At 36.5% G+C, this 72,089-nt stretch overlaps 1 non-coding gene and 2 pseudogenes across 1 annotated transcript; 1 reads left to right on the top strand and 2 right to left on the bottom strand.

The window, feature by feature from the left end:
- Positions 1 to 42,385: 42,385 nt before the first annotated feature.
- On the bottom strand, positions 42,386 to 42,827 carry LOC100761277 (annotated as a pseudogene).
- Positions 42,828 to 70,795: 27,968 nt separating this feature from the next.
- On the top strand, positions 70,796 to 71,228 carry LOC100760988 (annotated as a pseudogene).
- Positions 71,229 to 71,978: 750 nt separating this feature from the next.
- On the bottom strand, positions 71,979 to 72,085 carry LOC113834699. Its single transcript, XR_003483433.1, has one exon. It is a non-coding gene; the product is annotated as a U6 spliceosomal RNA (small nuclear RNA).
- Positions 72,086 to 72,089: the final 4 nt, after the last annotated feature.

Genomic DNA, 72,089 nt, shown 5'->3' with positions numbered 1-72,089 from the left:
ACTTATAGATTACATACATATCTTTAAAAATGTATACATGTCAAATATTCATGTTATTTATTATCTATGTTAATTTTCTTTCTCATAATTTCTCAGTGGTATGTGTATATTCCTTTAGAAATTACAAACTACCATAATTAACAGAAGAAAATCCTTTTCTCCTACAAATACAAGCTCTTATCCATTTCCATGGTAATTGAATCACATGAAATGTAAGATGCAAGATTTACTTTTTCTGGTTGAATACTTTGAATGATTCCATAATTACATACAATTTTAAAAGAATAGTTAGTTCCAGTGAATGTTCATGAGTACCTTTTCATCGCTCTTTGGTAAAATCAGAATTAATCCTACTCTCAACTATTCAACATTAGGAATACAACCCCATCTTTAAATTATGGACTTCTCAACTCTGCCTAAAACAGTTACATTGTCAGTATTCCAGGATGCTGTATTTGCTCTTTGCATCTGCTGCACTCAGAGGGAAGTAGTTCTTACCTATGGGGATGCAGAGCTGGTGGCTCTCATTGCACTGAGAGCCTCAGATGAATTCAGAGAAAAAGAACATATGCCAATATCCATACAAAGCATGTTTGTAATAATTGCTGTAAAGAGATTGGAAAACTTTGAATGCATTTTTCAGCATGCCATGCCTTTAAAACAGATTCTTCACATTCACTTTCAATACACATAATTTCATTATTAATTTAGACATGAAGACATGTGTAAGTATGTATGAAAAAATAGAGGACATAAATTTTGATTTTCGGATCCTAAAATTGATTAATAATTAGTAAAATGTCATCAAATTCAATGATAGTTTATTTGCAGTTTTGTGTAAAGAGAGGAATCAATAAAGGCAGAAAGACACATAAGAAAGTGCTCAACATCCTTAGCCATCAGGGAAATACAAATCAAAACAACTCTAAGATACCATCTTAAACCTGTCAGAATGGCTAAAATCAAAAACACCAATGATTACTTAGTGGATCAGTATTTACCCCTAGTAAACAAATGGGCTTTGGGAGCCCTCTGTACATAGAGAGATTCTCTTTTAGCCTAGACACACTGGGGTGGGTCTAGGGGAGCAGAAAGGAGTTGAGATAGGAAGGTAGGTGTCAGGCAGGGAAGGCAGGGAGGGAGAGGGAACTGAGATTGACATGTAAAAGAAGCTTGTTTCTAATTTAAAATTTAAAAATCAGAAAAACATTTAAAAAAGTATTACTCTTTGCTTAAAAGTGGGGCATAATATATTTTATGTGGTTCATGAAATTAATTTTGGATGCATATTCACATACTTTATTTAGTATATGAAAGTAAAATGTTAAAATTGACATCTTAATAAATGATGGGTTTATAGGCTAAAATTAGAGAAATAACACTTATTTTGTAGGCTTTCTTTATTAACCAGTAAATTTAATTTCCATATATGTTGATTTGATTTGCTAGTTGTTGTTTTCAGAATGTTTTATTCATCTATACTTATATTATCACATCTTTCCTCAGTTTAATTTAAACAGTAATGGGGAAGATTATTCCAAAATATATATAAAAATACAGACTGGGAAAAGATATTCACCAACTCTAAATCTGACAGAGGGCTGATCTCCAAAATATACAAATAACTAAAGAAGCTATTCTCCAAAACACCAAACAATCCAATTAAAAAATGGGGTACAGAACTAAATAGACAATTCTCAATAGAGGAATATAAAATGGCTGAAAAACTGAAAGACGCATAACAAAGTGTTCAGCCATCAGGGAAATGCAAATCTAAACAATTCTGAGATACCGTCTTACACCTGTTAGAATGGCTAAAATCAAAAATACCAATGACAATTTATGCTGGAGAGAATGCGAAGAAAGAAGAACACTCCTCCACTGCTTGTGGGAGTGCCAACTAGTACAGCCACTTTGGAAATCAGTATGGTGACTCCTCAAGAAAATGGGAATGAGTCTACTACAAGATCCAGCAATTCCACTCCTAGGCATATACCCTAAAGAAGCACATTCCTACAACAAGGACATCTGTTTAACCATGTACATAGCAGCATTATTTGTAATAGCCAGAAACTGGAAACAGCCTAGATGCCCCTCAACCGAAGAATGGATAGAGAAAATGTGGTACATTTACACAATGGAGTACTACTCAGCAGAAAAAAAAAACAATGGAATCTTGAAATTTGCAGGAAATTGATGGTACTCGAAGAAACCATTCTGAGTGAGGTAACCCAATCACAAAAAGACAAACATGATATGTCCTCACTCATAGGTGGACCTGCTTTATGATACATAGTAGTGACCGTGCTTTATCAGAGCTGTTTTTAATGATGTTGGTTTCCTTCCAGATGATGATTGAGAAGCTAATTTAAAAAAAGGATGCCAGGTACTCTCTTACCACAAGAGTAACAGAACTGTGCTGTTTTGGGGGATTGTTTTTTTCTTTTCTTTTTTTTAAATGGAGTGTGCTGGATATCTCTACAATTTTGTTCAAGTGACTACAGAACCTGGAAAAGATGTTGCTGCTATTGATGCATAACATACTGTTATTATTGGTCTTTTTTATAAATATAAATATCTATATGCATATATAATTTGAATTTTTGGAAACTTTATTTGTGCTCTCAACTTTGGAAAAAAGTATCCCAGTTTACCGTGTTGAGTTGGCATTGTACAGAAATTAACAGCCATATTGGTCTAAAAATGTTGAGCTTAATTTTTTTCCATTTGTACAGGGGTAATGCACTGTATTAAATTTGTAAGGTCCTGTCTATGTGGATTTGATTACAAAAACAAATAAAGTATTCTCTAAATAAAAAAGGTATTAAATACTTAGGAAAATTAGATAAATTTACTTAACAGGTTAACATGGGCACAATGATAGATGGCAGGACTTGTTATCCCCAAAAGTACCAGTAAAGCTTGGCTTCAATTGGGCTGAAATATTTTACATGCTACACTTTAGGGCCCATATTTACACCACAAGGATATCACTCTTTGGAAATCACTTCATTTTCAAGAATTGTGAATTAAAAGATGTTTTACCTATTTGACTTTCCACCTTTAAAGAAAGCAGATAAGAGACAGATTCTTCCCTCACATGGCAAAACTATCTCTAAACAGTCCTGGTTAGGAGTGTTAAAGAAGAAAAAGAAAACAAAAGGTTAAGAAACAACAGCAACAAACTTGTGGTTCTATTTCCTGCTATGTTAGTAAATAGGAGATTGCATTTTCTTGGTACGTGATAAGTTTATAAAGAACATGTAATGCTAGATAAAGTTGACTGCTGTTTTGATAAACTCACTAAATTAGTGGATAAAGAAATAGAACTGAGAGAAAATATCTTGCTCCTAATAAAACTGGATGATAGCAATTCACAAACACTTATTCAAATAGATTATGCTTGAAAATTTAATTCAAATTACCTTAGCTTCCAGTATTGTTACACTGATTGAAAACTGAATGAAGGATAGCAATGAAGAAAAGATAATGAAAAATGCTCACCAAGAAATATATCATGGGAACTTAAAGTATTAATGAATATTATGTAAAAGAAGCTAAATAATTTGGCTTTAATTTCTCACTTCCCCTATCCAATTAAGAAGTATATGAATAATCAAAGGGGGTCTTTTCACTTCACTATTTAGAAGAATTGCTTCTTTGGGGCTCACCAGACTGTACATATTAATTTGCTCTTAACACTATTTCAGGCATATTAAATTCTAACGAAGTCCTGAGAGTTGCAAGAAACACTTTAGTAATCATCATTGTGTTTTTGCATATTAAATATGGGTGAGAGTGACTGAGGTGCTTATCAAAATGTTTGCTGTCATAGGAACAGTATCTGGTATTCTTATATTTATTTATTTTTTTATTTTTTTAGTTTTTTGAGACAGTGTCTTTCTGTGTAGCCCTGATGTCTTGCAACTTGCTCTGTAGATCAGGCTAGCCTTGAACTCACAGAAATTCACCTATCTCTGCCTCCCAAGTGCTGGTGTTAAAGACACTTGCTACCAGTACCTGGTTTGTATTTGTTGTTCTAATGTAAGACACAATATTACAACTACACAGTTTATTACATAACTAACTGTCTATTTGAATTGTGGAGATAACCATTGAAGAATAAGGTACAACTGCTTTTCTCTAATAGGATACTAGGTCACTGTTCCCAAAGAAAGCCTGACACATAGTTAAGAACTTTATTTAGGAATGTGATGTAGCTTATAATTCAACATTTTGGGATCTTGGGTAGGAGAAACATAATTCAAGACTTATATGACCCACAGAGTGAAAAGTAGAATTTTTAGTCTTTGTCTGTCTGTTAGAAAGTAAAGAATCATGAAGTATTCATTTGTCATATTGCAAATCCTTACCTGAAACATGGTAACAAAGGTACCTATGTCTATTGATAAATGTCTGGCATAGAAAGTACACAGCAGACAGTGTGACTAAAGTTGTATGACATTAAAAGTTTCTGTGTCAGCAGCCACAGACCATAACATGTAAGGATGTACATGATACGCTCAGTTATTTTCCAAAAGTACAATAGGTATTCAACTACAGGGGATATCATGTAACTGACCTCAAAGCTACTTGACTTGGAACCTGATTGTCTTTTTCTCTGTTTCCAGTAGAAATAAATGTTGTCACCACTCTGTCACATACTAAACATAGCTTTATTAACTGTGGGTAGTTTTGAGTATCTGATTTTCAAGGCCACTCCTTCAACTGATTTGAATGGCTACTTGGAAATTCTATACATTGGTGATTTCCCTTAGGAATTTTTGATTGTCATTAAAAAAGAATACTTCTCATGGCCATGCACAATCACTGTCTCTTTTCCTGCATGCTTCACTGATGAGGTTCTACTCATTCTTCCATTGATTGAATCACTCTTGAAACAATGACCCAAAGGTAGACAAAGGAAGACACTACAATGTCAGCTACTAGCAGAATACAAACTGACAGATGAGTAGTTTTGAATATATGAGGATGATTTATGCCATTACTGTTTATAATAAACTGAATGTGCCTCAATAATTTTTATTTAAATTGTTTAATTACTACTCATATTTACATATCCATCTCCCCATTCCCTTATCCTCTCATCCTCCCATGTTCCACACCAGTGCCACCCCAACCCATCCCCCAACTCCTTCCCAGGGATATTGAGGCCCTCCACTAGGTAACTTCAAAGTCTGTCATATGGTTTGGGGGAGGGCCCAGGCCCTTCTTGCTGTGTCTGGGCTGCAATAGTATCCCTCCATAAGGAATGGGCTCCCAAAGTCCATTTGTGCTCTAGGGTTAAAGACTGGCTCCACTTTTAGAGGTCCCATTGGCTATCTTGGCCTCCTAGCTGGCAACCACATTCAGAGGGCTTGGTTCGGTCCAATGCTGGTTCCCCAGCTTTATAACTAGGATCTCCATGCTCTCACTAGGTCAGGTCAACTGTTTCTGTGGGTTTCTGCAGTGCAGTCTTGGCTCCTTTGCTCATCCCTCCTCCCTCTCCACAATTGGATTCCAGGAGAATGGTTCAGTGCTAAGATGTGCATGCCTGTTTCTGTTTTGAACAGCTACTGGATACTTTAATAAGTCCTCTAGCTCATATGAGTATCACTTTCTACATCTGTGAAATGGGAATGCTAATCCCCTTATTGCATGTAACACAGTTCTGTTCTGAAGATTGGATTATTATTGCAAGCTCCTTGCATCCCTTAAGTACAATAGAGCACTGTGAAAGATATTAAGTGAATTGTTTGTGGAATAGGAAAGAGAAACCTCATCTCTCATTATTCATTTTATAGAATATAAACAGATATTTTTAGAAATGATGAAACCTTTATTTGTATCACAAGTAGTTTCATTTCATATTGTTAATGATCAAACAAGTTGCAGGATAATTTTGAGATGAATATAATAGCCTAAATATATTTTTGGTGCTAAAATTTTGGAACATTAACGTTTAATTGCAAATTTCATATTTTTTGAGATTTTCATGCTATATCTGTATGTATATTTTTCATTAAAGTTAGTTTCTCTAATATTAAACCAAAAATGTTTGTAGAGCTGATTCAAATTAACTTTTCAACATTTAAAGGTAAGTTAGGAAAGATAAATGACTTAGTTAGGGAAACAAGATAATAACAACAAAAAAACAACAATATTTAATTTCCACCAGGCCTGTTGTATTTTATGTAGTATTGCAATTGATAGTAATAATTGATTTTTTAAATTTTAGTTTATGTATTAATCTTTACTTACTTTTGTTTCAATTAAATTTTAAAGGGGGATAAATACAGTGTGACAATTTGTTATGTGCATAAGACATACAATGAAGAACTCTGATATTTGTAAATTTGATGACAGGAAAGTATGTTAATCTACATTAGAAATATGACTCATTAACAGAATGAATATATATGTATACCAAAGAAAATACATCTTAATATATAAAGGCAAATTTCCAGAGCTTTTGTGAGTATAAATTATATAAACTATACCCACCGAAACCGGGAATTGGACACAGTGTTCCAGATGTGTTTTATCATGGATGAGGCCAACACATTTTAATCTAGATTTAAATGAATTATTATTCCAAATATATGTTTAAATAAGGAAGTAAAATTATCAGGTTATCTGTAAACACATAAAAGAGGAGAAATTCTAGGTTCTTTCTTTTCTTTTCTTTGCTAAATTTAAATTAGAAATAATCTTGTTTTACACATCAAATCCAGTTCCCTCTCCCTCTCATCGTTCCATGCCCCCCACCGATCACCCATCCCACCCCCTTTCTGCTCCCCAGGAAGGGTGAGGCCTTCCATGGGGATCATCAATGTCTGTTACATCATTTGCAACAGGGCCTAGGCCCTCCTTGGGGTGTCTAGGCTGAGAGAGAATATCCCTCTATGTGGAATGGGCTCCCAAAGTCAATTTGTACTGTTGTTTTCTTGTTTAAGCTTAAAAATATAAAAGGACGCAAGAGAGAGGTGAGAATGAGAGAAACATTGACCACAGTTTATTACAGATGGGGGAGGGAGAGGGGTGTGGGAGAGATGAGAGTGATGCAGAAGAGGAAAAGGAAGAGAGGGAGAGAGAAAGAGAGAGGGGGGGCTAACAGAGAGTAAAGAGAAGAGAGAGAATAGGAGAAGAGAAGACAGCAAAGATAGCATAAGTGGGCAGGGGTCTGTCTTTTAAAGAGGCCCTTTACACCTGCATGCAGACTTAGTTCCCATGGAACCCTGGGATTACCTGGCTACTGTCTGAGTGAATTCTGGCAGGTAACAGAGTCAGGCCAGTGTAATTCTGAACCGTCATTCCGGCCTTTACCTATTATTAAAAAGGTGGGGTGTTAGACGTGGCGGGTTAGGGAATAAGATTCTTAAGACTGCTTCCTGCTGACTTAGTGGGTGTTGACCACCTTTGGGGACCTGAGAAAGTGGAGTGCTGCCATGTCCTGGGCTTCCAGAGGTAGCTGGTTGCTCCATCGCAGTCCAACCTCTATGGAACTCTGGTGCCTCTTAGACATGACAAGATGTTGGCAGAGTAGAAGGCACCAGATTTCAAGTGGAACAACATCCAAAAAAGATCACAGTAGGTCTGAGAAATGAATGCACCAGTCTATGGACAGTGCTAGGGTAAAAAAACCCCAAGAGACCTCATTCATGGAGGAAAAAAAAATCAGAGCATCTTGAACAGATGTTGTCCCAGGCCAGGCCAATGTAAGCCACTGGCATTCAAACCAAGAGGAAATATGGTAGAAGGGCACCAGAGATACAACAAACAGGAGAGTGAGAGACATTTTGAACAGGTACATAAGAGGTCTACGAAACAGGACATTCACAGGTGAAAGAAAGTTTCTGCTGTGGCTGGCAGGAGATTTAGCATGCAGGGAAGGAAATAGAGCAGACTAGTAAAAGAGAGTAGGGGCTGCTTTCCCAACCATGGATCACTGGCAGAATGTAGGGTGCCGATTAGAGGGCACATGGTTTGATATTGAGGGCCCAGCTTCCATGAGAGGGGCAAAACAGATCCCAAGCTTATAATCTCAAGCATCCATCCCCCAAACCAAGGGAGGATCAGATACAAAAGGCACTAATTTCTTGTTCTGTTGAGCACAAATCAGGAGCCAGGGCTCCCATACTGGGATTTTTGACTGGTCCAAAAACACAAGAGACCATGGTCTTGATATGAGTGGAGTCCTAAAGGGGCAGGTGGTGTTGTACGGAAGACTCCAGAGATCCTTAGTTTGAAAAGCAGCAAACTGAAGTTTACAGGGTTCTGGCATGTCAGACCACCACAGGCAGGAAGAAATGCCAAGAAAAACTGAGAGATGGAAAGTGGATCATTTGTTCGGGTTCTAGGATCCCTGCAAGTTCCCGTGCCCGTGGAGGGAGAGTTTACAGAGAGAGCCTATCCGATGAGTCATGGCATCAAATGTTGTTCTCTTGTTTAAGTTTAAAAATATAAAAAGGGTGCAAGAGAAACGTGAAAATGAGAGATACATTAACCATAGTTTATTACAAGTAGGGGAGGGAGAAAGGGAGTGGGAGTAGAAGAGCAAGAGCGATGCAGAAGAGGAAAATGAAAAGAGAGAGAGCAGAGAGCAGGGGAGTAAGAGAGGGAAGAGAAGAGAAGAGAAGAGGAGAGGAGAGGAGAGGAGAGAAGAGAAGAGGAGAGGAGAGGAGAGGAGAGGAGAGGAGAGGAGAGGAGAAAAAGCAAAGTGAGTACAGTGGGGAGGGGTCTGTCTTTTAAGGGGGTCCTTTACACCTGCCTGCAGACATAGTTCCCATGGAACCCTGGACTGACCTGGGTACTGTCTGAGTGGATTCTGCCAGGTAACAGCGCCAAGCCAGCATAATACCTGAACCTTTCAAGTACACTATCGATAAATAATGATCTACTAGCAGAGGCCCTATAGACTGCCCAGGCCTATTAACTGGGTCTTTCTCTATATTAGAGAGGGTCTCACTAAGCTACCAAGGCAACAGTGATGAACTATCTGTAAAAATGAGGCTGTCCTTGTACTTCCAGTGTTTCTGAGTCTGAATTCCAAGTCCTGAGATTATATAATGCTTGTCAGATCTTTCACCTGAAGCCATGCTTGTGAAAGAGCACTAAACATGGCATTGAATACCTCAATTAAGTAGTTGAGGTATTGGTGAATATTTTCCTCTTCAATGTTCAATTACCACATTTCATAAAAGGAATAATGGAATCGTCTCATAAAAGTCTGAGGATTGTTTAAATAATACATGCCAGTTTCCAAAACAAGACAAAGAAATTTGTTCTCTCTATGCATATTCCACGGGTTGGCCAGCTCCTTAGAAGGTTAAATGGGATCATGGCTTTTGTGAACACTGTTTGAGAACTCTAGGCTTGCGACAGATAATGAGAGATGAGAAAGTGTGAGTAGTGAAAAGATGAACCACTCTGCTGGCGCACTGTGGAGGTATTTAAAGCTTTTCTCAACTGGAGAGACATTCCTCTTAAGTCTGTTGAAGAACAATGATCATTAATAGCAAGCTTTGCAATCATCCTCGTGCTAGATAAAGTTGTATGTAGTCATCTATATCTTCTACCATCCTTTACTTTTGGGTCACTCTAGAGATTTTCAGTATCCTGTGTTTTCTGTTTAGTGCATACTTGAGTGCTGAATGATGGGTACATATTCATACCTCCAGAACAAAGAAGCCTTGAAGCAGTGGTCCTGGTTTAACCAATGTACAACAGCTGGATCATCTGCTTCAGAGTAATGCAAAGGATGACAGGTGCAAACACAATCAGACACCATGAAAATGAGAATTCAAATATATAGTTTTCTTTCCTAAAGCACACTCTGGGCTATTCATTAATTTGAACTCTCGGCTTTTTCACTAATGTATTATTTAATACAGAATATTAAGTTAGAGTTAACAGATGGTGTAACTTAATCAGGTATCCTTACTCAATATCTACAGATGTTTTAAGTTGTGTACCCATTACCATTTCCCTTATTTTTAGTGAAAATCTTTACTTTTCAATTAACCCTATGACCCTAGGAGAAACTAGATGCTATCTTATGCTTTTATATTCTTTAAAATATGATGTACCTCAAAAACATCAAGTAACAAGAGCAAAATTCCTTCTGTACATGAGAATAGAGAGTATCTAAGATTGAAGAAATAGTCTTAACTACTAAAAGTGGGAGATAATATATGGGTGTTCCTTGAACTCTTTCTTGCCTTTGAGTATGACTGAGATGATCACATTTTGCCCCATTTGTGAAAAAGTCTCTGTAAATTAGATAGTTACAGAATGGAATTCTAAGAACATAAAACACCCATATCTACTGTGCAAACTGATCTGCCTGTATCTTTGCAATCCAATAGTGAGGGTGGTAGAAAAACCCCTGACCATCAAACCTCAAATTTTACTAGGACAGGGTCATGCTCTTCTTTTTCACACAAAGAACTGAAACCAGACAGTGTGTGTGTTCATGCCATCAGCAAAGACAAACTGTTCACTTACGGCAAAGTTTTAAAGCAAATGGAAGCCCAACTTGCACAATGAACAAGTTCATCTAGTGGCCAAATCTGGTTTATGGTCTTAGGGAAAAAGACAATCAGATGAAGGTTTATTTATTTTTAACAGAAAATTCCCATGTCTCATGTGTTGTATATTTAATTAAAATGGATAACAGGTCAGTGTAATTGGCACTTTCACAAGAGCTCTCCTCTGTATTCTTAGTAGTAATGAATATAAGAAACACAAGTCAAAACTGATAACACTCAAGTATTATAACTTGTTCATTGTGAAATGGTATGTGGGATACTTTAAATGGTATTTATGTAGCACACACACAGTTTAATTACTAGATTCTATAATTGTAAACCATACTTTCTAAATTTAAACTAAAAATTTTGAAAGCAACTCAGGCAAATATTGAGATCCTAGAATTGTGAACATAACAGCGCAAAGAAAACTCATAAACCACATTATCTCTCTTTACTTAGAATGTAAGAATTCAGTAGAAGAAATGGCTTACATGTTCAGAGATTTGCCATGATACTAGCATAGCACCAGTGCTTCACGGGTGTCAAGCCCTTTTGATTACATGTTAGGTATGTTTAACTACACAGCCATATTAAAAGTCTCTTAAATCTCCCCTCTATAGTATTTAAATAGAGGAAATACTAGTATTACTTTCAAATAAGACAAAAAAGTTCTTTCTTCTATAGTCACATGATGCTGCATATGAGGCCTCTACCTTTCTCTATTCTCCACCCATGGGATATGTTGGAATACTGTCACAAAGAAAACAGTATAGAAAATGGAGAAACTCTACTCTCAGCTGATTTTTTTTTTTACAGAGAAGAATAATCTTTTAAAAAATGTTCTCTTCATTTGGAAAAGAAATAAAAGATTTCAAGTTAGAAAAAGTAAAAGCCATATTGAAAATGTCATTGATGGAAATAAAACAAACAGACAGGCAAATACAAACAAGCTAAATCCATTCCCAATGGCTAATTTTGAAACAGATGGCCTAATTAGACACTGAAAGAACATGAGAAAAACAAGCACCAAAAGGGAAATAAGATGTTTTACTTCCTTATTGAGAAAGAAAGAATAAAAGAGACAGAGAAAGAGAGAGAGAAAGAGAGAGAGAGAGAGAGAGAGAGAGAGAGAGAGAGAGAGAATTATATAGTAAAAATAACAACTATTGCTTTGATGGCTTTAGAGAATCAAAGTAAAGAAATCTGGCTAATCTGAACACAGAAATGCAAATTACAAAGGATATTTTCATTATTCCACTGAGCTGTGCAAGACCTAGAAGAGTGGGTACATAGGCTCTCTTGCCACCCATTTTTAAATTCTTTCTTTATTAAACTGCGCTGACATTTTGCAAAGGTCATGTTCCTCAGAAGCATAACCTGTGAGTGCCTAAATGACCATGCAATCAAAGTCTCATGAAATGTCCATATGGTTTTCATAGGTTAATTTTACTGTTTAAAAATTGGCACAAGTGACAAAGAAAAAGAAAACAAAACATAGCCAGTTTGTCAGCAAACTGAAACTAGAATACTTTGAGGTGAATGTCATTGAATTTTGACTGTCTGATCAGACATGGAAATGTGTGTGTAATAGGAACTCAGATATCACAGAGAGTTGTTATCAGAGGTGCCAGATAATATGAGAATTATATGCTGTGATAAAGGCACTGAAATTCTTTGCTATAGACAGGAGAAGCATAGATGTTTACAATATCATTTAACAAATAAATCTTTGAACTGGCCATGAAAAATGTGCCTATTCTGAGCAAATGTCTGTACAAATAAATTGTGAGACAACAGGAACTTTTCATGCCATGTTTGTACAATAAAATGACTATCCTCATGTACATTTTATTTTCTTTAGTTAGCCATCATCCATGATTGATCATAACTGGAAAAGCAACAGATAGTTACATGTTAGTGTGTTATTTCTATTCTTTATATGAATATATAAAGAACTAAAGTCATAAAAATATAGTATAAAGGCTTTGATGAATTTTGTTTACTTTTATTAAGTTATCACACAACTTTTATATTCTGTTTAATGGATATTCAAGATACCCCTGTGAATGAATGAACATGTAATGAACCAGTTGTAATAAAATATTTACTTGTAAGTATCCTCAATCACCAGAGCTCCACTTTGTATCAGAATCTTTATAAATAATTTAAAATTTATTATAATGGTGAGCTGGGTGATATCTTAGTAAAGTGCAAAAATTTTTTAAAAATTCTGGAGTTAGGCTGGCAAGCTGTCTTGTAAATAAAGCACAAATTACACAAGAATGAACATGGATGTTTAGATTCCTACCACCAGTGTCAAACCTGGGCAAGATTGGTGCTGACGTTTAGTTCTAGTACTTGGGTGGTGTAGACAAGGAATCCCTAAGGAAAGGTGTCTAGCTAGACTAAATAGACTTGAAAGCTCTTAGTTTAGCTACACCACTATAAATAAGGTAGAGAATCATCAAGAAGTAACATACATCAACTTGGGGGCCTCCACAAATACACATGTGTCCAAAACCGTGTAAAATCAGAGGCACACACCACAAATAAAATAAATAAATGAATAAACAAATAAATAAACCTAGGATAGTAGCTCACTTAAAGAAAGTTAGAACCTGAGGCTGCCTGCCTGGGAAGGAAAGTTAGCCTGTTGATTGAGCATCAGGCCAGGAAAAGACACTGTCTGCATAAGCATTCAACCACACACATACACACACACACACACACACACACACAGAGAGAGAGAGAGAGAGAGAGAGAGAGAGAGAGAGAGAAGAGAGACACATACACACACACACACTCACACACACACACACACACACACACACACACACACACACACACACACACACACTTCAATGAAGGAAAATAAAATCTTTAGCCTAAACTGAATACCTGTCAAGTATTTGAAAATTATAAAAATACGGGAGAGCACAGTCATGAACAATTAGAAGAAAAATGGAAACAGCTACTCACATTCACATTATTGCTGTCAAACTTGCCTTGCAAGTTATAAAGCAATCACTTAGCATTGTTCCAGAGTGGCAATAGGTTCTGCTTCATAGGTAAAATCCTGAACACATTGATAATTAGTTGATGATTATTTCCTCTTTTGTGTTTCCCCCTGAAGAGTATTTATTTCTAAATGGGGCTTTATTTTGCCTTTCTTTTTGTAACCACCTAGTAGCAATAAATGGTTACTTAGAAAACAGAAACAATAGTATATCAGTGCTTTAAAAATGTGTTTGCAATATAATAGTATGTCAGTGTTTGAAAAAATATGTTTGCAGGTTAATAGCACAACTCACAGCTGCTCACAGCCTGTTAAACATTAAGTGATTAAAAAACTATCTCTGGATTACGAAGAGACAAAACATTCAACATTCCATTTCTTTTTTTTTCTTGCTGTCTTTACACACAGAGCCCCAAATAGCCTCTTTTTGAGGTCAAAACTATTATAATGGAAGGTTTCTGTTGCTTTCCACACACGTACCACAGTTACAGAAGACTCTCACATAATCAAAGTTGGGTATTTCTAGAGAGATCAAAAGAGACAGTGAAGTGGAGAGCAGGTGTGTCAGCCTTCTTAGAGGATCTGAGAGTACAATTAACTACCACATGTGTCTTTGTGAAGACAGACTTCCTGAGAAGATGAGCACAACAAAAGCTACAGAGACACAAGGAGGCTAAAGCCTGCCTCTGAAAGGAGTGGGCACATGGGCATCTGCTCCTGATCTTGAACTTTAGGAGGAGAGAGAGATTCAACAGACACAACAGAGTCAAAACAATTATGCTAATATGGGAAACTCCAGGAGGAGATAAAAGATCAGAAGGCTTAACAAAGGCTCTTGTACTGATGGAGATTCTCTTTCATCCATCCCAGTAACATCAACAGAGTACTTGAAAAAGAAAAAGGGAAAGGAGAGTTAAATGGCAATAGAAACAACTCAAGCAAAGCTAGAGAGCACCACTGCTAATCACTTTGCATTCTTAGTGCAGATCTGAAAACTACTTCAGTACCAGACAGTTAATGAGGAATTTCTTATTTGCGTTTTCAGTAACCAGCAGCATGAATGCTGTAAAAATAGTTCTATTTACCCTCTGAGCCTCTAATCTAGTATTATTACCATGCCAATATTAATAAGAGCAATGGTAGTAGTCAAAATAATTGAAAACAAAACAAAAGATCTTTCCACACGAGAGCAATTGTGAGAATCTGTGGTGAGATGTGAATCACATGGGGAACAACAAGGATTTATTATGTGGCTGTGGCCATCAATGCATCATAACAATCTCTTCATGAGTGATGTATTAACTCACTCATTTTAATACTTTAATACACAAGACTTATAAAAATGGCATAATTTCAAGATACACACACACATATGGAAAATTTAACAAAAGACAGGACACAAGTTTTTTTTTAATTTTACTTTTCTATTGGAATGAAAAGTGAAACAATATGAAGGAACAATAATAATCCTCAAAAAACCTTCTAACATGTTAATAAATAATATATGGCTAATCTATATTATATGGCATAGTTTGTTAAGTGTATGCTAGCTGAATATCCTTGGGAATGTCATTAGTAGAAACAGTTTTCTTATCACTAAGAAGCACATTAAATGAATATGATAATATGAAATAAGACATACATGATACTTAGTATGATGCCTAACTATTGCTATCATTTTATTGCTAACTTGCCTTAGAGGGATATCATTTGCTAGGCAAGAAGAGGGTTAATTAAAATCAACTCTAACTTCATTGTCTTTCATATGGTAACAATTTATCAATATGATTATAAAACCTTTCCACAGACTGAAAGTTGTTAGACATTATTAAATGTGCCATATTTAATATATATATATGTGTGTGTGTGTGTGTGTGTGTGTGTGTGTGTGTGTTTGTGTGGTGTGTATATGTGGGTGTGGGTGTGCGCATATATATACTACATATACTATATAAATATATTTGGTAGTCTTGATTACATATACATTGCTGTAAGATAATTGTTGACATAAACAAAATAATTATTTAATTTTAGTTTTATTCCTTAATAGCTGGTGAATATAGTATAACAATTTAGTTTTTGTTAGTAGGAACCTACGTTAGAGGCTACTTACATCATGATGGAGTGAAACAAACTAGGGGCTTAGAACAGTCTCAGCCTCTTCCTTTTCTTACTCTCTGCAGCAAAACACCATCTATAATAAAATTCCGTATCTCCCCCAAGTGCTGCAACCACTTCAGAACAAGTGTTCAAAATATGAGCCTGGCCGGACGTTGGTGGCACACGACTTTAATCCCAGCACTCAGGAGGCAGAGGCAGGTGGAACTATGTGAGTTTGAGGCCAGCCTGGACTCCAGAGCGAGTGCCAGGATAGGCTCCAATGCTACACAGAGAAACCCTGTCTGGAAAAACCAAAAAAAAAAAAAAAAAAAAAAAAAAAAATGAGGCTGGGAGTGATTATTTGACTTGTCTTGGGGAGACAACAATAATAATAATGGAATTTACCTTTAAAATACTTAGTCTATATTACACAAAAAGTGCTGGTTGGTGCATGCTCAGCTGTATATGAGGGCTATTTCATTTTCTTTGGTAGGCATTCAACAATATTTTCTTGCTGTTTTTTCATTATTTGACTTTTCTTGGGGAGATGTGAAGAAATGTTTATTTATCATTGAGAGGGCACAAAGAGTGATTCTTCTGAAGTGGAGATCAGTGACCCAATGAATGCAGTTTTCATAGGAACATTGTTTTCATAGGAACACTGGTGAGGGGTTACACAGCAGATGGTGGATGATACATATGCAGCTCCAGCTCCACTCAGCTTGAGTGACAGCTCATTCGAACTACATCACAGATTCTTCCTGAACAACATATAGAGGTTTCCATTGTTCAGTTCCCCAACACAGCCCGGTTAAATGCATCCTAAATTCTGATTCCTTTCGTCAGGCCTCTCACAATCTCTAATATGTACTGTTTCTGGAATTGGTATAAGTTAAAAAGAGGAAGATATCTATTCCAAAGAACTTTCATACCTTTAATCTTTATACAAGAGAGCAGGAAATGACAAAGAAAATAAAAAGATCTTGATCACTTGACACAAAGAGAAACAAAGGCACAATCACTTTAGATCTGTTCATGGATTTTCTTTATAATAATCCCTGAATCATTGTTTTCTTTATTTTCAAAAGACTACCATATTTTAGGAATTATTAAGTTTGCTCTGCCATTATGAGTCTTCAAACTTAGAGACTTGACCATGCGAAAATTCCATTCAGTGCTTTGAATTTGTTGATTGATAAAATGTAAGGTAAGATAAATATCTACTTTTGAATCACTAGTGTTTATCTTTGAACTGAGTTTTCCAACTTTAATGATCACATTATATGTGGCTCAACCTTTTTGTCTAACATTGGCTATATGAATAACCATGGACAAGCAATTTATCTTCTTTGCACTTCAGTGTATCAACCAAAAGTGGTAATGATGGAATTCGCCTTAAAAATATTTAGTATATATTACATAAAAAGTGCTGGTGGGTGCATGGTCATCTGTGTATGACAGTTATTTCATTTTCTGTGGTAGGTCATTCAAAATAATTTTCTTTGTGTTTTTTGATCTGTAACAAGACAATAATTGTGTGTGTGTAGATTTATTAGTATCAATAAAATAATCTTTAAGGATGGTGATTATATTTATGAAACATAATACATAATAAATATTTGTTTATATTCTGTTTTGGAATCTAATTTATTTGATAATTTTAATTGAAAATATATCAGATTTAGACATTACCTAAAATAAAATGAATGTTACATCAATAATTGCTATATTATTGGAATCCCTGAGAATACCAAGTAAATATAATTCTGTAATCCTCCTCAGTCATAGCAGAAATCCATACCTTTCCCATGGATTCATGGCATGGATTATACCATTTTTTTGACTTTTCATTGTCATATGGAAATAAAATGTGTTTATTATTATTGTTGATTGGATAGAGATGATAGAGGAAGGCAGAATTTCCACCAAACCAATCTGGCAAAACAATGAGTTTATAAGAGTTACTTAGGTGTCTAAGGGTGTATTGGTTATTTTCCTTTTGCTGTCATTATACACTACAACCAAAGGCAACTTAAGGAAGAAAGACCAATTTGGATATGTGGTCCCAAACTGATACAAGTCCATCTCCTCAAAGAGGTAAAATAGCAAGCAGTAGGCAAGGCTGAAGAAACAGGAAGCTGAGAGATCACATCTTCAAAGACAAACCAGAAGCAGAAAGCAAGTTGGAAATTGGGTGAGACTAAGAACTCTCAAAGCCAGGCTCCTTTTACACACTACCTCCAGAAAAGCTGTGGCTCCAACCTAAACAGAACCAACTGGGAACAAAGTATTTAAATGACTGAGTCTATGTGGGCAATTCTCAATGAAACTACCACAATGGGAAAGGAATTATTTATAGAGGGAGGATGAAGGACATGAAGGACTTTTCATTCTCTAAAAACACAATCCCATCTGGGCATGGTGGCTCACGCCTTTAATCCCACCACAAGGGAGGCCAAGGCAGGCAAATCTCTGTGAGTTGGAGGCCAGCCTGGTTTCCAGAGCGAGTCCCAGGATATGCTCCAAAGCTACACAGAGAAACCCGGTCTCGGAAAAACAAACAAACAAAAAAACACAACCCCAAAGAATCAAGAAAACTGCGTTCTCAAACTGTCTGAAGGAAATAATCTCATCTTCCCAGCAGTTGTTTACTGCTTCTGTAAACTTGAGAATAGAATGTTTAAATCATTTATTTGTTTATTTTTTATTTGTTAGCCTTTCTCTTATATTTCTCTTATATCTTTTCATGCCTGGAGAAGTTTATTTACTTCATGAATATCATTGAACTTTCTTTCTTTAAACCTCCAGGGGCAAATGTTTCAATTAGGGATAAATTGCTTCAGAGAAAATAATATGCCTGTAAACTTGTTTTACAAAGTGACTTTCTAAGGCCAATGAAATTTCAAGAAAATCATGAGAATTTGAATGAGAATTTTGACTTGCTTCCTTGAAACTTAACTTCTTTTTTTTTGTTCTTTGTTTTTGTTTTTGTTTGTTTTCCAACTTTTTTATTTGAATTAGGAACAGGATTGTTTTACATGACAATCCCATTTCCCTTCTCCCACAAGTCCTCACCTACCCGCCCCGCCCCCACTAAAACCTTATCTGTCACATATCTTCTCTGCTCCTCCTAGATGGTGAGGCCTTCCATAGGGTGTCATCAGAGTCTTTCGTTTCTTTGGGGGTAGGGCCTAGGCCTAACCCCATGTGTCTTGGCTCAGGGAGTATTTCTCTATATGGACTGGGCTCCCAAAATCCACACCTATGCTAGGGATAAATACTGGGCTTCTACAGGAGGTCCCATAGATTTGCAAGGTTTCCTCACAAAAACCCATGTTCCTTGGGTCTGAATCAGTCCCATGCTGGTATTTCAAGTATGTGCATCTGGGTTCCAGTTCAGATCGGTGATTAGTCATGGGTGTCTGCTTCTACTTCCACCAGCTGCTGGATGAGGGCATATAAGTCTGTCATCAATCTCATAATCAGGGGAGGGCATTTGAGGTAGCCTCTCCTCTGTTACTGAGATAATTAGCTGGTGTCATCTTTGTAGATCTCCAGACATTTCCCTAGTGCCTGATTTCTCTGTAAACCAAAAGTGTCTCCCTCTGTTATCATGTATTCTTCCCCTGACTCATATTTTCTGCTCACTCATGTCCTCGGCATCCTTCTTCCTCTCTCCTCATTCTCCTAGCTCCTTCCCCCCTCTTCCGGTGCTCCTAATTTGCTCAGCAGATCTTAAGCCTCTCCTCTTCTCCAGGGGACCATGTATGTCTCTCTTAGGGACCTCCATGTTTATTAGCTTCATTGGCAGTGTGGATTGTAGGCTGGTAATCCTTACTATATGTCTAAAATCTGAATGAGTGAGTACATACCATATTTGTCTTTTTGCGATTGGGTTACACCCCTCAGAATGGTTTCTTCTAGATCCATCCATTTTCCTGCAAATTTCAAGATTCCATTGTTTTTTGTTCTACTGAGTAGTACTCCATTGTGTAAATGTACCACTTTTTCTCTATCCATTCTTCCGGTGAGTGGCATCTAGGCTGCTTCCAATTTCTGGCTATTACAAATAGTGCTGCTATGAACATCATTGAACATATGTCCTTGTTGTATGAATGTGTTTCTTTTGGGTATATGCATAAGAGTGGAATTGCTGGATCTTGTGGTAGACTCATTCCCATTTTCTTGAGGAGTTGCCATACTGATTTCCAAAGTGGCTGTACAAGTTGGCACTTCCACGAGGAGTGTTCCCCTTTCTCCACATCCTCTCCAACAAGAACTGTCATTGGTGTTTTTGATTTTAGCTATTCTGACAAGAGTAAGACGGTATCTCAGAGTTGTTTTGATTTGCATTTCCCTGATGGCTAAGGATGTTGAACACTTTCTCACGTGTCTTTCAGCCATTTTAGATTCCTCTATTGAGAATTGTCTGTTTAGTACTTTACACCACTTTTTATTGGATTGTTTGGTGTTTTGGAGACTAGCTCCTTGAGTTCTTTGTATATTTTGGAGATCAGCCCTCTGTCGGATGTGGGATTGGTGAATATCTTTTCCCAGTCTGTGGGCTGCCATTTTGTCTTGCTGACTGTCTCCTTTGCTTTACAGAAGCTTCTCAGTTTCAGGAGGTCCCATTTATCAATTGTTGACATCAGTGTCTGTGCTACTGGTGTAATGTTCAGGAAGCAGTCTCCTGTACCAATTAATTCAAGGGTACTTCCCACTTTGTCTTCTAATAGGTTCAGTGTAGCTGGAGTTATGTTGAGATCTTTGATGCATTTTGACTTAAGTTTTGTGCAAGGCAATAGGCTTGGGTCTAACTGCAGTCTTCTACATGTCTGCAACCAGTTATGTCAGCACCATTTGTTGAAGATGTTCTCTTTGTTCCATTGTATAAATTTGGATTGTTTGTCAAAAAATCAGGTGATCATAGGTGTGTGGGGTAATTTCAGGGTTTTCAATTCTATTCCATTGGTCTACCAGTCTATTTTTGTGCCAATACCAAGCTGTTTTCAGGACTATAACTCTGTAAAAGAGCTTGAAGTCAGGGATTTTGATGACTCCAGAAGTTCCATTATTGTATAGGGATGTTTTTGGCTATCCTGGGTCTTTTGTTTCTCCATATAAAGTTGAGAATTGTTCTTTCAAGGTCTTTGACGAATCGGGTTGAGATTTTGATGGGTATTGCATTGAATCTTTAGATTGCTTTTGGCAAGATTGCCATTTTTACTATGTTGATCCTACCTATCCAAGAGCATGGGAGATCTTTCCATTTTCTGGTATCTTCTTTAATTTCTTTCTTTAGAGACTCAAAATTCTTATGGTACTGGTCTTTCACAGTTTTGGTTAGTGTTATCCCAAGGTATTTTATGTTGTTTGTGGCAATTGTAAAAGGTGATGTTACTCTGATTTCTTTCTCCACCAATGTATCATCGGTGTATAGTAGGGCTAGGATTTTTTGAGTTAATCTTGTATCCTGCCACTTAGCTGAAGGTTTTTATCAGCTGTAGGAGTTCCCTTGTAGAGTTTTCAGGTCACTAATGTAGAGTATCATATTGTCTGCAAATAGTGAGAGTTTGACTTCTTCCTTTCCGATTTGTATTCCCTTGATCTCCTCTTGTTGTCTTATTGCTCTAGCTAGAACTTCAAGGACAATATTGAAGAGGTATGGAGAGAGTGGACAGCCTTGTCTAGTCCCCGATTTTAGAGGAATTGGATCGAGTTTCTCTCCATTTAATTTGATGTTAGCTGTTGGCTGTTATCCCTGATTTCTCTAAGACCTTTATCATGAAGGGGTGTTGGATTTTGTCAAAGGCTTTTTCCGCATCTAGTGAAATGATCATGTTTTTTTTTTTTTTTTTTTAACTCAGTCTGTTTATATGGTGTATTACATTGATGGATTTTTGTATGTTGAACCATCCTTGCATCCCTGGGATGAAGCCTACTTGATCGTGGTGGATGATTTCTCTGATATGATCTTGTATTCGATTTGCTAGGATTTTATTGAGAATTTTTGCATCAATATTCATGAGGGATATTGGTCTCTAGTTCTCTTTCTTAGTTGTGTCTTTGTGCGGCTTGGGTATCAAGGTTTTTGTAGCCTCGTGAAAAGAGTTTGGCAATGTCCCTTCTGCTTCTATTTTGTGGAACAATTTGAGGAGTGTTGGTATTAGCACTTCTCTAAATTTCTGATAGAATTCTGCAGTGAATCCATCTGGCCCCGGGATTTTTTTGGTTGGGAGACTTTTGATGACTGCTTCTATTTCCTTAGAGTTTATATGTCTGTTTAAGTTGCTTATCTGTTCTTGATTCAATTTTTGTAAGTGATAACTGTCCAGAAAATTGTCCATTTCCTTTAAATTTTCCAATTTTGTAGAGTACTCAACTTCTTAAGTATCTCCTTGATGCTTGCTATATCTTCATTCTGAGTCTGAGAATAAAGAATGAGGGAAAGAGCTAAGCAAATGGATCTACAAATATGTAACTAAGTAATAAGTTCTTATTTGCCAATAAGCTCATGTGTAACAATCACTTTTATATCATTGATAACACCCATGACTTTATCTGCCAAGTGAACTGCTTGCACACTTTACTTACTGAAGGCACTTTTCTATCTGAAGTCAATATTTCATATTTCTTTCCTCCCATTATGTTTTCATTCTGAATATCATAAAATAAATCTCAATTTTCAAGTGTAAAATGTACTTTTTGGTTCAGATGTAGTTTTTAAGGTAAGTGTTAAATTTTGTAAATTTAAATTGATTCCTTAGTTTGCATTTTTTTATACTTACATAATAACACAACTCTTTAACTACACAACATTAAAATTGTCAGAAATACTTAAAATACTATATTTTTCTTATAAAAATGAATGGATATAACTTCAAATTCTTCGTGTTTATGTTATGGGGGTTAATGATATTCATTTATTTTCTTTTTTTTTTTTTTTTGGATTTTTTTTTCGAGACAGGGTTTCTCTGTGTATCTTTGGAGCCTATCCTAGCATTCTCTCTGGAGACCAGACTGGCTCAATTATTTTCTTATTTGGACAAGATTGTTTAGATTTACAAAGTTAAGCAATTTTGTTTTTCTCTCTTAGAAAGTTTGTTGTGAAAGAATTAAACATTTATATTATGTGTACTCAGTTAAAATATTATTTTTAAGATACCAATATAGCTACCTTTTTTTATTTTCAGCAACTTACTGGCCTTTTGACACGCTGAACTTTTAACTTAAAGCATTTTTAATTGGTAAACTTAGGTGTAAAAAAGTAACAAATTGCTAAATTTGCTATTGTGTGGTACCGAATATTGGGCCCCATGTTCTGGCTGTCAGCAATAGTGGGCCGGAGTTCCTGGCTGCACCGCTGCTGACAGCCAGAACATGGGGCCCAATATTCAGTCCCCCACAATTCCTCTCTCTTAAATTAATAAAAAGAAACCGCCACATGCTATTAAAATAGTTACATCGTTAAATATTTTACAGTTATTTCATATAATGAAAATAAATGTAAAAATTACATTTTGCAGTGTTGATGCATATGTTTTACTTCATGATATAGGCTTAATAGAAAGTTTATCATATATTATAAACTCAATTTGTTCAAATTGTTTATTTTATATTTTATATTATGAATTCCACTTGTTCAATATGTAAAAATTATGAAATGATGAATTCCTAATAACAAGCTTTTATTATAAATATCAGTAAGTTTAAATTAAAAATATTTAAATGTTATTAAATCAATTTTTTACCAGAAATTCTAATGAAACAGATCAAATGAATTAATAAATGTGTCAAGTTAAATACTCATATTTTTGTCATATCAACTCTCTATATGAAATATACAGACATGGTTTTATATCATATGGGCTATGAGACATGTACTTTTCCACTTTATGTTTTAATGTTGTGCTTGTTTTTCTGTAACAGTATATAGTATATTATTGTTGATAATATTCAGCCCAAAGTGAAAATTTATTGTTAGCTCTAAATGTACTGTTGAAAGCTTATGTATGGGGTTAAGTTGCATAATATACTGGAGCAAAAGAGGAAGTAATTAGATAGTGCTAAGAGCAAATTATGATATTCTCTGATTCCCTATAATGGGCTGGAAAGAATGCCAGATCTCATGCTTGACCTCAGTTAGCACAACTGCCAGAGGAACTATCCAGTTCTCACTTTTTTTTCTGATGCTTAATATGTTCTTTCTCACATAGCTGATAAATGACTGGTCAAAATTTAAATTCAAAACATGATTTTTATTTATCTGTTTAAAATTACACAGTGGGAATCTGTGAAAGAGATGATGCCATTATTAATCTTTATTAAGAGCTAATACATTTTCACAATGGAATACTAATGAGCTCTTACAAGTGATGCCATGAAATTTTCTGGCCAATGGATTGAAGTCGAAGAAACAATTTGGAGTAAAGTAACTTAGACCAGAAAGGTAAATATGGTATGTATTTGTTTATTTCTGAATATTAGCCATTAAATAAATAATAATCCAACTACAATTCATAGACCCAGAAAGGTTAGGCATAGAGGAAGGGATTAGGGGAACAGATGGATCTTCCTGGAAGGGGGAAATAGAATCCATTTTATAGGTGGACCAGAGAAGGGTCAGGATATCAATAGGTATCTTTTGTGTAGGGGGAGGGAAGATGAGATTGAATGAGAGAATGGAGAGAGAAAGGTAGAATTGACAGGGATTTGAGGGGCAGAAAAAATTATAATACCCTGAGCCACTATTTTTTAATCAAACAGACCTAGATTCAAGTGATGGGCAGCAGCAAATAATTATTGAAGCAAGATGAAAAAAAAAGGTGGATTAGATATTTAAACAGCAGCTTGATGAAATGGAAAGCTATGGAACTCAGGTTTGAAAGATGGGTCATAGTACTCAATATAACAAGCCAAAGAATTCAGAATTCATACTAAGAAGGGGAAAAGAGGAAAAATATAATAAGATCTACACATAAAACTCATTCAGATCATTGCTCTATCCCATAAAATACAAATAAAAAGATGATTATGTAAAGCAACAACTTTGAGGCTAAAATATTCCAGATGAGATTTTAACTGTCATCAAATATAATGAATTTTGTTTAGATTTTGAATACTGAACATTTAAAGGAATGGTGTGGATGCTTGGCACTTTTAAGAGTCAGGATATAAATGGTAAAAATATTTGTTCTGAATGGAAAGCCTATGTCTTACAACATGGTCTGATATAGGAGTTAAGTGGAATAGCCCTCTAAACTGAGAATAACAATTGAGCCACTGTGATTCCCACTGCTAATCTGCAATTAACTTAACCATCCTTAAAGCAAACAAACAAAAATAAATATAAGGTGAGATAGAAGATTCCTATATTAGTCAGACTGTTCTGAAAAGATAGAATTTATAATGTATAAATTTATATAAATTTAGAGGAGATATGACATAAGCGTTAGCTCACACAATCCTGGTGATTGAACATAGGGCCTTAAACATTCTAGGCAAGTGCTCTAAATTGAGCTATATGCCTGTGGTGGTTTAAAAGAAAATAGTACAAAGGGAGTAGCAAAATTAGGAGGCATGGCCTTGTTGGAGAAATAACTAAGGCAATGCCTGGAACCCTTTATCTAATTTTTGTACTTATTTGGAGGCAAGTCCTTTGTTGCTATAGAATAGACGTGACCACATTCTATGGCCCATGTAGTCTTTGGACCTGCAGTCCTTTTTTCTCAGCACTTCAAGTAGTTGAGATTACAACTATATTGTCCCGCGCTAACCGCCTTGCCAGCAAAAACGACACGGGGACACTCCTCAGGATCCTTCTGCAGTAAAGCTTTAATGCTACTTGAGAGGGAGAGCATCAGCTTACAGAGCAGAGACTCTGAACACCCAAAAACCCTTCCTTATATAGGCTGGCAACCGTCGCCTCAGACTGTTACTTTTTGACTGGCTGAAGCCCTTCGGACCATATGACATCAGCTGATCGGACCATATGATGTCACGGGAGGGGCGGAGACTAAGGGCTGGAAAGTTACAAAGTTACCTAGTACGCATGCGCACAGCTTGTAACGGCTCCTTACATACGCACCAGCTTGTAACGGCTCCTAACACTATATCAACCACATAGTACTCAAGCTGTCTTAGTTAAGGTTTCTATTTTTGTGAAGAGACACCATGACCACAGCAGCTAAAAGTAAAATATTAAATGGGGGTGGCTTACTTACAGTTCAGAGGTTCAGTCCATTATCATTATTGTGGGGCGTCGCAGCTTGCAGGCAGACATGGTGATGGGGAAGTATCTGAAAGTCCTACATCTTGCAGGGAACAGGAAGAGGTCAAAGACACTGGAAAGTATCTTGGGCATATATAAAACCCTACTGCCACAGTGACACATGTCCTCCAATGATACTACATTTTCTCCAACAAGGCCACACCTCCTAACAGTGTCACTACAAACCATCCATAGGATGAAGATTTACATATACATATATGCATATTATATATGCATGTGTTTATACTATATCTACAATGTGTTATTTAAGGCTTTTGTGCAATGCAAATCTATATATGCTTGTATTTAAGGATATATATATATATATTATGTGCATACATGTATAATATATTGTACATATATATAGAATGGGATATTTGGCGCCATAAACAAACCAGACAAAGCAGGCATACAAAAGACAATATGTCAAGTGGAAATCTACTGAGTTTTGGGTAGAGAGGAACTACCTCTGCAGTTCTAATATAAGATACACAATTTGTATTATATCCATATTATAAGTTACTAAACAATCCTCAGTTAATTTAAGGCTAGAATAATGAAAATATATTTTTTCAATGTAATAAAAATAAACAGGAATAAATAAGAGTGTCTGAAAATATGTGGGATTTAGCCAACATGTGCATAATTTAAATGTGGGTCAAGGAGCAAGTTCCAAATGATATATGAAAATTTTTAGAGACAAATATTAAAGAAAATGCAAATTGACAAACTTGTAATAGTTAGTGAACAAGGTACTAAGAAAGAGCTAAAGGTTATGAATACTATACAAAATAAAAACTGAAATAGAAGATACACAGCAGTCTGAAAAAATAATACCCATTATAGAATCAATAAACAAAATAGTGGATAGAAAAACATATCTTCATGGAAAAATATAATTATATAGCCTAATTCAGCAATAAACAGAATTAAAGATTCATACATGTCAAACTGGTAGACATCTCAGAAGCATTAGTCTAGATGAAATAAGTTAGACATAAAAGTTTATAAGATTTATTTATTTGAAATATCAATAACAGACACATCCAAGGAGACTGATGGTTGGCTCAAGTTTTGGCATTAGGGTCATTGGCCATGACTGCCAAATAGGCTTGGAGTTTCCTTTGGATACTATTAAAGTATTTCTGAAACAGATTTTAATGGCAGTGTTGCAAAATGTCTTGAGTTTACTGATGGTGAGGTGAATATTGATAGAGTTCATTTTATTACATTGCTGTACTTTAAAATGTATAATGTGTTAAATTTTGGCACATTTATGGTTTTATTTATTTTTTTTGAAACATGGTCTTACTATGTATCTGACATGATGTTGGACTCATGTTGCTTCTTTCTCCAGCTACAGAGAGCTGGAGTGACAGGTGTCCTACTTAGTGTTAATACTCAACTTGACACAAGCTAGAAGCTTCATTTCAGGAACTGCTTAAGTCAAATTGGGCTGTCGACACATCTCTGTGTGTGTGGCGGGGTGTGCTTTCTAACTAACTGATGTAGGAAGGTCTAGCATATTGTTGGGGAAAATTCCTTGCTCTTATCATTTGGGGGAGGGCCTAGTCCCTCCTTGCTGTATCTGGGCTGCAATAGTATCCCTCCATATGGAGTGGGATCCTAACGCCATTTGTGCTCTAGAGATAAAGACTGGCTCCACTGTGAGAGTTCCCATAGACTGTCTTGTCCTCCTAGCTTGCACCCACATTCAGAGGGCTTGGTTCAGTCCAATTCTGGTTCCCCAGCTTTATGACTACTGTCTCCATGCTCTCAGTAGGTCAGGTCAACTGTTCCTGTGGGTTTCCCTAGCACCATCTTGGCTCCATTGCTCATCCCTTCCCTATCTCCACAGCTGGATTCCAGGAGTATGGTTCAGTGCTTAGCTGTGGGTGCCTGTTTCTGCTACAAACAGCTACTGGATGAAGGATCTAGGAAGGGTAACCAAGGTATACATCAATCTCATTATAGGGGAAGGGCATCAATGACATGTTCTCCACCACTGCTTGGATTCTTAGTTGGGGTTATCCATGTGGATCCCCTAACATTTCCCCTGTGCCAGACCTCTATCCATACCTGTATTGTCTCCATCTATAAAGGCATCTCCTTTCTTGCCCTCCTCTATTCCTCCCCAATCTCAGTCCTCTTGCTTTCCTCCCCCCTCCCCTTCTTAGCTTCCTACCTCTCTCCTCTCCCTGCCCCATGTTCCCACTTTGCTCAGGGCTTCTTGTCCCCTCCCCTTCTTCGAGGGACTATGCAATGTTCTCTTGGGGTCCTTCTTGTTTCCTAGCTCCTCTGGCAGTATGGATTGTAGACTGTTAATCATTTGCTCTATCAATATACTTCCATATTTTGGCTATTATAAATAATGCTGCCATGAATGTAGTTGAACATATGTCCTTATTGTATGAATGTGTATTCTTTGGGTATACGCCCAAGAGAGGAAATGCTGAATCTTGAGGTATACTGATTCTCATTTTCCTGAGAACCACCATACTGATTTCCAAAGTGGTTGAAGAAGTTTGTACTCCCACCAGCAATGGAGGATTGTTCCTTTTTCTCCACATCCTCTTCAGCATGGACTGTCATTGGTGTTATTGATTCTAGCCATTCTGACAGGAGTAAGATGGTATCTCATAGTTGTTTTGATTTGCATTTCCCTGATGGCTAAGGATGTTGAGCACTTTCTTAAGTGCCTTTCAGCCATTTCAGATTCCTCTGTTGAGAATTTTCTATTTATTTCTGCACTCCACTTTTTAATGGCATTGCTTGGTGTTTTGGGTCAAGGCTTTTTTAAGAAAGACAGCAAACATCATCATTATTTCAGCTTCAAGTTCTTACTTGAAGTACTCACATGATTCCTTCTGTGATGGACTGCAACATGGATGGCTGAAAGCAAACCAGAATAGGTGTATATCAAGACACATGACAGTTTTTGTAAATCTAAATTACTTTGTTCTGTTCCTGTTTTTTCCACAGTACATTGTTTCTACAAAGAAAACCACTGTGCCATTTGCCAGTCTCTTCTCCTAGCTCATGGTGTTTCTCCCCAAATTACTTATATTCTTCTTGATTCTTTTTTATGTCACTAAAACTTCTGACTTAACCATCCTGAATCTCCTTCTTCTGTGTGTCTGTAGTGACAAGACAGAAAATCTGAGTTCCCATTTTTTCCTCTGCATATGTTCATTAGATAATTTAAGACAAATTGCCTCATTTACTTGAGTCTGATTTATCTCTAATTTTATATTTGTTATTACTTAAGTGAACTGTTCCCTAGGGCTTTTATTCATGATCAAATTGAAGTATGTAGATTTTAATCATTAAAACTCCACATGATGAATAAAAATGAAACTGCCAGTAATAAAGCACTGGTGTAATAATAATTGTGATTCATTCACTCATTTATTGAATAAATCCCCTATATGCATATTATTCTCTGCCCTTGTGACATAAGTACAATCAAAATTATCTTTTGTTCATTTCTTACAGACATATACATTACAATGAATGTGATAGTGATCTTGTAGGTAGAACTGCACCAAAATTTTTTTAAGAAAGAGTGCCAATAGATAAAGGCAATTTTATGAATTTTACATATTTATTTAACTTGACAACAGAGCTTATGTAAAGCAAATTAATAAATCTATCTACAAGTTGTTACAAGAAAATGATCACTGTATATAGAATTGATGGATGTCTGTTACTTTTCTTTCAGTAACTGAAATATTTTGTTCTTTGCCAGGTAACTCAATTTTTAATGAAATGAGCTCTTATCTATGTTACTCTATGGATAAGTGGTCCTCTTTGCAGCTTTCTGTATATTCCTAGATTTCACTTTGAAATCGTTTGGGGTTTTTTGACTTTGACAATTTGAATGTGAATATTTCAATTACACATATGTTAACTGAAATACTTCTATAGTACCAAGATATTCCTTTATTGTTATTTACTTCTGTCCTTTTTTTTTCTTTTTGCAAGCAAACTTGGGAAATCACTATAGGCATTTCTTAAAACTTACTGATTCTTGTCTCAACTGTGTCTAGCTCATGAGTATCATTCTACATTTTCTATACACTTTTGCACCTAAAACTTCCCTTTGATTCCTAGTGTTTACACCTAAACTCATAAACACATCTGGCACCTTGTTTCCTGATTTCATTAACACAATTAATGTATTTCCAACCATCATATTAGTCCAACCAACATCTGTGTTGTTTCTAAATATAGATTTGATGTTTGTCTCCCGAAGTTTTTACTTCGCCTTTGTACCTACTTGTTATGACTTAATTATTTTTAAAGGAAACATGATGTGTCAGGTAATATGAACTCAGATCAGGGTCTTTGCACTTTTAGATGCTGTATCTGATTTGTGTTCTCTACTTGGTGTAGATATTGGTTTGAAATACTTCAACTTCCTTACCTGTCTTTGACTATCCCTTTTCATTTTTCTTCCATTTTTTGATTTTTCTTTTTATTACTTTTTATTTTTAAAATAATCTTATTTTACATACCAATCCCAGTTCCCTCTCCCTCCTTTTATCCTCCTCCCCACCTTCTCCCCACATCACCCCTACTCACTCCTCAGAGATGGTGAGACCTTCTTTGGGGGAATCAACAAAGTCTCTCACATCTGTGGAGGCAGGACCAAGGCCCTCCCCCTTTATCTAGGCTGACCAAGGTATTTCTCCATAGGGAATGGGCCCCCAAAAGCCTATTCATGCACTAAAGATGATTGAATACTGGTTCCCCTGGTAGTGGCCCCACAAACTGCCCAAGTCATCCAATATTCACCCATGTTCAGAGTGCCTAGTTTGGTTTTATACATGTTCCCCAGCTGTCAGTTTGGAGGGAGTAAGCTAGCACTTTCTTGGGTCAGCTATTTTTGTGAGTTTCCCCATAATGGTCTTGACCTCTTTTCCCCTATTATTGCTCCTCCCTCTCTATGACTGGACTCCAGGATTTAGGCCCAGTGCCCAGCTGTGGATTTCTGCATCTTCTTCCATCAGTTACTGTGCCCCTCAAGCAAAGAATGGATGTATAAAAAATGTGGTACACTTACACAATGGAGTGTTACACATCTTGTAATTTTCAGGCAAATGGATCGAACTGGTATTCTGGTTCCTGCGTGAGAAAACCCAGGCACAGAAGGACAATCACAGTGCATATTCACTCTTAAGTGGGTATTTGACATAAAGCAAAGGATAACCAGCCTACATTCCACAACTCCAGAGAAGTCAGAAAACAAGGAGGACCCTAAGACAGATATACATTGACCTCCTAGGAAGTTGAAACAGAAAAGGTCTCCTGAGTAAATTGGGAGTGTAGAGGGTAGGGGGAGGAAGGGAATGGATGGGGAGGCCAACATGAGGGATCAGTAAGGTCCTGCTGCAGGAAGGAGAGAGAGGGAGAACCAGGAAAGAGATACTTTGATAGAGGAAGGCATAGTGAGAAACCTGGCACTAGGGAAATTCCCAGGAAGCCAAAAAGATGACCCCAGCTAAAAATCTAAGCAATAGTGGAGAGGATACATTAACTACCCTTCCTCTGTAATCAGATTGATGACGACCTTAATTGTCATCATGAGACATTCCTTACATACAGACCTGTATAATCAATAATGTTTGAAGTGGATTTTGATTATTTGAAGTTGTCTATCACAGATACTAAAAAATATCTGAATAAAATAATTAGAAGTTTTTGACATTCAGAAGGATACTAGATTCCTGATGTCAAAATAAAAGGCAGCCAAATAAATTAATATAATTGATTTAACAGTATGTAACAGACCCACTGAGAACCAAGATTACAGAGGTAAAAGAAGCACAGTAAAATAGAACATAGTTACACACAATTTCTTTACATTCCTTTCATTTTTAAGATATATCTTTATTTTTCTATATATGAATGGGGGTGGTGAACTTGAGTTCCCTAGAAGAATGGCAAGAGTTCTTAATTACTATACTGAATCTTTAGTCCCATGTATTGCTCTTTAAATCTTTCTATTAAGAACAATAATGAAAATGAGCAAACAGAGAATATATAAAGACCAAATTATTCTAATATCTGTTATAAGGATAGTATTTTTACTATCAGAATGCCATTAACAAAATTAATTAAATAATTAAATACAAAATTAAATCTCATGATTATATAACAAATAAATACTTTTCTGAAATAATCCTTTTGGAAAAAAGTAATAAATGATAATATAATTGTTGCATATTTTATATGTAATGACTAAAAATAAATTATCGACCTATTTCATCAAAAAATGTTTGTTGTTATAGATTAATGGACCAAAATTCACATTTTTTGTATCAATTGATTGTAGCATTAAATCACCTGAAAAGAAGTCTTATTATGTTTTTACTTTTTTTTCAAGCATATGGTGGTAGGTCAAATCTAAATGTCCCACATAAACTCATATGTAGTGGCATTATTAGGAGGTATTGCTTTTTTTGGAGGATATGTGGTCTTGTTGGTGGAGGTGTGTCACTGTAGGGTCTGCCTTTGAGGTTTCCTATGCTCAAGATACCACTCAGTGACAGTCTACTTCCTGTTGCCTTCTGATAAAGATGTATCCAGTACCATGTCTGCCTGCATGCTGCCATTCTCCCTGCCATGATATTAAAGGACTGAACCTCTGAAACTGTAAGCTGCCACACCAATTAAATGTTTTGCATATAAGAATTGCTGTGGTCATGGTCTCTCTTCACAACAATAGAAAGACTAAACAAGGCACATATTCTGAAAGGGCTACTCTTTTCAATATTCTTAACTTTATTTGTAGGCTTTGAATGTATTTCTTAACTCTGTGTTCCAGTAAACTTTTTGTATGACAGTAATATGCAGTCTAACTATCTAGAATGTGATTTAAATTACGGAAGCTGTATAAATATTTAGACTCACACATTGTAGTTATTTTAAAATATAATATTTAATGCATATGATCTGATAAAATCTCCTCCCCACTCCATCTTCTCCAATTCCTCCTATATTCCCACCATTATTTTCTCCTTTCAATTTCATGAACTCTTGAACTCACTGAATCAATTTGGTTTTGTCAGTGTGTGCATGGTTGTAGGCCCTTTCACTGGAATAAGTGAAACCTGTAAGGGTACTCATAACAAGAAAACTGATTCTCTCTCCCAGGCAGCCATCATTGCCAATGTCTTTTCAGATAGGGGTGGGTTTTTGAGAACAAAATCCCTTTCCCATCCGTGCTGTAATTTGGCAAGTGTGGGTAGTCTGTACATGCAGTCATAGTCATTGTGAATTCATGTGTACAATAGTCCTGACAATAGTCCTGCTGTGTCCAAAAATCAGTTTCTCAGCACTCCTCTGCTATTTCTGGCACATCCAATCTTTCTATCCCAGTTTTGCAAATGATCTCTGAGCCTGTGACAAGAAGCTGTAATATCATATCACATAAAGAGATGAGCACTTGGCAGTCTTTTGTTCTCTGCACTACCATGAGTTGTGAGGATCTGTGTTACTCACCATTTACTGCACCAGAAACCCATCTAATAAATGTCTGTGGATGCACTAAAGTAGCAGTATGACTATACATACACATTAGTCAATTTATTACTATTACTATTACTATTACCTCCAGAACTTAAGACATGCACCCACTTAACTGTGCCAGACATGAGTTTTGTCTTATGGAGGAGGCTTTGAATACAATGAGGAAGATAATGGTTATTCCCAAAATAGTTTTGCCAAGATTTAACAAATGCGTCTATCTTGCCAGGCTAGTCAATTCTGCATATCACTAGGTTCATAGATAATCAAGACTTTTGAGTACTCTTCTAACCCAGGATCATAAGAGCAACTTCTGGAACCTTTTACAGAGCTAAAGCTTCTGAGCAAGCACTAACTTCCATGACCAATGATGTAAGAATCTTCAGCAGTAGGATCTAACCACCAAGTTTTGTCCTTTGTCCAGAGAAAAATGGCCACTGTGTTGTTTTAGAGATCTGTGGGACAGCACTGACCAACAATTGAAAGGGAGGTAGCTCACAACTGGGACTGGGATATTTTTTATCTTATGCTGTATGTTAGAAGCAGTGTTCCTGATTTAAAAGAATTACATTGAAACTTGTTTTATAAATGACTATGCAAATGTATTAGGAAGCTTGTACACTAGTTATTCCTCACTGTATACCATTTTCTATCCTATATTTCTATCCTGTACTCAACTTAATCCAACTTGTCCTCTTTGCATTTTCTACCTCATAACACTTCTTTTCCACTAACCTTTCTGACTTGAAATTATTCCCCATAGGATCTTTCTTGAATTCTACAAATACTCCGATTTAAACTAATACATTTAAATCCAATAAAGTAGGCTCCACATATGAAAAAATAAGATATTTTGTCTTTCTGGGTCTAGGTCCTTGACATCACTTATACTGTATTTTTGATTACATATCAATGTTAATATATTGTGTTTTGCTTAGGTGAAAACAATCTTATTTATATTTTAAAAGAATTAGCCCTAAATCTTGACTTGCTTTGATTGATATAGAACACTTGGTAAGTCTAATGATTACATTTATAAGGGCAAGGTTCTCTTTCATTTATTTCTCTTTGGCTGTACTGTGACAGCTTTCTTCAGTGTATTACAATTGTTGGTGTGGCCTGGAGTTGGTGGCACACACCTTTAATCACAGCACTTGGTAGGCAAAGTCAGGTGGATATCTGTGATTTCAAGGTCAGCCTGGTCTACAGAGTGAGTTCCAGGAAAGGCTCCAAAAACAATACAGAGAAACCCTGTCTCAAAAACCAAAAACAAACAAACAGACAAAAATACAATTGTCAGTGTGTACAAAACTTTCATTTCCTTGGTAAATTTAGTTATTTAGCATTTTATTTTTTAAGTTATTGCAAATGGAACTATCTTCTTTGGTTTAATTTTCAGAAATGTCTTAGTGTGCAAAAAATCTGTTGTCAATGATTTTTGATACTATATGAAAACTACAAATAAAAGCAGACAAATAGAACTACAACAAGTCAAAAAGCTTCCAACACAATTTAAATAAATAAAATATAAAGTAAGAATACAGAATAAAAGAAGTATTTAAAGTCATATCTTTAGAAATGGACCAAGTTCTAAATGTATAAGAAGACCCTACACCAGGGAAAAAATTTTTAATCCAAGCATAGCATGTGTCAGTGAGTTCTAGTTTGCCCTGGGTTCTTGAGGATGCAGGAAACATCAGGGAAAGTGGCAATATTGTCAGTAGATGGTAAGTTTAGTTTCCATACATAGTTCTACAGTTTGTATTAATATATAATTATTTATTCTATGTGACCAGAAAGTATCTTGCAAGCATCCACAGCTGAGAAGCAATCCACATTCTTAACCAGATTTGAGGTCTATGTACCAAAGATACAACCAGCACAGAAAGATAAGCCTAAGGATTTAGGAATGGTATAAGTGCCTTAGCAGTAACCCATTCAACAAGAGGGAAATCATGCCTTGTACTGGAATCCTAGTGAACCTACCCAGGGGAGATGAAGTCAGGATCTTAGAGAATAACCTATAACCACTACATTAATAAACCATAAAAATCCTTAAATCCTAACTATATTCTAAATATTTATCCTTGTACCCATAGATATGTGTAGTGATCAACCTTCATCAAGGAAACTTCTCTTTGCAACAGATGGAGACCATTACAGAAAACCACTACTAATCGTGATGCAGTGGTGTGGAGCCAGGTCCTAATACATACACAAAATAACTCCCTCACCTAAGGCTCTGGGAATCATGAGGAAGAGTATGCTGAATGATTTCAAGATTCAGAGAATCAGGTTATTTAATATGAGAATGTGATGCCTAGTAATGTCAGAAGCTAGAATTATAAGGTCTTCCCAACATAACTACATACACATGTGCTGGACATGGGCAACAACAAATAGATTTGCCAAATAGATATGGGGAAGACTACAACACTTTAACCCTACACTAAGAACTGCAGCCCATTAAGGAATGCTGAGAGTGAGAGAAACAGTATTTCCCAGTGAAAAGCACACCCATTGGTCACCCAATATCAAATGATCATTAATGAAAACATGCATAGATATAACATTTTACAGACTGAGCAGGCCATATTTAAGAACCTGTATGTATATACAGACTGAGCAGGCCATATTTAAGAATATATATATATATATATATATATATATATATATATGTGTGTGTGTATTTGTAAAAATGATTTTTAAAAAGGTGCCATGAATTTGAAAGAGAGACTAGAAGTTATATGTAACAGTTTGAAGTGAGAAAAGAGTTGTGAGAAATAATGTCATTGTAATATAATATCAAAAATCAAATAAATAATAAAATATATAATGCTTTCACAGTGGAATGGAATTTCATTTTTCAAATTTCATAAGCATTGTATCTCGTGTATGTGTGTTCACATCAGAAAGGCATGGGGATGGGGAGATACAAACAAACATTGAAAAGTGTTTATACTTTGACCATGACTTTACTCATGGTATCACAGGTTATTAAGTACACCCATGCTCATCGTATTGTTCACAGTAAATTTATGTATTTTAAAAAACAAATGCCGTTTATGTTTTAAAATAATGGAAGTGATTTAATAAGATTATTATTTATTCCTATGACTCAGATGCATAGTTGGGTGAGTCTCTGCTGGTACAAGATTTGATCATTTATTTTGTTCTTTATCGGGGAAAGCTTAGTGATAGACACAGCTACACTGTTTTTCCATGTGCTTTCTTATTCTACTACAAGTCAGATTAGGCTTGTGTACATGTTGACAGACTTGCTTATAAAAGCAGGAGAGAAGAAGAAACATTTTGGAAGTGTTTGCTCATATTCCACATATAAACAATATTTGGTCAGTGAAACGCTCTTGGGTAAGAAAAGTTCCAGAATTAGAGATATAGATTCAAATTTGACTTGGAAGAAAATCTGGATTAATTACTTTCATTTTAAAATGTCTGTTTTGCTTCCACACAGAGTCAGGTATAGGTTCCCTCTCATTGTAGTCCTCAAGTTGGGTAAGTCATTGGTTGGCACTCCAAGTTTTGTGCTACCTTTTTCCCAGCACATTTTGCAGGCAGGACAAAGGTTTGATCCAGAGACAAGATAGCCCAAAGACCTAGGATATAACCAAACATTTCTGGCTAAAATAAATAAATAAATAAATAAATAAATAAATAAAGTCAATGAAATGACTCCAAATAATATTCTGCTATATTCATAGATCAGTGCCTATCTTAATTGTGATCAGAGCGGCTTCATCTAGCAACTGATATGAGCAGATACAGAGACCAACAGCCAACCATGATGGGGAAGTATGTGAACCCCTCCAAACATGGGCAGGAAGGTTTATAAGCCAGAAGAGTCCATAACATCAGGAGAACACAGCCCACAGATTCAACTAAGCCGGGTTCATAGAGACCCAAAGAAACTAAAGCAGCATGGGGTCTACACTGGCCTATGCTACATTCTCTGAATATACTTTATTTTTGTGCAGCTGGGTATGCTTATAGGATTGTCGTGTAGCTGGGTATGCTTACAGTGAGGTTGAGTTTCTCTGACTCTTTTGTCTGCTTTTTGAACCATTTTCATATTATGGGATCACCTTGACCATCCTTGATCTAAAGGTTTGTGTGTCTGTCATCTTATTGTAATTTGTTAGCCATGTTCTCTTGATGTTCCTGGAAACCCTGCATGATCTATTCTGAAGGGAAATGGAGGAGCTGTGGATCTGGGAGGAGGGGATATGGGGTAGGGAGAGAGAAGTGGAAGGATGTGAAACTGTTGTCAGGATGGGATGTATGAGAGAAGAATAGTATTTGTCTCTTTGAACAAATATTTCTCAAGAAGCTACTTAAGAGAAGAGAGGATTATGTGGGCCCTCAGTTTTCTAGTGTACATCTTTCCTACCAAAGAAGTCTTGCAACGCTGATCCTGAACAATGAAGCTGTTTGATCAAATCCTGTCTGCAGTCAGGAAGCAGAAGGTAAACTGTCACTGCATTTTCATTTTTTGCCTCTCTTGAATACAAAACTTCCTTCATCTAGACCTAGAACTCACTACCAGCTCTGAAAATATGAAGATAAACTAAGGACCAACCAACTACTCTAATAATGAGCCTTTGCGGGTATTTCACATTCAAACCTTAACATTCAAACTTTGGTGTCCAGTGTCATGGTCAATGGGCGATGCATAATTCAATTGCATTTCAAGATCTCTCACAATTTTACACTGTTTTGTCTTCCAAGATTCAAATCACTCTCTTAAATACTAGACTTTTTGAAAAATCTTAAAACATACATTTTACGGATACACCTACACACACACACACACACACACACACACACACACACACACACACGTGTGCGTGTCATGTGATATTTTGATTATGTTCTCACACAAAGAAAGCTTGTTTGTAGTCAGAGGGCAGATCAAGCTACTACCTGACCAACTTTAATCATAGAGGTTTGGAGGACTGCAGACAGAAGCCAGGAAGTAATATGACAGGGCTGAGAGATGATCTAAGTCTTTTAGAGGGAGGAAAGAATAAGGTAGTAGGTAAACTGCTCCCTGTTTCTCTGATATTTCAGGCTCTTAACCCAATATCTGGTTCCTGATTTTTATATTGAAAAAGATTAATGAGATTAATGCTTCAAAATTAGTATGTATATATACACATATCCAATAAGCAGTGAACATTTCTATTACATAAGAAAAAATGCAGTCGTATCAAGGAAATATGAGAGTAGATAGAAAATGAAATCCAGCAGTACAAGTGCTAATTCCTGTAGCTTCATGGATGATGTTTTTTTGGTTTTTGTTAATAACATGTGTGATAAAGCACATGAGACTGTTGGGCACACATCACATTCAAATCACAGGAAACACCAACATCAACATTGGTGGGGAAAAGTACTTAGCTGTTTCAACAAATACTCTCACTATTTGATGGGTAAGTATCTCCTCAGAATGCAGTTTCAATGTATCTCATCATCCACAAAGAAGAAACAGTCAAACACAAGGTATAGGTTATAAATAGAAAATTCAGAATGTAATGTGTTATGAAACATAATGTAAGTTCACAAATACCATGCTGAAGTTTTGTTATGTTGCTGGTAGTCCTGATTTGTTTCCCAGATTTTTTACATTTCCAGAAAGGAAAGTGTTCTTCCTATGTTCTTGACACTATTAGTGTTGTTATGTATGGTGATAATGTCTTCATTATTCATCTTAATGTCTCTAGTAAGTTTCATTATGATTGGACTGTATTTCTCAAAATGCATTTAGAAAAGTGATTGCATAATTTTTGTGGTTGAATAAATATGTGGATTACAGTGTTAACATTATACAGATTTCATTACTGTAGAGATTTTTCAGAAATTGTAATATGCTAATGAGCATTGCTTTTCTTTCCAGTAAGGGACTATAATATGTATTCCTTTCCAACATGATTTCCATTTTCCAGATAAAGAAAATAAGACTAAATTACTATCATTTGGAAAGCTCTTTTTGTTCCAGTCATTTGCATGTTGATAAATGAATTCAATATTTAGATTTGAAACAGGTGTTACTATCGTTGTTAGAAAACTGGTGAAATTAAAGATAAGAAAGACTAGTTCACTTTTCGAAGTCCACTTATCCTAGAATTGACAGGTTTGAGTACACAATCTGGTCAGACTTGTGATAAAGCCAAGTCAAAGTATTTTGATGATGCTTGTGTCAGATGACACATCCAACAGCTGAGGGGAAATTTGTCACTTTTACCAATTCCATAATTTTGTTCTGGTCCTAAATGGAACATGCAACCTCTATACCAATATATTCTGCTCTTTTTTGCAAGCATTGCTTTGAAATATGCCATCAAGCACAGATTCTGTCCTCTAAATCAATTCCCCACATTACTATCCAAGAACCATCTTCACACCAGGCAGCAAAGCCTCATATTAATCATGTTTTCTAATTATTTATTTATTAGAACAAGGGAGAGGAACACCTGGCAACATTTACATTTGTAACTAAGGAAGAAGCTTCTCCAGCCACAGTCTAATTTTCTTATATGCCTTTGCCTTTTATAAACAAGTTGCCTAAGTGGTAGAGAAAGTTTTGGTACTATAACAATGGGGAATGCTGGCCATTAACCCTTTTATATCTTTAGATATGGTGCACATTAGGAAAATTTCCATGCTTACAATGTTTAAGATTGGTGAGACAATTTTAATAAGAAATAAACAGGATATTTATTCAGTAATAGCCAACTACAACTAGTCTATTGTATGGAATGAAGGTGAGATAAAGGTAAGGCTTTATATAAAAATGAAAAATTGCATATCTGCATAAATAGTAGGCTTCTTTCTAAAAAAGTAGATAACAAGGTCATTTGTGACCAATTGCTAAGGCTCCCTGAACATTGGAAGCTACTTTGTGTTAACACAAAGAAATAAAAGACATAACAACTACATCATAAGTCTTTTGAAGCTCATAATAGATATGGGTATGCTACCTAAAACATGGGGCAAGGGAACTATCCATTTGCCACTTAGGCATGGTAATCATGAGATAAGGACAAAACAGAACCATGTAGCTCTTGGTAACAGGCTCACAGCCAAAAAGACAAGTGAAGTTACAATTAAAATTTGAAAAAAAGAAAAAGAAAAAGAAAAAAGTCAGCATTTAAGCTGGCTAAAATGATGCAACATCAAAGATCACTGGACAGCAGTTGAGATGTTAATAGCAATGTAGATGATGAGCATTGCCAAATAGTCTAAGTACCCAATTTATAGAAAATGGGGAAGGGAGATATGGTAAGATGTTTGGAAAATAAACTTTTCCAAAATGAGCCTTTTGTGTTTAGTATTTACTCTGTAATCAACTTCATTTCCTGGATAGCTTATGGTACTATTTCACCAAATTTGATTTAGGAATTATATATCTTGTAGGAGGGAGACTGAAATAGGAGAGAACAGCAAACCTCTACATAGTGAACTTACAGTATCTGTTACTGTCAAGTCCTACAAATTTCAAGATTAACTATTTAAAATACAAACTACTTTCTTTTAGAAAGAACTTCCTCCTATACAAACAGGTCCAATTGCATCAATAATAGATTTAGAATACATCTGTCCTTCTAAGACTTGAAGCTAGAGTTAATGGGGATTCCAAGAAATATAGGAAAAATAAAATATAAAATACAGGAGAGAACTCACCTATTCTGAGAGGGGTACAAGTCCTAATATATGGCTTTTTTATGAAGATGACTTCATTTGAATTCCTTTTGAACAAAAATCTGATAATGTACTGACAAAAGGATACAGTAGCTCTTAAAATGATTTCTGTAACTGCAGCTGGTTTGAAAACAGAGTAAGTTGACAAGAGCAGTGTCAAATCACATGCACTACCTGAGCAGGCTAATTAGCCCTTCATGTCTATAAAGAAATTTTTTTAACCCAGAAACATTGCATGTCTAAAGGTACAAAGCTGTAGGCACTGTACTCATTTGCAGACACATGTAGTAAGATTATACATTGTGACATAAAACACTCAATGATGCTATTATATACAGTAGGTCAAATTCAGTTGAACAGAAACATTCAATGAAGAGTGTTCTCTTTTAACTAATGAAACAGTGATCTGATTTAAAGACAACACTATACATGTATTAACCCAGATTAAGATACAGGAAATCTCACCTGTTGCGAATGTAATATAAGGAAAGTTATTTCGACACATCAAACAGATTTGAACAAAGATGCTTCTAAGGAGATACCAGGCAACTGAATTGCTCAGCTTGTGGGGAGTCAATTGCCCAACCTGAGAATTGCTTGCTACCTACATGGAGAACAGATGTTGCTGCTTTTGCTTAATGTGGCAGTGAGGAGATGGTAATGATCAAAATCTGTATTGTCTCAGATGGTGTGATTTTTACTATTTAGGAACATTTTATATTTTTGTATACCTAGAGGAGACAAGATTCTCCATTTTAGCCATATACCACATCATCTTTACAGTACTCTGGGCAATCATTTGCATATGTACCTGATTGTTAAGAAAATGTTGGTCTCAAAGCATTGACTGATGCTCTGTAGACATGACTTTCTTTTGTTGTAGTATTTCCATTCAAAGCCAACATATAAAAGTCTGCAAAGATTTTGTCTGTTTATATTCTTCAACTTATTTCAATTTTATCCACCATGTTAGAAAGGATTCTTCAGTTTTTTTTTCAGAACCAAGCAATTTGATTTTTATTAAATCACAAAAAACAATACAGTTGGTTCCAGGAAGCCATCACTTGCCCAGTCCCCAACACTACAAGCTTGAATGAATATTTATATAGTCAGGACTCATTTTTGGCTATTCTGAAACAATAGAGCTATTAGAAATAAGGTTTTCTTATTCAGGGTCGACACATGCACTCTCACATATGCAGAGTCATTTCAGTTTCTTCAGTTTGAACTTCTTGATGAGATTAAACCATTTGCAATTCTGCACTGCCACAACACCTCACTGAAGCCCTCACAGAGCTTGATATTACTCTGGTTCTGGGCACACCCCAGAAACTGTTTGATTTCAAGAGAGCATGGCCCACAAGACTTCTGGTCTAGCTGCTGGGTTCCCTGGGGCTCCTGGTAAGTAATGTCAGGCTTTGCAGGCTCAGCATTACCATCTCCACTGAAGCCCCCAGTGATGGCATGACCCAGAATGTGACCCATGGCAGAGCCTACAGTCACATCAGCTGGAGTGGTTGCCATCTGGGCCATCAGGCCTGGTTGCCTGGGTGCAGCGGCAGGTGAGCCAACTGCAGATGGTGCAGCTACCGCTGCACACAGGCTGCGCTGCAGGAGCATGTCTCTGAGCAGCCCTTATTTGAGGGGCCTGGCTGGCCATATTGGCGACCCAGGGATAGTGGCTTAGGCTTCCATGTGGCCTCCTGGGTCCTCACATGCTAGAAATCCAAAGACGACAAACTGTGAAACACCCACAGTGTCCAGCAACCTCTACCATGGAGTGGTAGAAAAGATTCTTAAACCTTAGCCTCCATTGTGTTGTCTGAGAACATTCTGCTTCTCTGATAAAGATCGTGAATGCAGTTTAATGGTAGTGAAATCTCTCCTAATCAAGTCAGCTCTATTACTCAGTAATTTACCACCTTCAAGCTATCAGACCATGATATTTATGATAAACCCATCAGCAATATTAATGCCAGTTATTTACCAAACATTTCTATATGTTTCAAATATACTCAGTATTTTACCTACATGATCTGATTTAGTCTTTATTCCTCTTGCACAAATTAAAAATAAAGAAACTAAAGATGAACAATTAGAAAGATGAGTCCACATTTAATATAATAATGAGGTTATTTAAACAAATGTCATATAGTAGTTACTGTAAGAAATGCATAGCTTATTATTCTCAGGATTTACCAAGTTCAAACTCAGAAGATAATGACTGTGTTCAAATTATATCTTCAAATTACATCATACTTCTATTGCTTTTGTGTCTTATATTTAGAGGAAAATTTACAATAACAAATCCTAACTCAGAGGGCATTTCTGGGTGTAATCTCAGATATATAAATCTTCAGAATGATTTATGCCGGTTAAGCATAGAGCTGACTATAAAAATAATGACATAATTTGGAATTATATGGAGTACTATTTAATTCCATTACAATAAATTGACCAAAGCTGTAGGAGCTAAGGCACATGGAATCCTTTTGCATTTTAGTGTAGGTCCCACATTAGAGTAGAACCTGAACAATTTTTCATTCTATTTTTTCTTTGGTATGTCTTAAGACTCAATGATATGCACAAAAAGTCATGTTAACCTAAAGAAAGATGGAGATCCTCATTGTTTTGTTGTGTATAGCATCTTAATTCTGCTCTCAGGAGATGCTTCTGAGGTCCATACTGTTAGGGATGTTGACATTTATTGCCAGAGTGACAGTCCTGATAATGCCTAAGGTTCTAATGAGCCCAGGACCTTAGGAGGCAGGGAGCCTTTGCCTGTCTCTAAGTCAGAAAACCTGGCTGGTAAGAAAATATTGCTAATAAATGAGGAAAAAATTCATGAAATAGCATGAGACCTGTATATCTGGCACACTTAAATTTCTCAAGGAACAGTAGTTTTTACAACCTCATAGTATGTATGAAGAAGTTGTAGTCATTAGCAACTCTGAGAAGAGGAAATATGATTGAGGGTGGCATGCAGACACACTCTAATATCTCCCATAATAAAACTTAAAACATATGAGATTATTAATTGTATCAAAATGCATGGGAGGACCATGTATGTATGTATGTATGTATGTATGTATGTATGTATGTATCTATATTTGTACCTCAAGCAAATATTGTAAGGAAAACCATTTCAATGAAATCTAAAGTGTGAGTTTTAAGGTCTTCTTTATGTTACCTGTGTCATAGTATGGATTCTATAGTGACTCTGAATTAAAATCAGAAAAATAGTGAAAACAGAATTGTACATAATCAAGTCCACAAAGTAATTTCAAAATATCTAAAATGGCAATAAAATTCTGACTACTTTTTATTTATTTTGAGCTTTGAGCATAATAATATTCAAAATAAATAAAAAGTAGTATACTTTGATAAGGAGAAAAAACTCTAAAGCCTTTCTGTCCTTTGAAGCATTTTACATAAGAAAATCATGAATTTTAGTGTGAGAGATCATGTTTGACCAAGTAACATTTTGTAGTTGGTCAGTTAAGTCAACACACTTGGTTTCAGAATATCCTATCAATGTAAGTTGATAGCTAGATCATTGACTTTTAGTTTTCTTCATTGATTTGTGTATATAGTTCTCCTAATTTTACAATAAACATGCATATGTAATCTAAGCCAAATAAAGAATATCAGCATACACAATTATTTGATTATTATTAGTCTATTTTCAACATGAAGTGAACATTGTAATGCAGTCAGCATAGTATTAAATTTGTGAACTAAAGCTGTAACACAGATATCTCCAAATGTACACACAGGAAAGTCAATAACAAAGGTAGAAAGCAGGGAGAGAGAGAGAGAGAAGGAGGAATAGTTACAACTGAGAACTATGTAATTATCATATGAAGAAAATATTCTTGCTATATTTGCAAAATAATTTATTCATGTTCATGTCCATGAATGCTGGGTGAATTCAGAATAGTCAGTACAGATTATATATAAATAAGAAGAGGATCAACTGCATGGGAAGTGTGGCATTTATATTTATATTCACTAGCTCAATTAGCATCAAAAATCTTATGATGCATAATCTATATTCCCCATTCACAGCTCTACAATTGGGGCCAAAAAGAATTACAGAGATGGCCACAGACACTATGTGCCATAAGAACAAATTTAGAGTTTAAAGATGAACCCACTAATACAGTGTTGTCGTGTGTGTGTGTGTGTGTGTGTGTGTGTGTGTGTGTGTGTGTGTGTGTGTGTGCGTGTGTATGTGTGTGTGTGTGTGTGTATGTGTTGTGTTTGGATGGGAGAGAGAAAGACACACACATACACACACAGAGAAACATTGTTTTGCTTGAACATGTGTAGTATCCCTGTTTTTGAGATACACTCATGTTGTGACTCTTGGTCAGAATGGATCATTCTTTATCAGCTTATCAGATGCATGTGTCACCAAAAAAGTTTATTGTACTATGTTTAAGAGTGTAAATTTTAGAACTCACTGTCAAATAATGTACTGCACAATAGGCAATCCAGAAAGAAAGTAAGACCATATACCAATGAGTCCATGAAACCAAAATCTTATAAAATAATCTAAGGGAAGTATTTAAAAGCTTCAGTCATCCTAATAATTACTATATCCAGAAAAATTTCAGGTCTTGATGAATATGTGAGTTTTCTGTCACTATAACAAAATCCAAACATAATCGACTAGGCTAAAAGTTTTATCTCTGCTCAACTTCCAAATGTTTCATTCCCATTCTGTGGCTGCTTGTCCTTGTCATCTTTGACACTGCAGTTAGCCTGTCTATCATAGCAGGGTATATGCAAGTGAGGAAACTTACTTGCCTATGGCAGACAGGATGCAAAGAGGGACATTGGAGAAGAGAATTTAGTGTCCTTTTTGAGGGAACACAACTAATAATCCAACTACATTTCATATGTCTACACACTTAATGGTTAATAACCTGGCTGGAGACCAGTATTCCAACACAGCTACTATAGTGATACACTATTTATTACTTATTAAAGCTTGCCTGAAGATTCAGAAAGCAAAGTCACCCACACCACAAGCTGTAGAAGCCAGGCACACATCTTTAATCCCAGGACTTAGGAGACAAAGAAGGATGGATCTCTCTGTGTTCAAGACCACCCAGGTTTACACAAGACTAAATCAGTATAATAGAGTACCAGAGCTCACACCTTTAATTCTAGGACCCATGAGAAGTATTTAAGACACAAACAGATTCATTAGGAGGCATTCATTCACCAGCCACACTGAGGAGAGGCAGGAGTTTGAAACTTGGCAAAGAGCTCATGTGTAGATCAGCCCTTTCAGCCTGAGTTAGAAGTGAGAGATAGTAGCCAGGGGATTTGCTTTTCTGATCTTCATCTTGAACCCCAATATCTGTCTCTGGTTCTTTTATTTATTAGTGTTTCACTTTGGGAAATGTTTAAGACATTTACCAATTAAAAGACATTTAGAACTGTTAAAAACCATAGCTGTATAAAATAAAATGGAAAAAATACACTTAAGAATCAGTAAACCAGTTCTTGTAATTACTTTTTCTAATATCCAGATAAGTGTAATAAGATATGTATGTGTCTTAGATACAGTTTTTTTTCCTGTGGATACCATGACTATGGCCACTCTTATAAAGGAAAACAATCAGACAGGTTGCTGGTTACAGCATTGAGACTTCTACATCCTCATCCACAGGCAGCAAAAAGTAAAAGTCACACAAGACTTGTCTTGAGCATTTGCAACGTCAATGTCTACCCACTTAGTGATATACATTCTCCAACAAAACCACACCTCTTAATGATGCCACTCCATATGAGCCTGTTGGGGTCATTTTTGTTCAAACCACCACAGTTTGTATGAGTATGAAAACAGTGACTGTGAATAAATATATGTGTATGTATATATGTAAATATATAATAAATATTATATAAGTGTATATTCACATATATATGTGATTTCACATATATGTTTGGGGGTAGATAGCTAAATTTCTTACTCATTATGCATCCATAAATTTTAGCCATTTTAAGTAGCAAGGTAATAATTTAGATACATGGGCACCTAGATAAAGGAAGACAAATACATACATACATAAATAACTAGAAAATAAATTTGGGTGAAATATATTTGTGACTAAAAGGTGATTAAAAATACTCTTGATCTATTCATCCATCTTAACAACAGTTAAGAAAAAAGTGATTAGCCAATATATACTGAACATCTCCTGCATTTCAGGGCATATTTAGTCTATATAGCAACATTATTCTACAAGCGTAAAAATCTGGAGTTAAGAGTTGAAGCAAAGGTTTCCATTGACAGAGGCTGTAAGCAGCAGGTTTGGGATTTCAGCAGTTCGGTTTCATTCCAAGTCTGATGCTCTTTTCTCAGCAGCAAGCTGCTTCCACAGCAGTAGGAACTTGTCTGCATCTGTTCTGTACTTGTTTGCAGTTTTCCATTTTGAAGCCACAGCTATCCCATGTCCCATCGTTCTCAGCACACTTTGATTTCCCTTCCTATCGCTGAGGCAGATCCACTTACCTCTCTGGCATTCATGTGCAGCTCTGCAGAGAGCTGGAGCATCTGGCAATCCACCCAGCCAGAGTGACTGGGAAGTACACAAAATCCCTCTGAGAGCAGGCAACATCTGTTTGATAGGCAATGAAAAATAAACCCATAATAAACTCATTTTAGGAGCAAAAAAAATGGGCTTCTCAAAATGCTGATTACTCGTTTTAGTCAAGTATAGTAATGTAGTTCACATGCAGCAGACCCACATGTCTGAAAACAAATGAACAGAACCACGGGGTGAGGCTGCACAAACACAAAGCAAGAGTAAGTGGTGGCATTCAAAAAGGTATTTAGTACATTTACACAAGGGAGTTCACATCACCAATGGCTCACCCTTGGTGCAGGGACATGGATAGGGTGGCCTGATAGGGTGCATATATAAATGAAAAATGAGTTTTGATTCAGGAGCAGTAACTTTTTCACTACTTCACACTGACAAGAGCTCTCCATTCATTCAGACATCAAAGAGCTCTTTCCTTTATTCAGTTTTCTCATTATTTCCCTTTCAGTAATATTTATTATATCCTCTAATGAAAACATCATTTTATTACTATGTTCCTTTTACAGATATTATAGTTATTATTTTATAATCTGGAGTGGTTTTCTTAGAGAAGCCCAAAGGGAAGAGTTTATCTATGTTGGTAGATTAACACTTATTGAATTTAAGTCTCACAAGATATAAAAGAGTAAAACAAAATGGAAAGAAAATAATTGAAGAGTGAAATTATCCTTCGTAATAATTACAGTGAATACAAGCTGGACTGCTGACTACAGAAAATGCTTATTTGTTATTCTGGAATTAGATAAAACATGTTAAACATACTGTTTTCCTCAACTTTTATAAGAAGGCACAGTATAGAATCCAAATAAAGCCTCATACATCCAAATTATCAATTTGTTATGCTCAATGTACCAGATAAATTTTAATGTTGAAGTCAGCTATAAGAAAGTTGAGCAAATTTGGAGGTCGAATAAAGAGAGAGAAGAAGGTACATAAAGAACATGGAATGCCATTCTTTCTTAGTCACAGTATATGGTGCTAGAAAAATTAGAATATTATGTATAGAAAATGAATAATTTGTAGGCAGAGTTTTCCCTTCCTGGAAGCCAGTTCCCAAATCACCAACAGAGGCTTAATATTAATTATAAATGTTCGGCCAATATCTCTGGCTTATTACTAACCAGCTCTTACATTTTAAGTTTACCCATATTCCTTATTTCTGCTTGGCAATGTGGTAGCACCTTTATTAACATGACACAGTCATCTCCTCCCTCTGTTTCTGTCTGACAACTACTCTGCCTCTGCTCTTCTTCTTCCCAGCATTTTCCCTGTGTCAGGGTGCCTCATCCAATCTCTTCCTGCCCAGCTACCAGCCAATCAATTTTTTCTTAACAATAAGAACAATACACATTTACAGTGTACAAAGATTGCTCAACAGCATTAATCCTTCAAGACTGAAGCATGACAATATGGGGCAGACACTATTGCTTATGTTGAAGACTTAATTGTAGTGCTTTATTTTGGGTGCAGAAATGTCCCTAAAATGTGTATTAATGAAACTGATACTAAAACTCTGACATCAGAAATATGGCTTCTCAGTCCTCAAGGGACCATTTTGTTTTTTTTGGGGGGGGGATTCTCTGTGTAGTTTTGGAGCCTATCCTGGCCCTCACTCTGGAGACCAGGCTGGCCTTGAAATCACAGAGATCCGCCTCCTCTGCTTCTCAAATGCTGGGATTAAAGGCATATTCCACCAATGCCCGGCTCAAGGGACCATTTTAAAAGAAAAGTGATAGTTTTGGAGTCAATATAATTTGGATTCTACAGTATACTCTTTGCAAATTTACTTACCCTGGGCAAGTTATATTTTAGCATAGTATATATGAAAAGAATCTCTGTCTCTCTGTCTCTCTGTTTCTCTGTCTCTCTCTCTCTTTCTCTGTATGTGTAGGTGGTCATAATTCAGCTGTTCTTATAATTCTAGAGGAATCCTAGAATAGTTCATATTCTTCTAATCTTATTTTCTGTATTATCGTGTTGGTACTTTCCAAAGCCTACTGCTTTACTTCATTTTAAAATCACCTTCTTCCCATATAAGATCATGAGGTCTGTAAGGAGAGACACCATTTCTTTATCTAGCATTTGCATACATTATTAGCTACTGTGATAAATTTCTCATATTATTCATCCCCAACCTCAAGGGAGTTTTGTTTCATGTTGCTGCTTTCACCTTTTAGTGTCATTGTATAATATTTTCAAAATCTATGTATGTATGGAAGTGAGGATAAATAAGTGGATTTGTACATTATATAAATATTTATGTATTATATGTAAATAATTAGGCTAACCATGAAATTCCAGTGCTGAGATTTGTAGTACCAAATATTTAAATAGAGCTATTGAGAATTCTTCTATAAATAAATGAAGCACTAATGCCTTAGTTTGGGTTTCTATTGCTGTGATGAAACACCATGGCCAAAAGCAAGTTTGGGAGGAAAAGGTTTATTTCGTTGACAAATAAAGGAAATTAAGACAGAAACTCAAACAGGGCAGGAACCTTGAGGTAGGAGCTGATATAAAGACTATGGAAGGGTGCTGCTTACTGGATTTCTTTCTATGGCTTGGTTATCCTACTTTTTGATTGAATCCAAGACCACCTGCCCAGGGTGGTACCCCGCAAAATGACCTGGGCCCTATCACATCCAACACCCTAAATAAGAAAATGCCCACCCTGTTTGCCTACAACCCAAACTTAAGAAGGTGTTTTCTTGATTGAGGTTCCCTCCTCTCAAATGATTTTAGCTTGTGTGAAGTTAACATAAAACTATTCAGCATAATGAAACTTTACACAAAAGTTGCTCTGATACTAAATACAAACAAACAAACTGGGCCAATAAAGTTCCAAAAGATTGTATAGAGTACCAAGAAAATAGCGATGAGACAGGTTTTTCGGGACAAAAAATTATGTTGCCCTCATGAACATTCAAAAGCTATACAACAGAATATACCAGTCATCATTCCAGAATGTATAAGGGATCATCCCTGCAGGTGGAGGTATCATTGTCTGCTGAGTCAGAGCCTGTTTCCTTCAGGGTGAGGTCTCTGATAGATTGTTATGACCCAGTGATAAACACTATACCCTTGTGTTACAGGTGGCAAAATGGAACTCAGTCACTTTAATACATATTTAAGTATGTGTTTATGTGTAGATATGATAAAAATAATGATTATAGAAATGGAGGAACATGAATTTAATAGGAGGATGTTAAGGGACTTGGGAGGAGGTGGAATTGTAGTGTGGGGTAGATATTATCTAAATGTGTTGTAATCCTGTATAAGTTTTAAAAAAAATCCTATGTGTAGTCAGTTTTTCTCTGTCCTAGCTATCAGCTCCCAAACAAGCACAATGACTTCTTATTAATTATGAAAGCTCATACTTAGATTAGGTTTGTTTGTAACTAGCTCTTATAAGTTAAATTAACCCATTTCTATTAATCAACATGCTGCCACACAGCTCATGGTTTTTATCTCTCCTCCTACATGTCCTCTTTCCTCTGCATCTGTCTGGTGACTCAAGCTTTCTTCCAGTCTGAGTCTTCAATGTGTCCATCACACTTTTTTGAAGAAAATTGATGTTGCTGGGAGCAGACATGACTTTATCCTTACAGTCATGAAAAGCTTTATGTTCTTAAAAAACACTAAATGTCATACCCTGTAGGTCTTTGAAGTGTTTGAAGACCACCTTTCTAAAATAAAGCTCTGTATGACCTCGAGGACATACCTAACATGACTGTAAGTTTGATTGTTATATATGACTATTAACTAGTATTTCTTTATTTTCCTAATAGTTTTCAAGGACTAAAACTTTACATTACATTTTCAAATGAGATACATAGGTACAATGCCTTAAGCAAGTATCAAAACATATACAGAGCATAATAAAAATAATAATAAATTTGTATCTGTATACAAAACTCCATACCAATGTAAAATATTTGAGACTAGTGGTTACTCAAATTAGACTCAAAAATCCACCCCTTTATCCCATCATTTCTCTACTATATCCCCCTATTTCCCTTCAGAAAGTGATCCCTGAATCTAATCTTTGTTTACCTTTCTCCCTGACCTTGAACAGTAACAATTTTTAATCAACCCCTCTAAATTATGACAAGCATCCACAACCCAGAAATCAACCAAAATCCTCCTGCTCTACCTCTTGAGAATGTCAGTGTCATTTTTTCTAAATTGCTTCCTGTTGTCTTTGGGTAACATTATCCTTACAAAACTTGAGAAAATTGAGATAATTTTCAAGTTCTGGGAAAACTAGCCATAAAATTAGTTGTCCAATCTTTGTGCAATGGAAAAGTACAGAGCTTATCTGTAATCCTGGCTAGAATAGTCTATGAGGCTGAACCATCTCAGCCAGTAGCCTTGAACAGTTTTGGATGCAGAACGCTGAGGAAGATGAAACAGGGACATTCTGAGAGTTTGGATTACCTGGGCCACCCATTTTTATTGGTGTCTGGTACCCTTGCTTAGAAAACACACAAACTTTCATATTAAACATATATATTTGCATTAACACAAGTGTTGAATGTGCAGTGCACAAGTCAGTTAAAGATGATGTTTGTTTTATGTTTGAGCAGTAATAGGCATCTGTTAACTTTATAAGTTTATTTGGAGTGTATAACCAAACTCTTCATATAAATCTCTATTCATGCCATATGAAAGGATGAAATGTAATAATAAATTTGTAGCCAACAATATTTATCAGCTCTAAGCAAGTCTCAGAATAGTTCCCATGTCAAAGGATCAGTGTATATATCACCTTTTTTGTTGGGGTTTTTTTGTTAGTTTTAGTTTGTAGCCAAGATTTTCAGAAAGTCTCCCCCAGTAAAATATAATCTCAATTAATTTTGAAGGAATTCATAGCTAATGACATTTTTTTTAATGTAATTAGGGTCATGCCCAAGCTCAAATAACACACACACACACACACACACACACACATATATGTGCATATGAGATATAATATATATGTACATATATATATATATATGTGTGTGTATATATATATTTGAGTGAGTATATGTGTGTTTGTGTGCTTTCTAGACTGCTATTAATTTTCCAAAGTAGCACATAAATAATATAGGTCATCATATATGCAAAGAATAACAAAGAGAAACACTTCATACTGTTAGCACCAGAACATATTAGAATGTTATCATAAAATAAAACTTGTTAAAGGAGAATCCTTCTGTTTCTCTCAGAGTATGGAATTCTAGATTAGTGAATGGAGTCAGGTGTATTTGCTGAAAACTAGAAAACTAGACTCAAATTATAGATGTAGAGATTGACCACCAGTGGTGCAGAACTTGTGCAAATCCTCACATTCACATGACTCTCACACTCACAGTCTGTCTCTATAACTGATTGGCTCCCAATATAACATTTCCCCCATTTTATGAAATCCTTAACCTAACCTGATTTTTTTTTCAGAATTTCTCTTGGGTCTTTGATAATTTGTAATATACAGCAAATCAAACCTGGAAGAACTATCAGTTTAGTGGAAAATATGGTTACACTGAGATTTCTAATTCAGTAGTATTCTACTAAAATATGTACCTTGTATATGTATAAGTTGACTGGTGAGTGTTGTCATCATTCATATTTTCTTTGGAGATATCTGAGTGACACAGATAGTCAGGCTTTTCTGTTCTTTTAAAATTAATTTTTATTTAAATTAAAATCAATATTATTTTGCATACCAATCCCAGTTCCTTCTCCCTCCCTCACACTCCCACAATGATCTCACCATCCCATCACCTCATCCACACCTCAGAAAGGGTGATTCCTCCCATGGGGATCATAAACGTCTGGCACATCATTTTGGGCAGGACCCAGACCCTCCCCATAGTAGGCTAAGACAATATCCCTCCTCAGGGAATGGGTTCCAAAAAGCCTGTTCATGCACTAGAAATTAATACTGGTTCCACTGCCAGTGGCCCCATACACTGTCCAAGACTCTCAACTGACACCCACTTCAGGGGGCCTAATTTGGTCTTACGGATTTTCTCCTTATGTGGTGCTGATGGTGCAGCTGTCTTCCAAAAAAAATTTTAATTTAAACATTTTTGCCATGTGTTTAATGTGTTAACATCTTAATAATAAGCAGTAAATATGCTGCTTATTCTCTCTCTGATTTCATATTTTCTCTGTATTGACCAGATAGAAATGGACCAGATAAAGACTCTAGCTGCATGCAATGTTAGTGAGAGAGTGACAGGTAATTATTGCCTTAATTTGGGTGTTCAGATGCTAATGGAATATTGACAGTTACTGATATCATTATAATAGACCACCAGGAAAAATGATTCATAAATCCTTTATTTCCCTGTGCTGAGATATGCAATTTCCTCTAAGGATGAAATACATCATTGTCACTATGGCCTCTCAGAATGTGCCCAGAAAATGACACATTAAAGGAAGTAAGAAATGAAAGCTACAATTGAAAGAGGTGCAAAGGCTTATGTGCTAAATGAATCAAATCAGAAAACTAATGGATAAAATAGTATCACCTGCGTTTCAACTTATGTATGAAACATGAGACATTCTGTAGAATAAACTTACTACTATGTTGTATGCAACAATGCTTTGTTGATCCCTATAAGCTCAGGCACAAAACCATGTTCACAGAAGGAAACAGGAAGATATATTTCCTCAACTCACCCACCTGATGAATGATTCTGTGTTTGAGAGTCACTGTTTCTCTGCTTTGAGTTTACACAGGGCATAGCATTTTCAGATACTCAGTTGTAAGTCTTAATTTTAGATTGGACCATGGAGGACTCTTGCTACTTCTCTCTATCACTTAATTTGTATTGATGTGGAATTTTCATGTTTGTCTTTGTGAGTGGATATTCTAATAATCTCTTCCGGCTAGTCCTTCACCAAGGATATTAATTACAAATCAGAAAGCATTATCTTTGAAGGCATTGTACTTATTTGGCCATATTTGCTGCCAGATCTGTACATTGATGTCATTTGGGGAAGGGGTAATATAACAAGTAGTTGATTGCATATCTGAAGGAAGACATTACTATGAGGAGAAAAAACCTACACATGTACTGAATTGGAAATTAAACATCCAAGTAAAAAATGAAAACAGGATGCTGTTATCTGAATAAATGACTTGAAAATTTTATTTATTTAAATAAGAATGTCATTATGCTCACTCATTCTGTAGTTAGAGTTTTGGCCATATGCCTGTAAGTCTCTGCTTCAAAAGTCTCATTTGCTGCCAATGACTAAGTTACTAGGGATCTGGTTTTCCAGGACAGGTGGGACTATTTCTATGATGGCTTCCTTGCTAGCATGTCTACCCCTGAGTTATAACAGTGGAAGGACAGCCTCAGGCTGAGCTCTGAACCACAGCATCTATCTGTTGTTTCCCACACAGAGCAGTCTGTGAATTCTCTAACTTCTATAAGTTTGTCAGACTTCCAAGAGCAAATGTTAACAGACACAGAATGAAAGGTTATGGGCTTCTCATAACATATAATTGTAATTTATTGAGCTATAACGTTTGGCTGAAGCAGTATTGGGTGGTCAGATTTTCAAGAATAGAAAACACATGTGTCATCCCTCAGTTGAACAATATATAAGTCTGGACTAGACTTTATTTAATTTCTTCAGAGACATAAATCATAGATCATATTCATGTAGAAAAATACAAAACTGAGTTGTATGTATCTGTATGCATGCCCATGTATTTGTAAGTCTGTGTACCTATCTATGTGTGTGTGCGTGTGCGTGTGTGTGTGTGTGTGTGTGTGTGTGTGTGTGTGTGTGTATTTATCTCCTTACTTGGTTAGTAATGGAGAAAAATACACACACACATCAACATTAGCCCTCCACAACTGTGAACAAAGCTGTATTCTCACATATAATGACATGTGTATGTTACATGAAGAAAAAGTCGATTGGTTCTTGCTTTTATATGTCAAGCAAAAGAAATAGTAAAATTGTAAGAATTTTAAGAATTACTCTTAAAAATAAACACTTAGCACTAGTAACTTACCCTGCAATTAATTGCCTAGAAACCCAATAAAATTCAAATAATCTCCCTCACAAAACACATTAAGGCATCCTACAGTTTAACCATAGTTTAAAGGAACATTATACATATTAAATATACCAAACACACAATATTTATCTAGTAAGTTCATTTTATGAGTAAAATTACCTCTTCTTTAAGTCTTCTAGTGACATAATATCCATTGCTTTGTCAGCATCATTTATTAAAATCGCAATGCTTTGATTGACAGACAAGAAAACCGAAGCTGTCTAAGATAAACCACTCCATATTTTCCTGTACTTATATTCTAGGTAGGAAATACCAGGTTATAAATATTGAGTTTTAGCTTAGAGTGAAATATATGATTTTTTTCTTAGTCTAAATAATTAGCTCATTTAATCAGTGCTTTATTAACCTATAAACATATAGAAGAGAAAACGGAAAACTTAATAACATATAATTTAGCCAAATAAAAATCTTTGAGTATTTGTCTCTAGAAAGAGATATAAAGTATGTCATTTGGGATGGAGAAAGTATGTATCTCTTACTATCTCATTTCACAAATAAGAGGCATTACTAATTAGCCATAGCATTCATGCTTCACCTAGATATGAAGGGATCTTCCCTAAAATATCTTGTCACTTAATCCTACCAGTTAATTAATATTGCAAGTGTGATAGGCCAATATTCATCTCTGCTGAAAGGAGAGAACATGGGCTGCTACCTGGCTCAGTTGCCACCTGGGAAAGTACCTAAAGTTATCAAAACCAGAAAGAGTACTGTAGGGGAAGCTATAGCCACGCCTACTTAGGGGCTGGCTACAGGTGTGCCTGACCACACTTGCGAGGGCGTGGTCAGGGTGATGTAGTGTGACTGAGATTTCTCTTTCGGTTTCACTTTGGTACTTTCTGGACAGACCGCTGCCATGCCGGCTGGCTAGGTTTCTCTGTAAGTAAGGCTTTTCCCTATTAAATACCCTTATATTTCCACTTGGCTCTGTATTGGTAATTTCCCACTATATCTGGTGTCAGAAGTGGGATATTGGAAATATACACCCCATTTGGGACATGCTGTGGGTTCTACCTCTCTTCACAGGTGCTCCCGGCTAGCAGCCGACCCGCTGCATCTGAGCTGCTCAGAACCATCCACCCAGCTTGGAAACAGTTTCTAGCTGCCTAGAGTCATGTAGGCCTCAGCTTTCAGCAGAGGCTTCTACTGGCCCCTGCTATGGTAAAGCCACATCTGTTTCAGTGGTTGCGGCCAAAAGGTCGCATACTCTCTAAAATAAGCTCAGGAGCTTTTGTGACATCTCTCCCCTGCTGACCGACTGCTGCCAAAAGCCGCGGACTAACTGAACACCTGTGCTACCTGCTGGTCAAATATATTTACTGAATCTGGAGTAGAAATCAAGTAAAAATACGGCAGAATATTTATCATTTGCTAAAATTGGTAATATTTTTGATTATTACGTGAATTCACTGTTTAAGGAGGATGTTAATTTGCCAATTACTGGCCTATATGCCATAATGGCAGTTAGCTTGCTGGTACAGACAGTATTACTAGCCAGAGGACTCAGGAATAGGGATAGGGAAAACCTCACCACCTACTTACAGAAAATAACAGCTTTACACAATGAGGTTTTGGAGAACCGATTAGGTCAGACAACAATTGTGCAGCAAGTGGAACAGAAATTGGATGATAAGCTTGACTCTGTGTCGAATATGCTAAAGACAGAGCTGTCTGATGAGAAGCAGTGTATTTATGATAAGATAAACACAGAGAGATCCTCCATGTCTGTGGCCTTAGAGGCTAGGCTGTCAGAAGACTATGACCAGCTAAAGAATATCTGTAGCCATCTAGAAACTCAGATAGGCAATGTTACCCAAAAACTAGATGCAACGGTACAAAATACCCAGGATAGGGTTAAAGAATTGGACAATGCCATTTAATCAGTTATTGAAGCATCCAAGGTAGCAGATCACAAATTTGAGTCTAGATTTAAATGTTTGGAAGATAATTTACAGTACAGAGATGACAGATTACATAGGTCCATGCAGTCGATTGCTGAGGACTCAAAATCGCAAATCATGACCTCAAATCTAGACTCCAATACATAGAAGGCAGTTTCCATGCCATCCAGATGCTGCCTAAGGATGATCGTATTAAAGACCTAGAAAAACATGTAGATGAACAGATAGAGCAATTTACAGCTTCACTAACGTGCTTGGAATCTTTTATGATTAAGGAGATTGAAACTTTTCAAAAGGATATCATTGCTAGGCTTAAAGATCATTGGGATGCCTCAGAAGCAGAATCACTCCAATCCCAGGCACCTACTCCACCCAGGTATCATTACTATTCTTCTAAGGTTGTTATTCATAAACCATTAGTGTACCCAGCTACCATGGTAGAAAAACCAGCTTCTAAGAACACCCTCATGGATGGATAGCTTATGAATGGCAACCTATACAGCTGAAGGATCTTAAGAATATTAAAGAATCAGTTGTCTCATATGGTCTCCATAGCCCATATGCAAAACAGCTATTACATTCATGGGCAACCTTTAACAAGATGACACCAACAGATTGGGAACAATTGGTAGCAGCTGTACTTGAGAATTCATGCCAAATGCAGTGGAAGGCATTAATTAGGAAAGAGGCAAAGCTCCTTGAGTGTCAGGGTATTGAAGCCCCCCTAGATAAGATTCTTGGTCAGGGTATTTATTCTGACCCACAGTTTCAGGCTGAATATGATGATGATATACTGTCTCTATGCAGTAAAGCAGCATTAAATGCCTGGGATAAGGTTCATGAGACAGGAGAATGCCTAGAAGCTTATACCAGAATAGAACAGGGACCTACAGAACAGTTCCAGGACTTCTTACAAAGGTTAACTAGGGCAGTAGAATTACAGGTAACAGATCCAGAAAGAAGACAATCAATTATATATACAATAGCTTATAAAAATGCAAACCCAATATGCAAAAGAAAACTTTTGCCTTTAAAGATCAGATCAGCTCCGCTAGAAGAATGGGTTTTGTATGCAGCCAGCATTGATTATAATGTACAAGATACTAGAGCTTGGGTAGGAGAAGCCATTTCAAACGGTTTAAAAAGGCAACAGGAAATTAAAAGTTCTAGAGGTGAGGATGTAAGGGCTTGGCAAGGAGAAGCACCTTACAGAGGTCAACATAGGTACCAAGAGGCTAGAGGTTACTACTACTATGAACCAGAACCTTGGGAAGGAAGAGAAGAGCCTTCCCCTGGAGACCACGAAGGAACCAGGAACCTAGATGTTTCAACTGTGGTAAAATGGGACATGCTAAGAGAAATTGTAGACAAATGAATTCTAAGAATGCCTCATATGGAAAGCCACTGCCTTCTGGATTGTGTAGAAGATGTGGTAAGGGCAGACACTTGACCAATGAATGTAGATCGAGCAGGGACATACAAAGAAACCCCTTAAGGTCAGGAAACCCAGAGGGGGGGCCTCAAGAAGTCCCCCTACATTGAGAAAGGTCGGGTCATTCACAGTAGCAGTGGGAGACAATCTCTCACAGGACCAATAGATAGTTCTTTGCCTATTTTGAAAAATGATACTGCTCTCGATGGCTTAGTAGACACTGGGGCAGATGTAACTATTATTACTCAAAAGTCTTGTCTTCAAAAATGGTCTCTCAGAGAAGCAAATGTACAATTTTTAGGAATTGGAACTCTATCTAGAGTTCAACAGAGTGTTAACTCAATGGTCTGCATTGGATCGGAAGGACAGAAAGGGATACTGAAACCGTATGTGGCAGATATAGCTATAGATCTCTGGGGTCGTGATCTCTTACAGCAATGGAATACTCAGATTAATATTCCCTCATTGTCAGATACAAATTATGTACAATCTTCAGATAGTAGAAAAGATCTGGTAAGATGCTATGGAAAACGGTTACCAACCATCCATGCTGTACAGAAAATAGGTACAAATGATAGACCTTCAGAGGAGCCAAAGGACCTCCCATTTAAATGGCTTACAGATGAACCAGTTTGGGTAGGACAATGGCCTATGACCTCTGAGAAGCTAGAGGCTTTAGAAAAGTTAGTACAGGAACAGCTAGATGCTGGACATATAGAGGAATCTACCAGTCCTTGGAATTCTCCTGTATTTGTTATCAAATAAAGTCAGGAAACTGGAGAATGCTGACAGACCTGAGTGCCATAAATAAGGTAATTCAACCAATGGGCTCTCTGCAACCTGGAATGCCATTACCTTCCTTAATACCTAAAGGATGGCCTATCATAGTCATTGATCTAAAAGACTGTTTCTTCACAATACCGTTACAGGAAAATGATAGAGAAAAATTTACATTTACTGTAGCAACTCTTAATAATTCACAGCCAGTTAGGAGATATCAGTGGAGAGTTTTGCAACAAGGAATGCTAAACAGCCCTACTTTGTATCAGCACTTTGTACAGCAAACTTTGAAAATAATTCGGAAGAAATTTTCACAATCTCTTGTTTATCATTACATGGATGACATTCTTTTATCAGATTCTAATAAGGAAACTTTGGAACCTATGTTTGAAATGGTGAAGGAAGTTCTGCCTCGTTAGGGATTACAGATTGCCCCAAAAAGATACAAAGAGGAGATTCTATTAACTATTTAGGTTACAAGATAGACTTACAAATAATCAGACCTCAAAAGGTACAAATTAGGAGAGATCATTATCAAACTCTTAATTCTCTTCAGAAATTATTAGGGGAAATTTCTCAATTACAGACGATTATTGGTGTAGAAGGACATGACTTAACGCATTTAAAAATGGCCCTTAAAGGTGATAAGGACCTACATAGTCTGAGAATATTATCTGCTGAGGCAGAAAAAGAGTTACAATGGATAGAAAACAGAATATTGGATACACATGTCGATCGGATAAAACTTGATTTAGACTGTATTCTCATTATCTTGTCATCCAGAAAATACCCTTCTGGAATTCTGATGCAAAGGGAAGACACTATATTGGAATGGATATTTCTGCCACATAAACAGAATAAAAAGTTAAGGACATATATAAAAAAGATTTCTGATTTGATTTTAAAGGGTAAAATGAAGACTTCGTCAGCTGACTAGAAAAGATCCAGCTGAAATTATAGTACCTTTAACCAATGAAGAAATTTCCTCCTTATGGAAGGATAATGAATATTGGCAAGTAGCTCTTACTAACTATTTGGGAATAATTAGCAACAACTATCCCAAAACTGACAGAATTAAATTCATAAAAAAGACAATCTAGATTCTTCCACGTATTGTAAGACAAACTCCCATTTCTGGAGATCTTACCTTCTACACTGATGTCAACAAATAATGTAAGGCAGGTTATAAAGCAGGTGATGTAAGTAAAGTAGTTCAAAGTCCATATACATCTGTACAGAAGGTAGAATTATATGCAATTCTCATGCTACTTATGGAATTTACAAAACGTCTTAATATAGTTACTAATTCCCAATATGCAGAGAGAGTAATGTTACATATTGAAACTGTAGAATTCATTCCTGATAATAGAGAATTAAATTCTCTCTTTTTACAATTACAGGAAACTATCAGAAACAGAAGTAATCCTATATACAGTACACGTATCAGATCCCATACGGGTCTGCCAAGCCCAATAGCACAAGGCAATGATGAGATTGATCATTTATTAACTGGAAATATGCTAGAAGCCTCAGAATTTCATAAGAAACATCATGTAAATAGCAAAGGTTTAAAAAAGGACTTCTCTATCACTTGACAACAAGCCAAGGAGATAGTGAAAAAGTGTCCTACTTGTTCCTTTTATAATCAAACTCCATTGCCAGCAGGTTGTAATTCTAAGGGCATTCAGGGAAATGAGGTTTGGCAGATGGATGTCTTTCACTTTACAGAGTTTGGAAATTTGAAATATGTGCATCATATTATAGACACATTCTCAGGGTACCAATGGGCTACTGCTCTTAACTCTGAAAAAGCTGATTCTGTTATTACACACCTGCTAGAGGTGATGGCAGTTATGGGTATACCTGCACAAATAAAAACTGACAATGCTTCAGCATATGTCTCTACAAAATTGGAACAATTTTTCAAATATTATAACATAAAGCATGTTACTGGTATACCACACAATTTTACAGGACAAGCAGTGCTTGAGAGATCTAATAGAACACTTAAGGAGATGCTCAACAATCAAGCTTGGAAGACTAAACTCCCCACACATAGGTTAAGCAATGCTTTATTAACAGTAAACTTTCTTAATGCCAATGAAAAAGGAGAAACAGCTGCAGAAAGACACTGGACTATGGAGAAAACTGCTGAACTGAATCAGCCGGTATACTTCAAAGATGTACTAACTTCTGAATGTAAACCAGGACATATGTTACATTGGGGTAGGGATTCTGCATTGGTTTCTACACAAGAAAAACTTTGGATACCATAAAAGTTGATCAAGATTTGAGTGGAAAAGGAAAAACATCTCGACAAGAACAAATGACAGGTATTCTACTAAGGTATAACTTATAAACTAAATAGAAACCCCCCAAAGGAAAGGGAAGTGTTTTGCTTTTATCTTCACAGGAAAACTCATCTCCAGAAGGCATAGGACACTTCATGGGTTTATACTTAAGAAGAGAAGGTAGCTATAACCATCAAACAAAAGGAATGTGCCATATGGTAAACTTTACAGCTGTCACTCAGAGAACTCTATTTCTCTTCATTTCCTTGTACCTATTCAATTAAACCAATGCTGGATTTAGAGATGGATTTGGCTTTTCTCCTCTAAAATCCAAGCATGTTATTTAACTAAACTTTAATGTTTATGTATTGTATCATGAAGCCAATTGATGTAATACAGAATAAAAGAAGAATTTGGGGACGGTATTTGTCTTTTCTTGGATCTTTCTCTCAAGGTGTATACCCTCTCATAATTGTTATGCTCTCATGGTTACATTCCCTAGCATGTGTGTATACAAAAGCAAACATTTCTCTGCTAACTGTTTATGTTTGAGTTCCACACAGCCAATGAAGACCTGCCTGACAGCAATCCCTGGACACCCTGGAAACAAAATGGGCCACACCTCCTCAAATGCACTCGATCCAACTTGCTCCATTTCAACTGACACTCCAGCCAAAGCTTCGGATACTGACTTCAATCAAGTTGAGGATTTCAAGGGAGATCTTCTATCAAGAGAATCCCATCTAACATGGACTGGATACAATCCATTCAAGACTTTTACTGCACTAATATTTTCTTCCTATAGGATCCCACATGACTATCATCGTCCAATTTCAGCAGGAAGTAACTTGGAGGATGCTATGCCCCTTTTCCCCATTGCTGTCACTTAGGATAGTGCATATACTTAGTTAGGGATAGCTTCCTATTGTTTATGGTTGGGATTGGAAGGAGGTGTTCAGGCTTGGACACCTCTTTCAGATGACTTTAGGGTTTAGTTAAAATAGATAGTTAGGATATGACATAAGCAGATTGTTGTATCTTCTTATATTTTACTTTTATGATTATTAATTTTGGATATTTTACACTGTTAAGTATTAATCCTCTTCTAGACTAAAAGGGAAATTGCAGGGGAAGCTGTAGCCATGGTACTTAGGGGCTGGCTACAGGTGTGCCTGACCACACTTGTGAGGGCGTGGTCAGGGTGACGTAGTGTGAGTGCATTTTCTCTTTTGGTTTCACTTTGGGTATTGCTGGACAGACCACTGCCACACCGGCTGGCTAGGTTGCTCTGTAAGTAAGGCTTTTCCCTATTAAATACCCTTATATTTCCACTTGGCTACATATTGGTAATTTCCCACTATAGAGTACATTATTGGGGCCCAGGCCCACGGGTTCTCTATGAGTTGTTTTCCAGCATAACCACAGGTACCTCCTGTTTTCCCGACATCACCCCATTAGCATCAACATCCTGTTGTGAACCCTTACACCTGGGGTTGTTGTAAGTTTGTAAATAAGGTGAGACAGACATTCTCTCAGAATACCACAGGGAATCTTGTCGTTCATCCAAATCTCCAGGCTTTACCTGATACTCGGACTTAGTGGTGGTGTGGGTACCATGGTACACAACCCACTGAGCATTAGAATGAACACACATGCCAGGTTCTATGTAGATGGAAAAAAGGCTTCATAGCACTGAGAATGAAGACATGAAAACTACACATTGTAGGCATATTAGAAGACTTGGTTTGATCAGAACTTAGTTCCAACATATTTTTTTATTACTGTCATCTCTAGTGATTTATTTTTTTATTTTAACCTTCTTATGTAGTAACCATTTCCCTCAAGATACTTTTTTGTAAACTTCATTTTTCATGACTATCCATGACCTTTACTCCACTTTGCTTCACAACCATCCTTTTATCCTCCAATATCTCATGTGTTACACTGTTTTCCCCACTGCCAAAACTCTTTTCCCCATCTCATCATCCTCTTTCAGGTTTCTTGGATCTTAACCAAATTACTTCCATATCAAGTTACACAGTTAATGTTTCGAAGCTAGGATCTATCTAAAAGAGCACTATGTAAGTTTTTCTGAGCCTGATCTACATCACTAAATATAGTATATTCCAGTTCCGTTCATTTTCCTTCAAATCTCTTAATTGTCTTTTTTACTTTGTCTGAATAAGTTCTGTTGTGTATTATATATAGTCTTATTTTCAATATACATTAATTTCAACAGATGTTTCTCATTACACTTAAATGATATTTAAGACAGGATAGTATATCAGTAATTTCTAGAAGATCGAAAAAAGAGCTAACTATTCATATTCACCACTATGTTCACCAATTACTAAATTTTATATAATAAAACTTGACCAACCTGTAGAGATCAAACGCTTCAATAAAATAGATTTCCTTGGTTGATTCCATTATAGAAGGGATTTAAGAACTGAAAACAATACTCCAAACACTTAGTTCATAGACTCTCATGCTTGAAGGGGGGTGAGGATGTAGGATCTACATCACAATAGCCAACATAAACTTAGAACAACATTCATGGAAGTTATACCTAGAATTCTGAAGGAAAATTCCCCAGTGCAAATATGAAATTCTTTAATGTTTTCATTTATATCTTGAATGTAAATAGGAAAAGAACCATAAGTTGTTGTTTTTTTTTTTTATTCAGGACAGCAACCACTGTTGAAGCTTTATCCACAGAAAACATGATTCAAAATATGTTACTAGTCCTGATGATAGGTTCCTTAATGTATTCAGTCACTATGCAAACTCAGATTTATGTATTAAGGATGAATGAAGCTTTCTTGTGTATCTATCAGGAAAGGGTAGACACACTTCCAGGGGCAGGGTTACATTTTGGTATCAGGTAGAAACCTGGTTCAAGACAAACTCCCACAAATCTGCAAGGATGACACCAGCTAAGACTCCAAGCAATAGTGGATAGGTAGCCTGAACTGGCTATATCCTGTAATCAGATTTGTATCTATCCCAACTGTCAACAGAGAGTCTTCATCCAGTGACAGAAAGAAGCAGATGCAGAAATCCACAGGCACAGCTTAGGGGATTCTGCTAAAGAAAGGGAGGAAGGATTTTAATAGCTGGAGGGTTTGATGGCATCAACAAGGTAACCCACAGGAACAACTAGCCTGGGCTCAGAGGAGCTGACAGTCTCTGGCACAACAGCTGGGAACTTGCATAGGACCTACCTGGGCTTTCTACATATGTGTGGCAGTTATGTAGCATGCTCTACTTGTTGAACTCCTAGTGGTGGGAGCAGGGCCTGGCCCTAAATTTTGGCTGGCATTCAGAAAACTATTCCTCATACTGAGTTGCATTGCCCAGCCTTATTTAAAAGGGAGTAACTTAGTCCTACATCAAGTTGATATGCCATGCTTTGTTGACATCAATAGGAGACCTGCCCCTTTCTGAACACAAGCAAAAGAGGAATGGATTTGTGGGACAGCAGGGAAGAGGTGGGAGTAATGGGAGAAGAGGAGGGAGAAGAAATTGCTATGGGGATATAAAATAAATGAGTAAAAATAATTAATTTAAAAAGGAAATAAAATCCCTCCATAAAATCAGATTGTACTTAGGCCTGTTAGGCATTTTCCAAATCTGTGATTAACGGGGGAGGACCTAGATCATTGTTGGTAGTGACATCCCTGGGCTGGTGGTTTTGGGTTCTATAAGAAAGCAGGCTAAGCAAGCTATGTTGAGCAAGTATGTAAGTAGCATCCCTCTTCATCAGATCCTGCCTCCAGGTTCCTGTTCTGCTTGCATTCCTGTGCTGATTTTTCCCATAATGGATTATAATGCAGAAGAGTAAGACAAATAATCCCTTTCATCTCAAAACAAAAAGAAGAAAAATGAAAGAAGAAAAAAGAAAGAAAGAAATAGGCTACTCTGCTTTTTAAAAGCCTGTTGGTTGACTTGAATCTTGTGGTTGTTTGACTGAGGAATGGTCCTCATTGGCTAATAGACTTTAGCACTTGTCCCTAAGTTTATGGTGCTATTTGTGCAAGTTATGTAACCTTTAGGACTTGAAGCCCTGTTGGAGGAAATATGTCACTTGGCCTTTAAGCTTTGAGGTTTCAGAGTCTCCCCCACTTCTAGTTTTCCTTGCTTCCTTTCTTCCATTCTCTAACATGATGGACTCTATTTCCCTGGAACAGCAACTCTCTTTTCTGCTTTGAATTGCTTTTGGTCATATTACTTTATCACAGTAAGAGAAAGCTAACCAATACAAAGAAAATGCAATCTAATATCCATTTTCTAGTATGCATAATCTATATGTGTTTATGTATGTATTAGAGTTGAGAAGTTTAATATGACTTTCATTTTAATTTGAAATTGACACATTAAAAAAGTCTTATTATCTTGTTTTATGGTCTTTATGTATTTTCCTCTTTTACATGCTGCCAAACATGTTTTGTTTGTTTGTTTATCACATGCCTTAGTAATTTTACTGTTGTATTACTTTGAACAAACACCATGACCAAGGCAGCTTATGAAAAAAATTACTTTGGGGCAAGCATATAGTTTTAGAGTGTCAGGCGTTATCATCAAGGCAGGGAATACAAGAGCAGGCAGGCAGGCATGGTACTGAAGAAGTAGCTGAGAGTTTTACATCCATAAGAAGCATGTAGGAAGAAAGACAATGGGACTGGTATGTGCCTCTGAACCTCAAAGCTGGCCCCAATAACTTACTTCCTACAACAATACAATACCTCCTCCAACAAGAACACATCTGCTCCAACAAGGTCATACCTCTTAATCCTTCTCAACAAAGACACACATCTTAATCATTCCCAACACTTTATCAGCTGGAGCTAGGCATGCCAATATATGAGGCTATGGGAGACATTCTCATTCAGATCACCACATCATGCATTTCTTTTTGTTGTCACCCACATTGTGGGTGTATCTGTCAGGTCCACACCTGAGAGGTGGAATATGGATTATGAAAAGAAATATACAAGAGTCAGGAGATAGTGTCAGGAGGGCACCTGATGAATACCAAGATAAGCCCTAGTTTATTGTTCAAAGATCTTTTATGCTCCCATCAAAAGAGGGGGAGAAGGCAAAAGACTTCCTTTCCAATGATTCAAGGAACAAACAGAGTAATTACCTCTTCAATACCTGATACATCATTTAGTATGCCCTGAGTTGAGTATTCTGTTGTTCAGGCAGGACATTCAGTGACTAGACCACACCACAGACTAAGCATCCTGTGGCATTTACATCTTAGGCCAACATCCTTGTTGTTTCACATTTGAAGAGCAAAGACAGGTACAAATTCTCTGACCTTAAATCAAAATGGGATGGAGTCAGTTCTGTGAGCTTCTATGTTTATTTTCCTAAAGCAGTTCAGTATCACACTGAGGAAAATTGTGTGATATGAAAATTTCTTAGTATAATTATAAGGTGATCTGCAAAAGTCTGATAACAATTGTCAGTCAAATACCATCTAGAGTAGACATGTAAAAAGGAGATTATGTAGCACTATGAATAATATCCCATATTCTGGGAACTATAATATGCTTGCTAATTTTACACACACATACAAACACACATTAGGAAATCTGTATATACACTAGAGAAATAAATAGGAATATGATTTATATTTCTCCTGGAGAAAGGCTCTTATTCAAAACAGACAGGCATATAGATCAATAGATAATGGTCATGCCACAGGGAACCTGAGTATCAAATTTTACTGACTCTTAAGAGGAGAAGGTGGTGTTGTCACACATGTGTTTTCATAAATATATCAAATTAGCTTTCCCCAAAATCCTACCACTCTGAAAACACTTCACTTATATAGCACATATATTTACAAAGAACAACATGCACACATATATACATTCAACAATGAAATGAATCAGGAGCCAGGTGGTGGTGGTGCATACCTCTAATCCCAACAATTGGGAGGCAGAGACAAGCAGATCTCTGTGAGTTCAAGGCCAACTCAGTATACAGAGTGACTTCCAGGACTGGCTCCAAAGCTACAGAGAAATCCTGTCTTGAAAATCAAAACAAAAGAAAACAAAAAAGAGAGTAAATTTGATCCAATGGCAGAACTTTATATATAAAATACAGTATGCCCTCATGGTAATTCATACTATTGGGATATTTTTCTCTGTAGCTATCCTACTTCTAAATGCTCACCTTAGCTGCTAGTATTTATGTATGTCTGCAACACAACCAAGTTTGTAATTAATTTGTGCATCTTTAAACAACACCATGTCTATTGACTGACAATTTTATCACCGAGGAATACTTTGTTCCCACAAATAATCTTTAAAATTGCCTCTTATGTCAACATGTAATTATATATACTACACTCAGCCAATCTTGCCTTCAGGAATTGAGTATGTATTTGATAATATATTGTAAAATAACTGGCTCTCAAGACTTTTTCCAGTGCAAACTATCATGTAAGGTATAAAGGAGTCTGGTAGGATTTTTGCCTTAGAGGAAAATACTTTACAACTAAACCTTTTATAATTATCATTTACTGCTTTTTAAAACCTTCACTAAGTGTCAAACACTGTGTTACACCTGGAGCAAGGGATGAGAATGGGCCTTGCCTTCGACCTTAAAGAACTCAGCAAGTGGTTCTCTATTCTGACAATGAGTGCCTAATCTTGTATACAGGTAATGAATTTACGGAAATCATAGAAGTGGCCCAAGAAAGGTCAAGAACCATATCAGGATTAGGAAAAAAAAGGAGCAGATGGAAGTCTAATCTTGTCAGGGAGGGAAAGTGAGAGTAATGCCAGTCATCATCTTAGAAGAAGTACAGTTTAAAATTTATGTGTGAGGGCCAGCAAGATGGCTCAGCATGTAAATGTCAAGGCACCCTGCAGGCCGAGGAACATGAGTTTAATTCCTGTAACATCCATAAAGATAGAATTAGGGAATTCCCTCCACAAACTGTTTCTCTGCCCTCCATATATGTACAGTGACCCTTGCGTATATACTTTTCACTTTTCTTTAAATGTCACACACACACACACACACACACACACACACACACACACACACACACACACATGCATGCACTGAATTTTACAATAATTATTTGGGCTCAGGGAAGATTTGAGAATAGCCATTTTATTTGAAGCTCTCACTGTATGTCAAAATAACATTGCAACTTCCTTGTCGGACAAGTTATTTTTTTCTATCTGCTGAAAAATTATATTCTACAGCTTCCTCTCTCCAGTATTGACAAATGGTTAAATGGAAAGGGAGGTCAAAAAGAAAATCAATGCAATTGTGCTAGTCTCATTACTAGGTCAGCCATGTCTTCTCTGTGCATGCTCAAGCTGGTTTCTTCTCTGGGTAAGGCATTTAAAAGGTTGCTTGCCAGCTCAACTGTCAGCTCAGAGGAAGAAAAATTAGTTTTCATAAGCTATATATACTATAAAAAGTAGTGTGAAACCTTATTTATGGCCTCTGTGATTCTACCTCAATTATTATCATTAGAAACAAATGAAGATGAAACAAGTCATTGCTCAAAATTTGTAGCTGGACAAGTCTTTGTGGGGGCATCCTTGTCAATATCTGCTCCATTTTATTTTATAAAAATGCAAATTGTTGCATCTAGGAATTAAGTGGCTTGCTTAAGGTGACAAATTAAACTAAAGGGCTGAACCTGAGCATGGTCACAGTAGGAATTGCTCAGAAAGAAACTCTCCAACATACAGGGCAAGGTGGATCTTTTATGCTGAAATATAATGTTATTCTTGACAAAAGAAACCTTGCCCTAGAAAATCTTTAATCTGACTATGTCATTATACCTACCTGTTTGTAGCCATCTCTGTACATAAATGGCCACCCGCATCAAAATATCTTCTCTTCACCATTTAAAAATCTGCATCCTGCAACCCACTGCTTCTCAGCTATTGCTGAGCATTAAAATCACCTTGCAGCTTTGAAAGAAATCAATAACAGGTCTCCACTTCTCAGCGATTCTAACTTAATTGGTATGGGATGGCAACCTAGCCTGTATATATTTAAAGTCCCCAGGTGATTTTTATGCCAAATCAGTATGAAGAACAACTGCTGTGAAATAGTCTCATAGCCTGAGTTTACTTGTTTACAGATAACCTCATATTCAGGAGCTACTGTTTGACTAATATTTAGTGTTTTCCTAAAATGGAATGTTATTTAACTTTATATATATATATATATATATATATATATATATATATAGTCATTCTGATAAAGAAAGTTATCTCTATGATAAAATAGATTAAATATGACAGAAATAAACTGAGAATTACTAAAAACAAATGGAGAGTTGCCATTGTTATCTTATACTCTAATCATTATGGTAGCTTAGTACTATCTTTATTAGCATCCCCTGTCACCGAATTAATAAATACTATTACGTGACACCAAGCCATTCTTCACTGAACAATAAGTTAAATGGAACACTTACAAAAATGTCTATCCTTATATTTTTGGTTGTGAGCCTAGCCTTTAACGGCTGAGCCAAATGGCTGAAGTGGAGCAGAAGAAGCGGACCTACTGCAAGTTCAGCCACCGCAGCATGGACCTGGAACAACTGCTGAACATGTCCTGTGAGCAGCTGATGCAGCTACACAGTGCCCGACAGAGGGGACGGATGAACCACGGCCTGCAGCGGAAGCAGCACTAGCTACTCAAGCACCTGTGAAAGGCCAAGAAGGAGGCGCCACCCTTGAAAAGCCCTAGGTGGTGAAGATCCACCAGAGAGACATGATCATCCTCCCCAAGATGGTAAGCATCATCGTGGGCGTGTACAATGGCAAGATCTTCAACCAGGTTGAGTTCACACTAGAGATGACCGGCCACAACGTGGGCGAGTTCTCCATTACCTACAAGCCCTTCAGCATGGTCTTCCTGGCATCCGTGCCACCCACTTCTCCTGATTCATCCCCCTCAAGTAACTGTGGCCAATAAATACTCGTATATAGTAAAAAAGAAATAAAATGTCTTTCCTTTTATAATAAAAAATTTAAATCACACAAGTCCAAGTTCCTTACAAGTTGAGACTCAATGCAGAAACCTAAAAGAGGAGGCAGGTAGGTGTGTCTACCTACCTTTCCCCACATGTATGATTACTGAGGCATTGTCCCTGAGTTTTGGTCTTTACGCTTGTTTTCACTTAGTCTATACACTGACTTTTGCACAGGGAGAGTAACTTCCCCACACCTAATTACATATAAAAGGAATTAGGTATTACTGATTCATATGAAAAACTCCTGACAAAAATGTTTTCATTCAGTTCTTCATTTGACACAGTTCCTCAAATACCCATTTGGTTGGATGAGTGTCAGTAAATTGGGTATATATGAAAATTTCTAGGAATGGCTGTAATCAAGGGAGTGAAGTTGGGTGAATCCTGAATTCTGGTAACTTAAGACATTTAATGAAATAAGTCCTCACCTCAGTGATAATAAATGTGCTAAAGTCATGCCCATGTTAAAAAAAAATGGCATCATTAACCAAAACTTGAAGTGAGACACAATGAGAACTTGTTAGTGCCAGACAGTACAGAGATGCCCCCTCTCTCTGTGTCTGTCTATCTGTCTGTCTGTCTGTCTGTCTGTCTGTCTCTATCTCTCTCTCTTGCTCACTCACTCACTCTGTCATATACACACGGGATCGGAGGGAGACAGATTCAAGCTTTTTTTATTTTAAATATGGAATGCTTCGTGAATTTGCATGTCATCCTTGCACAGGGGCCATGCTAATCTTCTCTGTATCATTCCAATTTTAGTATATGTGCTGCCAAAGTGAGCACCAGA

The sequence above is a fragment of the Cricetulus griseus genome, chromosome 3, assembly GCF_003668045.3.
Source record: "Cricetulus griseus strain 17A/GY chromosome 3, alternate assembly CriGri-PICRH-1.0, whole genome shotgun sequence".
In the NCBI taxonomy this organism is placed as follows: Eukaryota; Metazoa; Chordata; class Mammalia; order Rodentia; family Cricetidae; genus Cricetulus; species Cricetulus griseus.
Note: the sequence above shows the minus strand (reverse complement) of the source record. Positions and strands in the feature narration are given on the sequence as shown.